Raw genomic sequence first — 69,117 nt, forward strand, 5'->3', positions numbered from 1 at the left:
GTGGTGCATGCCTTTAATCCCAGCACTCGGGAGGTAGAGCCAGGTGGATCTCTGTGAGTTCGAGGCCAGCCTAGTCTACAGAGTGAACTCCAGGACAGGCACCAAAACTACACAGAGAGACCCTATCTCAAAAAACAAAAAACAAAAAACAAACAAAAAAATTAAATGCCATATTCTGTAGGTCTTTGAATTGTTTGAGGACCATCTATCTATTTAAATATATCTCCATATATGAAAACATATCTAATATAAGTTTGACAATTATAGATGACTATTAATCTGTATTTCTTAATTACACATTATATTTTTTAATTGAACTACATAAACACAATACCTTAAACAAGAGTAGAAATATACATACAGTATAACAAAATTAACTTTAAATTTGTATCAATAAACTAAAATCCATACCAATGTAAAATATTTTGAGATTAACAATTGTTTTTTAGATAAAATTAGATTCAATAATCTACCCTTTTTTTCAATCATAATAATCTACCCTTTCCCATCATTTTTATATCATATCCCCCTTTCTTCTTTTAGAAAGAGGTTGACTATGACTAATAACAATTTGTAACCAACCCTTCTTAAATGAAAACATTTATAAGCAATATTTTGAAAATATGGGCACAGTTTTCTAAACTACTTCCTGCTGATTGGTGGACGCTGGTAATCTTTGAGGGAACCTGAGGTAATTGTTAAGTCTTGGCTGGAGTATTTTGTGAGGCTGGATCATCTCAGTCAGCAGCCTTGAAGCTTTTTTGGATGTTGGATCATCTGGGCTGTTTTTATTGGTGTCTGGTCCCCTTGTTCTGAAAAATATATAAATGTTTAAAAGTAACATACATATCTGTATTAATACAAATATAAACTGTGTGTTGTACATAAGCCAGCCAAAGATAATTTTTTGTTCTGTGTTTGATCGGGAAAAATATACATTAAGTGTCTTGTATTTTACTTCAGGTTTATTTTCCCATGTCTGTAGTCAGGATTTCAGGGGGTCTTCCTCTATCAAACCTGATTTTCCTCAACATGGAATGAATCCACAGACGCTTCTTTTCTGTGGAAACAAAAATACAACCTCTCCCCGAAAGAGACATAACTTTTGACTTACATTTTGGAGTCAAGATAATTTTAAAATATATAAATTGGTTTAATGTAGTAGCTTTCACAATCAAATGTCTCTCAGCAGTTACCATTTGCCCATTAACAGTAAAAAAAAATCTAAAAACAACACAATAAAATATAGAATCCAGACTCTGTGTATTTTCCATCTTTACATGGCTTATCATAATTTTTTATTACTCTATTCCCTTTTTAAGGACTTTACTATTATTTTTAAATCTTTTTTTCTTGTTTGTTTTGGTTTTTTTTTTTCGAGACAGTGTTTCTCTGCGTAGCTTTGCTCCTTTCCTGGAACTTCTGCCTCCCGAGTGCTGGGATTAAAGGCGTGCGCCACCACCGCCCATGCCTGGCAATCTTTTTTTTTTTTAACCTATGACTGTTTCTACCCTTTCTCTTCTCTCTCACAAGCGTACGCACACTTTTCAAACACACTGTGACCCGTTTAGAGTCCTTTTTGTCTGAATCTGTCCTTACTGTGTGTCTTTAACCCTTTTCGTCTGTAAGAACAAAACCCCTAAATCTGCCACGAAGTACACAGCGGGGAGACACTTCTCTGTACCGTGGCTTATGTGAGACTGTGGGGATCCACCATGCTGCGGCTCAAGCATGCATGCCGCCGCCACGGGACGTGTTTCGGTACTACAGCCTGCCTGAGAGACACCAAGTATGAAGCTGTTCTTGGCTCTGTTTTTGTGGCTAGAACCCCCCTTTTAAGCTTTCTCAGGCTGTATGTGGATGTACGTGTCCCAGGTTGGGCAGCCATTTATGTGTGCCTCTACAGTTCAGAAGACAATCTTAGAAGAATAAAACTAACACTTTGTTGTTGTTTGATTGGTTTGTTTTTGTCTTGCAACTGTAATTTTGTTTTCTTTTGTGAAAATAAACTGGGAATTAAAATTGCTCCAAAAACCATAAAAGCAAAATGAAGTACACACAGAAGAAGGTTGTAAAGTGGTGGGGTGACGGGGAGGGAAGGGCAGATTGTACCAGCACAGACCAAGCTGGCAAATTGGGGTGCGGCATTGAGATGGACCAGGGGAGCTGGAGAGATGGCTCAGTGGTTAAGAGCACTCACGGCTCTTCCTATAAGACCTGGGTTTGTTTCCCCGCACCCATATGGTGGCTCACAACCACCTGTAACGCCAGCTCCAGGGGAATCAATACCCGCTTCTAGCCTCCATGGGCAGGCACACACACACACACACACACACACACACACACACACACACACGGGGGGGTGGGGAGCTCACATAGACGTGTGCACACACGTAAATACATTTTTTTTTAAAGTTGGGACAGCTTGGATGAGGCCTGCTCAGGTTACAAGGCCAAAGTCAAGGTGTGAGCATGCTGGGCTTGGAGGCGGGGGGGGGTGGGGGGGGGAGCACAAAGGAGGACTCTGCAAAGGCTCCAAGAGCACTGGGGTGGGGTGGGGTGGGGTGGAGGTGCCTACATTAGCTTCTCCGCCCGGGGCTGCTAGGTCTATTCTGACCACTAGAGGGCACAAGAACCACGATTCCCGTGCCTTCCACCGGTGCTTTGGCTGCTGTGGCCCAGATGCCAGAGGGCCCTAAATCAGATCCCTGGGGAGGTGGGGGAGTGGGGGTGGTGTTAACTCCAGACTTGTAAAATCCCTTCATCGTTGTTGACTCTCAGGCATTTCCTGCGCACACGAGGAAGAGCACCCGAATTCAGTGGTTCTCATCCTTGACTATGCGTGAGAGCTGCTGGAGCTTTTAAAAATGCCTGTTTCTGACTGGAGAGATGTCTCAGTAGTTAAGAATGCTTGCTTCCTGCTCTTGGAGAAGACCTGGTTCGCTTCCCAATACCCACGTAGCAGCTCATAACTGCCTGTAACCCCAGCTCCAGGGGATCCAACTCCCTCTTCTGGCCTCTGCCAGTACCTGTATGCACGCACTGGTATACATAAACTTATGCACACGAATATATGTATTTTATGTGTATGTATGTACATATTCATAAATATATGTATATATAATACATGTATTTTTAAAAATCTTTAGCTATTTTTTCTGATTCAAAGTCAGGGTTATACATCCTGGGATCATAATGATCCATCTATGAAGCAAAAGGATCAGAGTGAGTTCAGAACACAGCTAACTCTGTCTCAGTCCCTGCCCCTCCAACCCCCCCACCCCCCCACCCCTGTCCTGTTTAACGTCCAGCCATTCTAAAACAGAAAAGAAAACGATACGGGGGAGAGAAATGGAACCGGAGAAGGGAGATGGGGAGATGGAGGTGTGCAATAGAGGAGAGTGTATGTAGTTAAGAACAAATTGTAATGAATGAGACATATGTATGAAAATGCAATAACAAAACCCATCAACCTTAAAATTCAGCTGAGCCAGATGTGGTGGCACACACCTTTAATCCCAGCACTCAGGAGGCAGAGCCAGGCGGATCTCTCTGAGTTCGAGGCCAGCCTGGTTTACAGAGCGAGATCCAGGACAGGCACCAAAACTACACAGAGAAACCCTGTCTCCAAAAGCCAATAAATAAATAAATAAATGAAAAAAGAAAAACTCCTGATTCGTGGGCATCCACCTCCAAAGACGATTTTTCCTGACCTGGGGTGTGATGAGATTATTATTTATTGTTATTGTTATTTGAGACAGTGTTTCGACTTAGCCCCGGTGGTGGCACACACCTTTGATTCCAGAGCTCAGGAGGCAGAGGCAGGCTATCTCTGTGAGTTTGAGGCCAGCCTGGTCTACAGCGCAAGTTCCAGGACAGCCAGGGCTACACAGAGAAACTCTGTGTCAACAACAACAAAAAGGAAAAAACCGAACAGATTTTTAGGATTGGGATATGGCTCAGTCAATAAGCACAGGAGCCTTAGCCTGGATCCCCGGGGATCCAAGTGAAAAGCTCAGCATGAAAGTGTAGACGTGTAAATCGAGCACTAGGCTGGCCTTGAACTCACAGAAATCCACCCGCTTCTGCCTCCCAAATGATAAAATTAAAGACGTGCACCACCAGGCCTGGCTGAAGTTTGCTATTTTGACTAGAGGGGCTGAGCAGTGAGGCCCTGTTTTCTGCCTTTCTCCATCCCCAGGGCTCTGGCTACAGACAGGCATCACCATGGCCACCTTTTTACATGGGTCCTGAGGACACAAATGCAGGTCCCCATGCTTGTGCGCCGGGCACGGTACCCACTGATCGTTTCTTGGCCCTGAATGTGTGTGTGTGTGTGTCACACTTTTTAAAAATCAGGAACCCACCTGGAGGTAGCTCACAGGTCGCTATGGTGATGGCATCAATCCATTCTTGAAGACAGAGACTCTGAACGACCACCTCCCGCCCACAGGCGCCTTCTCTTAACGCTGTTGCAATGGCAATTAAATTTTCAGTGACTTTAGAGGGGGCGTTCGGACCACGGCGCCATCCCTCTCCGACTTCCCTCCCCAAACTGATACCTATGAGTCTTATTGAATTAATTTTCAGTGACTGTATCATGTCACTAGGCACACAGACGTCAAGCTGAGACGTGTGTGCACCGCTCTTAGAGTTCCCTCTGGAGCAGCCCTCTCTGTTTACCCTTCCGCCCAGAGTTGGACCCTTTTCTCCCGTTTGAAGAATTTCATCTTTGCCCTTCCACTCCACGCTGGAGCGCTGGGATGTTCCTTCACCATCACGTTGTGTCTAGCCTCCGTTTCTGTTTCATGGGATCAACTCAAAACACAACTCTTGCTCCAGAGGGAATGGGGCTAGTTTTTCTCAGAGCCGGTAAGATGGCTCACCAGGTAAAAGCGCTTGCTGAGCAAGCCTGGCGGCCTGAGTTCAATCCCCAGGACCCACGTAAGGGTGGACAGGGAGAACCGGCTTCACAAAGTTGCCCTCTGACCCCCACATGCCCACTGTGGCACAATAGTAACTTTATTTGTAACGTAAAAAGAGGGGCTGGACAGATGGCTCGGTGGTTAAGGATGCGTGCTGCTCTATCAATGGCCTGTATTCAGTTGCCAGCACCCACGTTAGGTGGCTCACAGATGCCTGTAAATCCCCCTCTAGGGGATCCAGCGTCCTCTTCTGTCCTATGAAGACACCTTCACACACTTGGCAAAGACATGCATAACATAAGTAAAAACAAAAATCTCTAAAAAAAAAAATAAAACATAAAAAGAGATAATTTAATCTGAGCCAAACATGAGTGGTCATGGCCCAGGAACACAGACTCAGGCTACCCCACATGACAAGCTCCACTGTCAAAGTAGTCACATAAACTTCAAGAGTCACAGGAGACAGCCATACATAAAGCAATGCCTGTACCAAACACGTTGGTGGGGCCTTGAGGTTAGCAGGTGACACCAGGGAGGGCCATAGCTCTCCTGCAGGTGTCAGACTCCGTCTTTAACATTCTTAGTGTTGGGGTCTGGAAGCCAGTGGTCTCCTAGGCAACAGCATTCCTAAGCACATTACCTAGAGCTCAAAGACATTAGGTCAGACGTGGAAGTCGCTAATGCACGGCTATTACGAAGACTGAAGACAGGCTGAGATAATGTTGACTGTCCATCTGCAGCACTCCACCTCTACAATTACAAGGTTCCTAGCCAGTCAGCCTCTGCGGCCTCCAAGCCAGACGTGTCTTTTTCGGGCAGCCTCTGCCTGCATTGGTTCACTTGCTCTTCCTTGGTGGGAATATCCTCCAGAAGCCTCCTCAAAGAATGCTCACGGGTAATCACTGATCTTTTGAGCCAAGACACTGTTTGCCCCCAAACAGCTACTCGTGTTCTTTTTTCCTGGAACTCGCTCTGTAGACCAGACTGTCCTCGAACTCACAGAGATCCTCCTGGCTCTGCCTCCCGAGTGCTGGGATTAAAGGCGTGGGCCGCCTACGCTGCCGCTGTCACCTGGCAAAATGGCTACTCTCACTGGAAGTCTAAGTTAAACAGCTGGTTTCCTCCCCACCCCCACCCCCACTCCCACCTCCACCCCCACCCCCACCCCCACCCCCACCCCCAAACTGCCAGGGTCCTTTCAGCTACCATCTGGAACGTAAACTGAACACTTTCAAATATCATTCCTACGGCTTATCAATCGCACTGAGTGTTCTCCAGGCCGCCCCAATCATGTTCAGTTGTGGGAAATTTCCTTTTAGTGTTTCTTTAATATTTTACTTACTATTCTACTCTATTTCCTATTTCTTGAAATTCTGCATTTATACTCCAATTTTCTTATCTTTTCTGTTATTCTCCATGTTCAGTTTTTAGACCACTAAGACTCTGCCTCTTCATGTAACATTTGTAGATGATGTTTCATTTACTAGCTTAATTTTCTTAAGATTAAAATTAGTGTGTGTGCAGGTACATGCAGAGGCCAGAAGAGATCTCCTGGATCTGGAGTCGTGCGTAGTGGCGAGCCACCGGAAGTGCGTGCTGGAAACTGCACGAGCAGTGAGTGAGTGCTCTTCACCACTGAGCTGCTTCTCACCCCTCTCGTACCAGTTAACACCTACTCTCCTGTTTCTAGTTTCCTGGGTGATTTTATTTATGCATCAGTGTGGAATTGCCTAGATTTCTTTTTCATCTTTTCATCTATTAATTAGTTGGGTTACATTTATTGATGTGCTATGTCAAGCCATCCTTACATTCCTGGCATAAATTGGTCTGTGAACTATAGTTCACTAATATTTTATCTATTGTATTTGCATCTATGTTTATGAGTTTAATATTTCCCACAATGAAAATTGACAAAATGGTCAGATTTTGAAACCATGGGGTATTGAGGGGTTAGAAGGGCCCTGACTGCTATCCTAAGTGGCAGCTGGGAACAGAGGGAAAACCAGGTCCCGAAGCCCTGAGTCCGATAGGGGCCAGGAACAAGCTGTGTTTGAAGCCCACGGTGATCTAAGATCAGACAGCCCCAGCATGACCACGGCACGCAGCCGCTCCACGGAGTGGAACACGGTAGTAGTTACCAATGCAAAGGTGGCTGGAACATGGCGGGTGCAAGCTCAAACTATTTCAAACTCTAGTGTGAACTGTTTGGGGTGCCCTTCCGGTGGTGGAGTACGTGCTAGCCTGCCATTGCTTTGGTGAGAAGAGAAACCAAGCCACAGACTAGGTTTGGGAGGCTCTTGGCAGGCTTGCGTGCCCTCATCTCACTCCAGGTTTGACAGCTCTGTCCTGACTGGTTGCGTTCTCCGCCCCATTTGCTTGCACAGACCCAGCGGATCCGGGCACCCCTGGCTGTCTATAACAAGGTACAGAGGCTCCTCGTCAGCAAAGTCCTCCAATTGCTTATCCTCAGCCATCCTCACTGGAGCAGGAGAAGATGAAGGAGGGGATAGAGGAGATGGGAAACTGCCCTCAAGACTAGTAAGAAGCTGGGAGTGGTGGTGTACCCCTTTCACCCCAGCACCTGTGAGGCAGAGGTGGACAGATCTGGGGGGTTCAAGGCCAGCCTGGTCTACATAGTGAGTTCCAGGACAGCCAGGGCTACCTAGAGAGACTTTGTCTCAAACAAAACAAAAAACCTAACAGGTGACAGCCTTCGTATAGACTCAGGCCCTGAGGCTTTTCCTCAGGTAGGGAACTCACTGAGGCTCCAACTGCTCTACCCTCCAAGACAGGTCCTGTGGCTAAAGTCAAGGAAACCCGTTCCTGCCTCAGCCTCTGAGCCCCTATGCTCCCACTGCAGATGAGAATCCATTCTGGCTGCTGTGCCCTGCCCTCTAAGATCTGCCATTTCTGAGGCCTGCTGCTCTGAGCCTGTGACTCTCGTGGAGATCTACGAGACGGTGACATTTCTAACGTGTGTCAGCAAACTCTCTGCCAGCCTCTTGCAGCTACCGAGAGTTCACATCCTAGGGTTCCATTTAATTGTGGTCTCCTCCGCTCAAATTGTTCATTTCCCATTGATAAAGTTCCCCTTGGTCGCTCATTCTTAACCTCTGCCCACTTCAGTCCTGGGGGGGGGGGGTGAGACAAGAAGAGGGTCAGAGAGCAGAGTGCCAACCTGGGAGGCAGACCAGGGAGTCGCTCTCCCTTTCCTTTCTAGAGAGCATTTCATTTAGATGGGATTACCGTTCCCTTGGAAACCTGGTTCAGAACCTTTCGGTCGGTCTGTTTGTGTGGAAATGGTGACATGAGTTGCAAGGGTGTGTGTGTGTGAGTGTGTGTGTGTGTGTGTGTCTGTGTGTGTGTGTGATTAGTAGCTCAATTATTGAATTTTAATGTAACTTATGATTGTTTTTCTTGAGTACATTTCAATAATTCCTAGGAACTGGACCACTGTGTCTAAGTTTTAAATACATTGACAAGAAGTTGATTAAAATACACTCAATATTTTCATATTTGTTGGATAAGTCCCTTCCTCCCTGACCGCCATTCTCTTCCTCCCTCTCCTCCCCACCAGTGTACCTGAAGTTTTATCGGTCTTCTATACGTAATAAAAGAATACATATGTCCTCCTCCTAATTGTATAAAATTTGCTTATCAGTGCACCCAAGTCTATGTTCCCCCCACCCCCATTAAGTGAACTTCCGCGTTGCCCTATCCATGTTGTCTGTTTCCTGTTTTATTTTGAAGCAGGGACTTGTGTAGCCCAGGCTGGCCTCCAACTCATGATCCTCTGCCTCAGCCTCCCAAGTGCTGGGATCACAGATATGTGCCACCACACCCCTTAAAGTTGGTGCTTTTAAGAATGCCTTTGCTTTTGTCCACTGTTAAAGCCACGCCCCCTTTCATGTTATTATTTCCTCCTTGTCCTTCCATCCATGTGTCTGTGATTTGTCTCGCAAATACCACACAGCTAGATCTTTGCTTCTCGTTTGAAAGTTTTTTTTCCTTTTAACTTTCAATAAGTGGTCCATTCTCCTGTATTATCAGTGTTCATTTTTTCCAAAGTTTACTTTTATTTATGTGTATATGTGCATGCGAGGGCAGCGTCCCTGGACTCCCAAAGAGGGCGCTGGAGTTACAGGCAGGTGTGAGTCATCTGGTGTGGGTGCTGGGGACTGAACTCGGGTCCTCTGGAAAAGCAGCCAGGATTGTTAAGCACCGAGCCATCTTTCCAGACCTACAGCTGCTCATTTTTAAAAACATCCCGTCACCTGGGCCTTGTTTATTTTCTCTGTGTGTTTCTTCTTTTTCCTCTGGTGTCTTCGGACTGACCATTTCTGCTCTCGGTTGGATTCCACACTCCATTGTTTCACACAAGTTCCGTCTTCTCGCCCATTCTTGTCAGTAGCCCTCGCTCCCCTTGAGCGACACCAAGACTGGGAAGCAAGTTCTCTCCAACGTCCTTCCTGTCGGTCCATTATTATCATGTACACGGGCTCTGTTGGATTTGGGTTTTTTAGACTTGTTTATTTTACGTTTTTATGTGTCTGAGTGTTTTGCCTGCATGTATTTATGTACACAGAGAACATGCCTGGTGCCTGCAAAGATCAGAAGAGGGCTTTGGATCCCCTGGGACTGGAGTTACAGATGGTTGCGAGGCATCGTGTGGGTGACTGAACCTGGCTCCTCTGCAAGAATACCAAGTGTTCTTACTTGCCAAGTCAACTCTCTAGCCCTTACTTTGTTTGTTTGTTTGTTTGTTTGTTTGTTTTGAGACAAAACACTATGTAGCCCAGGTTGGCCGTGAATTTATAATTCCTCCCGCCTCAGCCTCCTGAGTGCTGGGGTTACAGACCCCTACCTCTAAGGCCACCTCTTGCGCCTGCCTTTAAGTTACTGTGGCTCATGCGTGACTGAGGGGACTGTCCTCCTTCATGCCATCTAATCAGAAGCTTTGTGGAGAGAGAGGAGAGCCTTTGTCTCTTCCTGACAGGAAACTTTCCTGGTGACAGGAACCATGTGACCTCTAGCATCGGTCCTGAGCTACAGGACCCTGTGCTGAGAGAGTCTGCACCTTCCTCTGCCCTCAGCCCTGCCTCGTCCCTGGCAGACAAGCTGCTTCCTGCCCAGACAAGTGTGTGTTGACTCCTCTAGTGCCAGACCTCATTGTCAGCTGGTTCCAGCTGCCAGAGTTTGTCTCACTCTTCACACTCAGAACAAGTGGCTGTTGATCTGTTCAGCACCGCTGACCTACCTCTTGTGTTCTGCTGGCTGAGTCTGAGACCGTCTTTGCGGGCACATTTTCTTTCCTGGCTTTATAGACTCTTTTTTCTTTCTTTCTTTTTGGAGGCAGGGTCTCATGTCACCCAAGCTGGTCTTGAACTCCTAATCTTTTTTTTTTTTTTTTTTGGTTTTTTTCGAGACACAGTTTCTCTGTGTAGCTTTGCACCTTTCCTGGATCTCGCTCTGTAGACCAGGCTGGCTTCGAATTCACAGAGATCCGCCTGCCTCTGCCTCCCGAGTGCTGGGATTAAAGGCGAGCGCCGCCACCACCCGGCGAGCTCCTTATCTTGCTGCCTCAACCTCCTGCACTAAGAACACAGGCAGATTCACCACAGCTGTCCTCAGAGACAGGTGACTCTGCTGTGGCAGTGGGCACAGCATTTCTGAATTCCCCTTGCTGGCCAGGTGCAATTCTACAAGAAAGAACATAGCAGCAATTCTATTTGGAAAGAAAAATGTAAAGATTTTTTAAAAATTGTAGTTTAAGTTACGCTTATTTATGTCAGTCTGTGTGTGGATTTGTACGTGTGAGTGTGGTTGCCTGTATGGGTGAGGCACTTCAATTCCCCTGGAACTGGAGTTACAGGCACTTCAGGTAAGCCACATCATGGAGTAAGCCACGTCACGGAGTAAGCCACATCACGGAGTAAGCCACGTCACGGAGTAAGCCACGTCATGGAGTAAGCCACGTCACGGAGTAAGCCACATCATGGAGTAAGCCACATCATGTGAGGAGTAGAGTAAGCCACATCATGGAGTAAGCCACGTCACGGAGTAAGCCACGTCACGGAGTAAGCCACATCATGTTGTAATGCCCATGTCTCTCAAGGCCCCCAAACAAGACCACCACAGAGCCAATATCTGGTGCGAGCACAAAGGGGTTTATTACAAGCCCGGGCTTGGTCCTCGTCCGACACACTGGCTAGCCAGGTGAAGGAGGACGGCCCGGGCTCTCAGGGTGAGGGGTTTTTAAAGGAAAAAACCCAAGCTGGGGAGGTACAAGCTTTGGCGTTACAAGGTTAGGTTACTGGCTGGGTGCAGGAGAATTTTTCATCAACAACGGCTGTCGAAGGACGTTTGGAGAGTTCCCAGACACTGTCCAAGAATGTTTGAGCCCAGTAGATATTGTTTATCATAACTACTTCTTGGCCAGCAGTCTTCCCACCCTGGTGGGGTCGCCTTGACCAGGGTCCTAGCTGGCTATTTGCATTTCCCTAAGAGCTATTTTGAAGACTATTTTAAGTTTTACTGAAACTTATTTCAGCTTCTATTCTATTACTATTAGAAATGCAGTTTTTCTTTAAAATGATGTTTGTCTCACTCTCTCAATGTGAGTAAGCCACGTCATGGAGTAAGCCACGTCACGGAGTAAGCCACGTCACGGAGTAAGCCACGTCACGGAGTAAGCCACGTCACGGAGTAAGCCACATCATGGAGTAAGCCACATCATGTGAGTGCTGGGAATCCAACTCCCAGTCCTCTGCAGCAGCACATGCTCTTACATGCTGAGCCATCCTCCCCACCCCCAGTCCTTCCCGGAGCTGTGTCAGTGGTAAAGCACCCATGCTGAGGCATGTAACAAATTTGCTCCCTTTCCTTACTGCATAGTATTCTATATTATGAATGTATCACAATTTCCTTAATCATTCTATCAGACGTTTGTGTTCTTTCAAGCTTGGGGCCACTACAAAGACAGCTGCTAATATAATTTTTAAGATATGTAGCTTTTAGTGGACATTTAGAGTCTTCACTTGAGTGTTGTAGCAGGTTGAATTGCTCTGTTCCCAAAATGTCTTACAGTGAATAACTGTGGCCCTTACCCTATTTGGAAAAGGGATCTCTGTAGAGGAGAGTAAGTTCAGGGTCCCAAATTGCAGCTGTTTTGGATTTTCCTACAGGACTAAACGCAATAACAAAAGCTAGATATGGTGGCACACAGCTGTAATCCCAAAACTCGAGGATGAACCAAGAAGACCACCAGCTCGGGGTCATCCTCAGTTATATGGTGAGTTCACAGTCCGTCTGGGCTGCATGAGACCCTGCTCCCCATCCCCAACAAGACAAAAAACCAAGCAAATAAAAAGGAACTATATCTAACTATAAATGTCCTCATGAGGGCCTGGACTGACCAGCTCAGCTACCACCCAGGCCCACAGCAGGCCCTGGGTTGGCCCACCCTAGGATCTACCCCATCCAGGACCTGCCGGAGCTCATGAAGGGACTGGTCATGTTGAACGATACCTGTAAGATCTCCAAGACTGGGGCAACCACAAGATATCCCAGAGGAGTTCTGGTGAGGACCCAGTGATGATGATGTACCAGAAACCAGAGGCCTTGAACCAGACCAGTGACCCATCACAATGACCATTTGCTAGTAAAGCTGCTAAGACAAGGCTATAACCATGTGACACACCAAGGCCTCCAAGGCCTCCAGGACAATTGAAGAAGTGCTAGAGAGGCAGGAAAGAAGGAGGAGCAAAGTGGTTTGTTGCTGTTGTTGTTGTTCTGTTCTGGTTTGGTTTGGCTTTGGTTTTTGCTTTTGTTTGCTTGATTGCTTGCTTTGTTTTGTTTCCTTGTGGAGGGGTGAGGCAGGGGAGGATATGGGGGACTGGGAGGTGAGCAGAATTGGGGTGTATGATGTGAAACTCCCAAAGAATCAAAAAAAAAGTTAAATTTAAAAAACAAACAAAAACAAAAGAAACAAACAAAAAACCCAATGTCCTCATGAGAGACACGGGGGTGGAGTGGGGTGCTGTGCAAAGACTGAAGGAGAAGTCAGAATGGGATAGCCACAAGCTAAGGCATGTCCAGCCCACAGAGCCTGGAAATGGCAGGGCAGTCAGGAATGACGCCTACTGACAACTCTAGAACTCCAGGAGGCACACGTCTGCTGCTTCAAACCTATGCCTGTGGTTTTTTATCACAGCACCCCTGGGAAACAAACAGACACTTTTAACTTTGTTAACAAAGCATGGTGGCTCCCTGTTGTCTCAGCACTTGGGATGCTGAGGCAGGGGGATTACCATAAGTTTGAGGCCAGCCTGGACTACACAGTGAGTCTTTGTCTTAAAAATATAATAACTTTAGTAATATCCATCTGTATTCGTTTTTAATATGTACCAAACCTGAAAAAAAATTTGAACGAGGTACCATTTTTATTATCACTTTACAGGAAACTTAGGCACGAGGATGCACAGTCTCAGGAGCAGCCAGACATCTTTTAGGCAGCCTGGCCCCAGTGCTCAGGAGCCTAAGCTTTATCTTCAACACCCTGGCCAAAGTATTGGAGGGTGGGCATGATGACTCAGTGGGGAGAAGAGTTTAATGCCAGGCCTGATGGCCTGAGTTCAGTCCCTGAGGCTTGCAGTGGTGGAAGGAGAGAGCTTACACACACACACACACACACACACACACACACACACGACAAATAAGTAAATACAATTAAGGAGGTATTTTGCCAGCTCCGTTCTGTGCCACATTTATGACATGTGTGCATCTATTTCATTTTCAACTGAACTTGGCTTTCCATACAGTTCTGGACCCTGGGAAGTCCAAGAACCTAGTCTGGCATCAGCTGAGAGCCTTGTTGTTGGGTCCTATGCGGCAGTGAAGGGCAGTGCATGGTCAAGGAGAGCTCGGGAGCTTCCAAATGGAAATTTCAAGAAAGTGTTTTGAGAACAGACTTCCCATGCCAAGCTATCACTTTATTCTGAGAGCAGATGATGTGTCAATCCCAAATGGGCCCCACTGGTTCGTTCATATTTTGAACATTGTGTCCCCCAACTCCAGACACAATGTTCAAGCTATGGAGCTCTTAGGAGGTGGGGCGTGACTGGCAGAGATAAGTCGCTAGGGGCACCATTGAGGGTCACAACCAAGCCTGCTTCCCATGGTGTTCTCTTAGCTTCCTGTCCTGTTCTCTCATGTCCCGGTTCACCATGAAATAGGATCCCCCAGCACAGACGCCTGCCAGACTGTTCTCCCAAGACTTCCTCCCCACATTAGACATAAATCCCCTGAAACCATGAGCCAGATCCACCTAGTCTCCCTTCAACTGTTTCTGGCAGGTGTTTTGGTCACAGTGACACAAAGGGTAACCCACACAAGCGGGGTTTTGTGTAATGTGAGGTGTTGAGAGAGGGGCCTATCTTTCTCTTTGGGGGTTTAATGGACTGGACAATTCCGACTGAACAGAAATGTATTTGACTCATGATTCATGGTTCTAGAGGGAGAAGTCCATTCTGCGATGGTTAATCTGTTTAATTTGTTTGGTGTTTTGAGACAGGGTCTCACTATATTATAGCTCTGGCTATCCTGAAACTTGTTATATAGACCAGGCTGTCCTCAGGAAGATCAGCATGCCTCTGCCTCCCTAGTGCTGGGATTAAAAACATGTCCTACCATGCCTGGTTAGTCTTGATAACTGACTTGACTGCATTCAGAAATTCCACAGGGGTTTAGCTGGGCAACGGAAGATCCGACTTGAATGTGGGCTGGAGTCCTGGAGAGAATAGAAAGGAGAAGGCGAGCTGGACAGTGCCTGCATCCCTCCCGCTTCTCGACTGGGGATGCTGTGAGCAGCTGCCGCACGGTCCTGCCATGCGCCTTCCTCACCATGACGGACTGCGTTCCCAAAATGCAAGTCTAAACAACCCTCCCTTTAAAAAACTGCCTTTGTCCATCATTTTGCCAGGGCCCCACATGGCCAAGGCTTTCTTTTTTAAAACTATCTCTTTATTTTATCTCATGTGTGTGTGCTTGAGTGCATGTATGTGCACTACATGCATTCAGGAGCCCAGTGAGGTCAGAGGAACACATTGGATGCCCTGCAACTGAAGTTACAGGGGGCTGAGAGCCACACTGTGCGTGCTGGGCTCCTCTGCAAGGGCAACGAAGTCCCTTAACAGCTGAGCCATCTCTCCAGCTCAGCGTGAGAATTCATAAAACTTTTTTTGTTTTCTAAAAGCAAAACCAAATACATATAACTGCAATCCATAAAATGGGGGGAACTGACCAACCAAGTAAGAGCTGGATTAAAGTTCTCAGCAACCTGACTGTGGACACACAGTGATCACTCAAGTCTGTTGAGAAAGTGTGACTGGGACGCAGGAAGAAGCATCCGCTCTGGACAGAGAGGGCACCGACAGCCTAAAGAAAGGTTCTATTCGTTGGGGCTGGCAGGATGTGAGGGTGAGCGTGATTGCCGCCAAGGCTGACAACCCGAGTTCGATCCTGGAGACCCATATGGTGGAAGGAGAGAACCGACTCGTCCTCTGACCTCCACATGTGTGCTATGTGAATACACACACAGAGTTAAACACGTACGCACACAAAGAATAAATAAGAAAACGGAATAAAAAAGAGGAAGAGTCTATCCAAGCCAGCGAGTTTATTGGGGTTACAAACGGGAGCATGAACAACTCTAGGGCAGAGGCATTGAAGTCCCAAACCCCAGTCAGCCTTCCACTTCCTGTACACTTCATCCCTCCCAAGACCACGTGCAGCTTGGGAAGGAGGACATGGTAGCTGAATCTCCTGGGGGGGGGGGGGTAATGGAGCCGGGCGGGGGTGGGGGGTGGGGATTATCCTTGCTTTCACTTCCCAGCGGGGCATGTTAGAGCCTTACTACTGTTACCACAGACCTGGCTGTTGCTACTTGTTTACTCTTTGCCTTGACTGTGGGCCAAGGTCTTCTGAAGGTTACCAAGGCAACTGTACCTCTTGATGGTGGTGACTGGCGGGAGGAAGCGGCTCCTCACGCAGCTCTCCCAGCCTTGCTCCCCTGCAAACAGACCGGCATCACCGGCTCATCTTTAAGACCTTCTCTGGTAAGCAGTGTGGAAAAACACCCTGAGCTCAACAAACCCAACACCGGGAAATGACAGGCGTTCTAGAAAGGTTAGCTCGTGCTGGCTCTGGTCCCCAGCATCTGGCTCCCAGCATCCTGTACAGTGTGGGTGTCACGACAGATCGTGACCATCAAGTTCATGTCAACGCTCCCTTGGAAACATAAAGTAATAACTTCCTACAACAGTGACTGGACACTCGGGTGCCTGCTCCAGCCTGGGAAGACCTGTTACTTATGGGATCACCTCAGATTCTCCTAAAGTCTCTTAACACTGCCCATGCTTGGCAAATGAGGCCTGTAAACCGACTGACTGCAAGGACTTTGTCTGCAGCTTAATTCCCATTTTCTTGTCTCTCTTTTTTCAGTGCTAGAGTTTGAACCTAGGGCCTCAACATGTGCTAGGCAGATGCTCTACCACTGAGCGATGCCCCCAGCCCCTCACTGGGGGATTCTAGGCAGGGGCTCTACCACTGAGTCACACCCCATCACCTTACTGGGGGATTCTAGGCAGGGGTTCTACCACTGAGCCATACTCCAGCCCCTCCCTCACTGGGGGATTCTAGGCAGGGCTCTACCACTGAGCCACACCCTCAGCCCCTCACTGGGGGATTCTAGGCAGGAGTTCTACCACTGAGCCATACTCCAGCCCCTCACTGGGGGATTCTAGGCAGGGGTTCTACTACTGAGCCATGCCCCCAGCCCCTCACTGGGGGATTCTAGGCAGGTGCTCTACCACTGAGCCTTGCCCCCAGCTCCTCACTGGGGGGTTCTAGGCAGGGACTCTACCACTGAGCCACACTCCCAACTCCTCACTGGGGGATTCTAAGCAAGGGCTCAAATACTAAACTATGGCCCCATCCCTATTTTTACTATTTATTTTGAAACAGGGTCTTTCTAAGTTGACCAGGCTGGACTTAAATTCTCTCTGTAACTCGCACAGGCCATGTCCTCACAATTCTTCTGCTCCAGTCTCCTAAGTGGCTGGGATTACAAGCCTGTATCGCCAGGTCCAGTTTAATCCCTATTCTAGAAATCAGCTGACAATGAGCATACCAGTCCAGTGGAAAAAGAGAAAGCCTGGGACATTGTTATGATGACTGTCTCAGTGACCAAGCACCCAGCACTGTGGGTGTGGTGACACTGAACACATCCAGAGCTTAGGATTTTCGTGGCCACAGACAGCTCAGTGTGCTTCCATTTTGTAATCTGTCACCTGTCCCCACACAGGCTTGAGTCTGTCTCTGGTGGTCCCACCTTATTGCTTAAAACAACCCACAAAGTTTCACCAGGACCACAGGATCTGCCCGGAATCAAGCATCCACTCACCAGAACGTCCATGTTTCACGCCTTCCTTTGCTTTCTCAGGACATCACCAAGAAGGAGGTTGAGAAGGACCTGACCGCTTAAGACACCTGGTGAGCATGCAGAGACGCTTCAGAATTCCTGGGACATGAATAGGACCTGAGTGTGGAACATCAAAGGAATCGGAGCCTGTGTAATGGCTGGTGTGGGTCTGCATTCCCAAACCCTCGGAGGGTTGAGGCAGGGCAGTCATCGGCTCAAGGCCATCCTGGCGATATACTGAGACCCCTTCTTAAAAATGAAAACAACTCTAGAGTTTACAAAGTGGTAAGGGTGGGATAGGGTCTGGCTCAAACCACACACATTTGATACAGAAGTCTTTCACATACAGAGAATGTGGGTGAGGTGTGGCAAGATGTCAAAACTTCATGGGTGGGAGTACTCAGGAAAAGATTAAAAAAAAAAACCAAAAAACAAAGAAACAACCAAGACCACAGTTGGCTGGAAACAGATACAAATCTTGCTGTAACTGAGGGTGGAGACACCCTGGTACAGCTTATTGTTTACAGGAATAGACAAGGCTGCTGAGCTGAGCCCCCACCTGGGAGTGAAGACATCCTGTCAGGGCACACTGTCTGCACATTCATCTTCATGTGGGGACTTCTAGAAAGGACACAGCTCTGGGCATTTAATCTACCACCCCATCTCATTTGGGACTCCTGCGGGCAAGCTCACGACCCTGTCACTCCCCTGACTGTGGAGAAGGGAGACACAATGCAGAGGACGCACTGTAGTTTACAACGAAAGCATCCCGCAAAGGCCTAGTGTTCATCCATAAACAGGAAGGGAGAGAGACTGGAAGTGACGTGAGGCTATAAACCCCCAAAGCCTGCCCCAGTGACATGCTTCCTCCACAACCTCGCCCCAAAGTGCCACCAGCTGGGGACCAGGTGTTCCAAGTACCCCAGCCTATAGAGGACAGTTCTCATTCAAAGCACCACGCCACAGAGGCATTCACGAGGGCACTCACACATATGGGTAAGGGAGAGAAAAGCACCTCATTAATTCGTGAGAAATCATCAGAGGCCTGAAGGGCACAGTGAAGGAGAGAAGGGAGGGAGGCCTTCCCAGGTGCCCTCGGTAGTAGGAATACCCCCCCTCCCCCGCTCACCCCCCCATTCTCCCCCATCCCCCCCCTCGCTCTATACTTCTTCCAGGAACAGCTGGCCAGAGGTAACAGGACTCCAGTCAGACATGCTGTTCCGGCCTGAAGGTCAGGAGTCTCAGGCCTGGCCCACCTCAGGGAGAGAAGGAAGGGCCCGGTCTTCTCTCATCCTAGAAGTCTGAACCCTGTGAGACAGAAGAAGAACTCAAAGGTAGAGTCTCGGGGCTCTAGTGTGCTGGTAAGGTCCAAGCTGGGCCTGGGAGTCAAGGTCCTCCTCAAACTAAGAAAAACCACCTTTGGTCCCGTCCCCCCCCCCCCGACCCCCCCAGCCCTCGCGGTCACCCTTCCCTTGTTCCCGGTCTGCCGGATTGCAAGAAGCCATTGCTGTGTTCTCCCGTGAGCAGACAGGCTCTGGGCTGGCATTGCCAGACCCAAGCAGCTCTAACCACAAGCTCTGCTTCCCCCACAGCTGTGCCAACCTCGGGGCCACCTTCCCTTTGTTCGTCTTGGTTGAGACATTGAGAACACCAGGGAAGGAAAGTCCTAGAGTCTGCCTTTCTCTGTCCCAGCTTGGCTAGCCATGAAGCCCAGCGAGGCCTGGCTCTTTCGTGGCCTTGTATGTGAAGGGGACATGGTGTCTGGGCCTCAGGGTACAGCCGTAGTGGACACTTAGGAAAGACCCCCAGCCTGGGCACGTGACCAGCTGTGTTGCCGAGCACTCCGTGAGCTCTGAGCTGGGCTCTGCATGGCTCTCAGCACTGGCTGTCCATTCGGGGATATTTTATCTCTAGAGGGCCTTTAGTATGCCAAGAAAGAAACGGGAGCTCGGAGTCGTGATGGTAGGATGTCAGCAGGGGTGGGAGTCTCACCCAGATCTCTGCCATAATGCCCCCCCAATTGTACTTGGACAGGGGCTCTGTTTTACCTCTTCTTGTTCTCCCCTAGGGGCCACATTGCTGTCCAAATTCCTCCTCATGGCTGAACTCCTGCCCCTGTTGCCTTGGGCTCCCCAGGGGGCCCAGGGTGGTGACCAGGGCTCACCTGGTTCTCCAGCTGAGCAGCAAACACAGGCTGAGTGTGTCCAGGACCTATCCCCTAAATCCTGGAGGCTCTTGGGGGTGCCTGCTATTCACATAACTCCATCTAGTGATGTGGAGTCACCTCCAGGCACCCCAAATCCACCACGCCTTCAGAGACTGAAGACCCAGGACCTGGAGTGTCCATCTCAGGACAGGTCAGACTCGGGAATGGGATGGGAGCCTTCTTTGTCTTGTCTCTTCCTATGACCTAAGCTCAAGTGTAGGCTCCTTTTGGTTGGTGTGCTGAAGAGCAATTAGAGTCTAGCCTGAGCCCACAGAGTCTAGATTTGAAGCTATGAAATAGACATGTATACTAGTTATGTTTCTTTTACATGTAATCAAATACCTGACAAGAAGAAATTACAGAAGGGTTTGTTTGGGCTCATTGTTTGAGGGCACCATCCATCATGGCAAGGAAGGTATGGTGGGAGGAGCATCTTGAGGCTGTGGCAGCAGGAAGGAGGCTGCCTGCCTGCTCACATCTTTCAGGATCATGAAGCAGAGAGACGGGAATACCAGCCCCATGCTCTCTTTCTCTTTTGCCCCCAGCTCAGAACTAAGCTACACACATTCGAGGCTACTCTTCTCGACTCTGGAAATGCACTCCCAGACACAGCACTCATTAGCGCTCTGGATGTGCATCAATCCAATGAAACCAGCAAAACTACCCATCACAGCCCCGCAAAGCTCAGGAATGTGCATTGGGAGCAGTGGCTGTGGGTCTAAATGCATGCTGCCAGCAAGACTAGCACAGGCTGTGAGTCAGGACCTGGATTAGGGCTATGAAATGAAGGTGGTAAATTGTAAACAGAACTTGGTGCCCACAAGGAAATAGGCTGACATTAAACATGGGCTGGGGTGATGGTCCACAGGCTAAGAGCATGAACTGCTCTTGCAGAGGACCTGAGTTAGGTTCCCAGCACGCACATCAGGCAGCTTGCAGCCACCTACGACTCCACACCAGGGTATGAGATGCCTGTCCTCTTCTGGACTCAATCACATGCAACATATTCACACACATACACATACACACACACACACACACACACACACACACACACCTATATTCAAAAACAACAAAATGTTTTTAAAATTCACTTTTAAAAATTGAAAATAACACCATGAACAAGGCAAAGTGAGAATAAGTGTGGTTTCCGGCATCTCCAGGGACAAGACATATTTCTAAATGTGCCACCAGCCATCACAAGAGCTATTTCCTGCTGTGGCTGACAGGTGGGAAAAATATTTAAACAAAAATGTTTTAGGGTTTCTTTTGCTTCGAGGAAACACCATGACCAAAAAGCAAGTTGGGGAGGAAAGGGTTTATTTGGCTCACACTTCCACAGCACTGTTCAGCACTGAAGGAAGTCAGGACAGGAACTCAAACAGGGCAGGAATCTGGAGGCAGGAGCTGATGCAGAGGCCATGGAAGGGTGCTGCTTACTGGCTTACTCAGCCTGCATTCTTATAGAACCCAGGACCAACAACAGTCCAGGGACGGCACCACCCATCATGGGCTGGGCCATCTATTGATCACTAAATGAGAAAATGCCTTACATCTGGTCTCATGGAGGCATTTCCTCAGCTGAGGCTCCTTCCTCGGATGACTTTAGCTTGTGTCAAGTTGACACACAAAACCAGCCAGAACACAAAACTTCTGCAAAGGAAAACTACCTCTACCCCTGGAGATGCAAACTAAAAGGTTCAAGGGCAGAGGGGCAGAAAAGGAAAGAACCCGACTGACTGGCCTTGAATAGAAAGGAGCATGTGTCGGGGTTTCGCCCAGCCACAGACGATGGTTAAGAAGAACCAATGTTGAGGAAGCAGAGTCTGCCCCACCCAGAAGTCTCAGAAACAAGGGTGAAAAGCAGGAGGAAAAACAGCCTGCAAAAGGATACAATAGGGATTGGCTGTGTACCTCTTTCAAAGACACTAAGAAGTAGGCTGGCTTGTTGATAACAATGTTGCAAAATTGCCCAGGAGGGACCCACACTGACTTCAAGGCAGTAGGTACTCAGCGTGCTCAGGCAGAGAAAAGAGGCGCTTGGGCTGTTGAAGTTTATCTGTTTTTAAGTGTGTATTTAATTAAAAAAAAAAAAAAAGTGTCTGCATGTGTATCTGTGCATGCACATGTGGGTTCCTGTGGAGGCCAGAGAGGGCGCTGGATCCCCTGGAGATGGAGTTCCATGCATGTGTCTGTACTGGAACCTAACTTAGGCCCTCAGCAAAAGCGTACATGCTCATAGCCATGGAGTCAGCTCTTCAGACTGTTGGTTTTTGAGACAGGGTCTTGCATGATAATCCAGGCTGACCTCAAACTCATGATCCTCCTGCTTCAGCCTCCAGAGTGCGAGGATGACAGCACCATAGCATGGGACTTAACAGCTAGTCAGTCCTTCCCTCCCTCCAAAATCCTGCCTTTGTTGTTCTTTTCTTTTTTCTTTTTTTTTTTTTTTTTTTTGAGACAGTTACTATATAACCTTGGCAGACCTGAGCTCTCTATGTAGAGCAAGCTGCACTAAAACTCATAGCAACCCTCCTGCCTCTGCCTCCCAAGTGCCTCCAACGCCTGTTCCACCACATCAGCTTAACAGTTTTAATTCATCTTAAAAAAAAAAAAAAAAAAAAAAACTAAAATGGCCAACCACCAACCACCAAAACCAAAAGGAGAAGTCCGGAGTGATCTTTTGATATGCAAATCTCCCACTTAAACCCTTTATGACTTTCCATTGTCCTTAGATATAACTCAGAATATTTAAACAAATTAAAGAGACTTTTTAATGCATACTTAATGTATATGGGTAGGGACACAGATGGCCATTTAACATAAATAAATGTTCTCTACTTAAAAATGGAAAGGTTTCTAGGCATGGTGGTGCACACTTTTTTTTTTTTTTTTTTTGGTTTTTCGAGACAGGGTTTCTCTGTGTAGCTTTGCGCCTTTCCTGGAACTCGCTTTGGAGACCAGGCTGGCCTCGAACTCACAGAGATCCGCCTGGCTCTGCCTCCCGAGTGCTGGGATTAAAGGCGTGCGCCACACTTTTAATCTCAGCACTCCGGAGGCAGAGGTGGGCAGATCTCTGTGAGCTGAGGCCAGCCTGGGCTACAGAGCGAGTTCCAGGACAGCCAAGGCTACACAGAGAAACCCTGTCTGTGGGGAGGGTAGGGGGGAGTTCGAGGCCAGCCAGCATCAGCTACACAGTGAGTTTGAGGTCAGCCTGGGCTACACAATGAAAACCTGACCCTCTCTTCACCCTACCCCCACGCCCTCACCACCAAAGCAAATGTCTTTCAAAGAGGAAACGAGCAACGGAAGTATAAAACGAGCAACGAACACGGAAGGATGGAAGGGAGGCGTACAAGAAGAGCTTCCTAGTGCAGAAGGGTCAGTTAGCAGTGCAAAGGTCCTGAGGCCGAAGGCAAGTGGGAGGGGCAGGGAGGCAGGCTGACTCCTGGAATGAGCAAAGGAGGAGGCAAAGGAGGAGGCAAGAGGTCAGACAGGTGAAAGGGGCCGGATCAGGAGGGCTCTGGACACCAAGGTGAGCACTTAGATATTACAGCCGAGGGACGGACTTGGCTGTTCACGAGCTCTCTGGCTGCAAGTGGCAACAGAGTGGGGGCAGGAATGGAAGCTGACCAAGGCAGGACCAGGTCTGCTGCAGCTGGACCAGAGGCTGGGGAGGAGTCGGGAGAAACCCCTGGGCTGGCCATCTGGGTCCCAAAGCTAGGGTTCACACTGTTCTCCAGCCAGGACAACCACCCTTGGCTTGCAGAGTGGGTGCAGGGTTGGCTGGCACGAGAACTCATCCTACACTGCAATGTATGGTCATTTCCCGTCTTGAGGCTAGGCAAGCTTCCCAGTATCAGAAGTGCTGATGAGCCCTGCCCCTGCGCTGTTCTGGGGGAAACCCCTTGCTTCCGAGCAGTGGGCTCCCCAGGCCTGAGGGACTTGCCCAGGCTCTCAGGGGTGGGCTGGAGTCTGGTTTGGGCTGCAGGACTAGGCTGGGGAAGTCCCCACACAAGTGGAAGCTTCTAAGGCAGGAACTGAGGCTGGAGGACTGGGTGGGGAGAGGAGGCAGAGGCCTTCCGCCCCCCAGCTGCGGTTTCCCCCAAACTTCCGCCCCAGACCTGCTCTTCCCAGCATCAGCCTGATACCACCTCTCCACCCCGCCTCTCCGGTTCCTCCCGGGGACTCTTCTAAGCCGGGGAAGACAGGGCGGTTAGACTCCTTTTGTTGGTTTGCTTGTTTGTTTCGAAGACAAGTTCTCACTCTGTATTCCAGTCCGGCCTGAACTTCATTATATGGCCCAAGCTGGCCTCGAACTCACGGCAATCCTCCTGCCTCAGCCTCTCGGGTGCTGAGATGTCAGGCGTACGCTCTCACGCCTGGCCCAGGCTGCTTAATTTTAATGAAATTGTCTTCTGTCCACTGGTCGGTGCAGGTCTCCCAGCCGGACTCTTTCCCAAGCCTTCTAGGCCGAGGCCCGCGCTCTGCGTCCAGGTCCCCCTCCCGGCGGGGGCGGCGCCGTGACGCGCGGGGCGGGAGCAGGAAGGGGGTGTCGCTGACGCCGCGGCGGCCTCCGGCGGCTCCGGCCTTTTGTGCGGGCCGCGGGGTCCGGTGGGGGCGGCGGCCGAGGCAGGCGAGGCCCGGGAGGCCCAGCTCAGCGCAGCCGGCTAGGTTCTGCCCTGCAGCCAGGGCGCCGCATCCATGTTCGAGTAAGGACCGGATCTCGGGGTGGGGAGCGGGTACGGCGGCGTGATCGGGCCCGGGCAGGGGACTGGAGCGGGTTCCCGAAGCTCGTGCATGTAGGAGCGACCCCGATGGGGACCGGGAGTGGACACACGTGTCTCGCAGTGCGTGGGGTCTTGCAGCCCGGCGGCGAGGCCCGAGCTTGGGGCGTCACTGCCGGCCTGGGACGCGCACGGGCAGCCGGGTGCTCCCCCAGGCCTGGATCGTCCCTCTTGATGAGGGCCGACCAAGCTTCCAGATGAAGGGACCACCGCGAGCAGCCCCACCCCCTCAGTACTGGCAGGCCCAGCAGTCCCTCGGGTTGGTGGTCCTCGTTTTTTTCGTGGCAGCTGGGGGAGGGAGCTTCTTTGAGTCTGAGATTTAGGCGGGGTGGGGGTCGTGTGTGTTCCAACCTGAACCCCCGCTCCTGCTTCATTCCCTGTGCCCGCGGTTTTCCGTTTGTGATTGTGTCTTGGAAGTGCCTGAGCTCTGAGTGTGGGGTGTGTGTGTGTGTGTGTGTGTGTGTGTGTGTGTAACAGCTGGGATGCTTTGGGGCAGTGTTTGTGTGGCTCTCTGCATGTTACCTATCGTCTTGTGTGACGGCTACCGGGTTGAGTGCATCTGGGGCTTCTGGACCCGCCATGGTTGTGTGAGAGGCCTGTCTCATTTTCTTTGTGGCGCCATGTGCAAATTACACATTCTGAGGTTGTGCCTCATTGTGACTTTGGAGTGTCTTGAGGTGGGTTTGGGGCTCCAAGTGTACAGAAGTTACAATATTCCTTGGCTGGCTCTGCCTGTAATTTACCATGAATTACACCTGTGCTTCCAAGGGTCTCTGTGCGTTGCTGCTGTGTGAGCCCCCATTGTGATTTAGTATGTGTGCATGTGGTTGAGAATCTGCGGCTGTGTGCCTGTCATCCACCTTTGAAAGTCTTTTGACTCGGTGGACAAGAAGAAATTGTATGTGTCCACCTGTGACATTGTTGTGTGTCTGTGGCATCCGTGGGAAGGTTCCTATGTATCCAGTTGTGGCGTTGTTGCGTGTCTCTGGGTGTGTGGGAGATTCTGTGTGCCTCTCAGGCCCTTTGTGGCTTTGTCTGTGAAGAGAGACAGAGAGACCCCTTGTGGCTTTCTTGGCTGAGGACCCTCCCAACTGGGGCCTTGGGTGTAACCTTAACTGCCTTGTAAAGTCCGCCCAGGCCTCACTTCACTATCTGCATTATTCCTGAGTCCCCCATGGCTATGGGAATGTCAGGGTTCTGTCACTGTGACAGCTGACAATTCCAGTCTTCATCCCTTGGGAACTAGCCTTTGTGTTTTGTCTGCCTGATGAACACCCTGAAGTCAGAGGGAGAGGCAGGATGTGCAGGTTGACCAGATGACTTAACTTACCTTAGGGATGTATGTCTGGGTCACTGTGTGCTGTGGCTAGGTGATGTGTGTGTAGGTTTGCGGCTTTTGCTGTTGTTCTGGTCTTCAGTGTTTCTCTAAAACTTTCCTGTGGCTGTATATGTGAAGCTAATTTATCTTGAACTTACTGTGTTTCTCTTAATTTGGAATTCCTTCTGGGGCTCTGTGTGACTATAGCATGTTTGTGGTGTGTGTGTGTGTGTACCTACGCGTGTGTAATTTTCCTGACATTTTGTGTATGAATATGACATACTTACAATGCTGTGGTTGTTTATTTTTATTTTTTATTTTTTTTTTTGGTTTTTCGAGACAGGGTTTCTCTGTGTAGCTTTGTGCCTTTCCTGGAACTCACTTGGTAGCCCAGGCTGGCCTCGAACTCACAGAGATCCGCCTGGCTCTGCCTCCCGAGTGCTGGGATTAAAGGCGTGCGCCACCACCACCCGGCTGCTGTGGTTGTTTATGTATGTGACAGACAGGTGGGAGAGATAGGCTTCTCCTACCTGCAGCCAGGTTTGCCAATGACACTGTGTATCCCCAGCCAACTTTCCCTCCCTACACACCTGTGTGTTCTTGCTCCTCTGTCTGGAGCAGTTTCTGAGGCCCAGGAGGCCTGAGCATCTTGCACAAGGGAAACCCATCTCTTCCTTAGTCCCCGCCCCATAACGGTCCTCCTCTCACCACTCCTAACGCCTCCCTTCTTCCCTCTGCCAGGACTAGCTGACAGGCTTGGGCCGCCCTAGGGCTCTGCCTCCTAGGGCTCTGCCTCCTAGGGCTCTGCCTCCGGCCCTTGAGGACTTCCTTTTTGTCCCACCCAGGAGCAGGAACTGGGGGATGAGCTTGGCTTGTCTGTGCCTCCTGCCTTCCCTCCAGTAGACCTGGGGCTTCAGAATAGGCCAGAGGTGAGAAGAGGCCACAGGGAAGGGTCACCTTCTCCCTAGAACCAGGACGGTGGCCCAGGATCTTCAGGCCCGCGTTGGGAGCCTGTGTGCCCTCCTCAGCTCTGCTGGCCATCCGCTAGTCTCAGACCTGCCAGCCTCAGTCCTGGCTCTGAACTTGATGTCCCGAGTGTGTTTCACACTGTCTTCTCCCACACTTTGCCAGCTCTGTTCTTTGTCCTCAGCCCTTGGCCTCGGGGAGCCTTGCCCAGCTAAGCCTTCGCAGTCTGGCTCACTTAAGTAACCCTCACTGTGCTAATGATTCTGTCAAGATTCAGTGTGTATTCAATTGTAAGTTCAGGTTTCTGGTGGGGAGGGCAGAAGAGAGCCTTCGAATTTACATTTCTGTTTTGTTTTGTGGCCATCCTGGTGATGGAGTCCAGGGCTTTGCACATGCTAGGCAAGTACTCTTAACCCAGAGCCATACCCTCAGCTCCTGATGGGTGGCTTCTGTTGACTTCTAGACAGTCTGCTGATGAGCCATGCCCCCAAGCCCTCACCAGTGGGTTCAAGGCCCTTGAGCTACACACCCCCAACTCTGGGGTTCTTAAGACTGAATCTTGCTATTCAGCCTAAGCTGGTCTTAAGCTTGTGATCCTCCTGCCTCAGCCCTGGAGTACTGCATTACCAGGAGTGCATTCCTACCACCTCTGGCCGGAATCTGCATTTCAAACAAGTTCCTGGTGCTGTTGGTGGTAGTGTCCTGGGGACTGTGCCGCTTTATTGCAATGGCAGGAGGTGGAAGGCTATTGTCCTGATTTCTGTGGCTTTTTTTCTGATGCTCTGGCCCCCTGGTTAGTGCAGCCAGTCCCAGCTGGCAGATAGTTGGAATCTGTTGCCTGCACTGTGTCTCCAGCTTCAGCTGCAGCGACAGGAAGGCCTATGGCACCAGCTGAGGTCTCTCCGGGGTCAGCATAGTTTCCTGGACAGCTCCAGGAAGGTTGGTGGCAGGTTTACCACTCCATTTCTTCAACCGTGGGAAGGGAAAGCCGTTACACATGGCTTCTTTGTCACATCGCCTCCAAGTAGCACTAGGAGGTGAGAATGCCAGGTGAAAGCGAGGCTGGGGAAGGTGCAGACCCCGCCCCCCAGGGAGGCATCCATGGCTCCAAGACTGGAAGCCTTTGAGTCTTTGAGTTCAAGTGTGCTTGAATCCAGCTCCGGGAGGGAACTAGCAAGCATGGTCGCTTCGCTCACGTCTTGGTGGTGCCTACTCATGGGCTAGGCGATGTGGAGAAGGCTGCGGAGCCAGGGGCAGCCTGTCGCTGTCAGGTGCTCTGAGAACAGAGCAGGTGAGGGGTCAGCAAGGGGCTATACGATTTCAAATACAGCATGGAGATACGTCTGTTGAGCACAAGAGTGAGTTCCTCTTATATCCAGGGGGAAAGAGCATATGGGCAGAAGGGAGAGGGGAAAGCAGGAACCAGGGGAGAGGTAGCTCAGCCAATGAGGGCCAGGGAAGAGCTGTGGGATTTCTTGGGGTAAGGAGAGTGGGAAAACCTGAGTACCAGGAAGGCTTTGACATGCCCCATGTGGCCATAGGTTTTCTTGGGCTGTATGTTGGAACAGACTGAGTTCAGACACCACAGCACAGTGACCAGAGGCACTGGGTTGGCCCAGGGGGACAGGTAATGGCCCAGGCCACTGTTTATGTCTTTTACTTTGTCACATAATTTACTAAAATGAACTTACTTTATAAGAATCATGTGATTCCCTCTCTTGCACCCCATCCAAGCAGGGCTAGGGCAGAGTGGGAACTAAGACATCTCCAAGGCTTGTCCCTAGAAGCCCATGGAACTGTCATTACAGAAAAGTCACAGCTGGATGACTGCTGCCCCGTAGGGTATGGAGACCTGCAGAAGGGAGGGGGTGCACCAGAGTCTTGAAGTGTGCGTAAGAATTTTCAAGGCCAAGGAACAGTAGTGCGGCCTGTAAGCCTGTTACAGCTTCTCAGTGATTTCTTGGTATGATCACAAAAGCAAAGCCAACCAGACCTTGGCTTTAAAAAAAAAAAAAAAAAAAAAAAATTTATCAAAAACCCCACCCAGGCATGGTGGCGCAGGCCTGTTATCCCAGCTACTATTCAGGAGGCTGAGACAGGACAATTGAAAGTTCAATCCCAGCCTTGAGTACTGAGTGAGTTCAAAACCAATCTGTACAACTTAATGAGAGACCTGGCCTCAAAATATAAAGTAAAAGAGGTCTGGGGGTGTGGCTCAGTGGTAGAGCCCCTGCCTAGAATCCCCCAGTGAGGGGCTGGGGTGTGGCTCAGTGGTAGAGCTCCTGCCTAGAGTCCCTCAGTGAGGGATGGGGGTGGGGGGTGGCTTAGTGGTAAATGTCCACTAAGCATATACCAGGTTTTTAATTGAATTCCCAGCTCAGCAAAAAAAAAAAAAAAAAAAAAAAAACCAAGGTAGGGCAAAGAAGAGCAAGGACATTGTGGACCAGAGGGGCCGGCATGTACTAAAGATTACAGAAAGGAGATACACATTTGAAGAAACATCCTGGGAGTGGCAAGATGGCTTAGTGGGTGAAGGAGCTTGCTGCTAAACCCAGCCCCCTTCCCCCCCCCCCCATGTTTGATTCCTGGGATCCACATGGTGGAAGGAGAGAACCAAATTCTGAAAAACTTCTTGAAAGAGGAGATGCCTCTTGCACTCCAAAATAGATCAATCCTTCCCAGAAACCAGCTGTGCCTCCCTCTGCCAGTGCGTCTCGCTTGTAGCCTCAGTTTCCACTGTAAAGCTGAATGGTCACGGGACCAAGCACAGTGTTTTTGAGCAATGATAAAAATCAATTGCTTGGAGTGCTTGACATAATCCCGATAAGAAGTCAACAATAATGTCCCTTTGAAGTCCTTGCCACTCACCGCCACTGCCCGTATTACAGTTAGTGTTTGCACAGTTGCCAGAATGTTCTGTTTGCTTAACATTTGCCTCCGGCAGGAGGTGAACTCACCAGAACCAAGCTGTATTTCAGGTCTCTGTCAGAGTTGGTTCCAGCCAGCTCAGGACTGTTCATTCAGTCCCACAGTGTTTATTAAGCATTAATTGTGTGCCCTGTCTCTAGTTCAGGTGCCAGGGATACAGATAGCAACCAAGACTTCCTCAAGTTCACGCTTTAGGGCAGGCAATAAGCAAACTGAATAAACAAATGAACAGGGTGAGTGTAGATAGTGTGGGTGAGTGAAGGGGGGAGGGGCCGCTTCCAAGGGACCTTGGAAGAGGAGGGTGGAGAATGAAGAGATGAGAGATTTGGCTGAAGCTGTGGGTGGGCTTTTCGGATGGAGGGGACCACAGATGCAGAAACCCTGATGTAGGAATGATCCTGGGAGCTTAAAAAACAAGAGGAACAACCAGGAGGGACATGGGGCAGGGAAGTGACAGGACCTAGTCACATCAAAGTCTAGGCTTAGAGAACCCTGAACTGACTCAGCTGGTTACCAGCTTCCCAGGCTGGAGGTGAGGAGAGACTGTGGGGAGGGGACAGGAGCAGAAAACGAAAAGAAAACTTCTGTGGCTTATGTGGGGGAAGGAATGGAGGCTGGAACAAAGAGACGTGGTAATGAAAGGAAAAATGGAAGTAGGGTTTAGAGGTGGTGGGATTGTGGACAGACTAGAGATATGGGCAAGGAAAGGAAAGGCATTAAAAAAGATGCTGTGTGGGCTAGAGACATGGCTCCCAGTGGCCTGTCTTGCTCTTTAAGAGAACCTGGGTTCGGTTCTCTGCACCTGTATGGTGACTCACAACCACCTGTAACTCAAGCTCCAGGAGATCTGATGCACATAAACAACATACACACACAAATAAAAATAAATAACACTTTAAAAAGAAAGATTTGCATTTTGAGTGTCATTTGTTTGTGAAGGTTTGCTTTATGAATGAATTAGTAAGATAATGTTTAAAAGTTATCAGGTTTGGGCTAGTGGAATGGTTTATTGGGTAAACACATTTGCCATGCAAGCCTGACATCCTGACTTCAATCCCCTGAATCCATGGTGATTTAATCCCCCAAACAACTAGATGTATGGTCACCATTCCCTGGGTCACGGTGAAGCAGCAGAGGCACAGGGATGTTCAGGGACAGGCTCTAGGATCAGAGATACAGGAAGTAGGTGAGTGGGTGGGTGAAGAGGTGGGTAGAAGGATAGATGGATTGATGGATGGACGGGTAGTATGTGGGTGGCAGGTGGATGTGTGGGTGGATAGGCTATAGGTGGATAGAGGATGCGTAAATTAGGTTTGGCAGATGGATGAGTGGGTGGAAGGACTGATAGGTAGATGGCAACGTTGGTGGATGGATGGATGGATGGATGGACGGACTGATAAGCAGCAGGCAGGTGGATAGATGGATGGATGGATGCATGGATGGATGGGTGCATGGATGGATGGGTGGGTGGGTGGGCAGGCAGAGCCACTAGATGATGGACGCACCTTCAAAATCAGGTTCATCCTTGCCCCTGGCCTGTTTCCCCCACCTACTCCCCTTCCTCTCTCTTCCTAGCACCACACCCCACTCTGGCCGGAGCTCACCAAGCAGCTCCCCATCTCTTCGGAAACGGCTGCAGCTTTTGCCCCCAAGCCGGCCTCCACCTGCTCCTGAGCCAGAACCAGGCACCATGGTGGAGAAGGGGTCTGATAGCTCCTCAGAGAAGGGGGGTGTGCCTGGGACCCCCAGCACCCAGAGCCTGGGCAGCCGGAACTTCATCCGCAACAGTAAGGTGGGTGTGAGCTCAGGTGGGGTTGGGAGAGGGAGGCAAGGGCAGAAAACACAAGGAGTCTTGTTGTGGAATATTAGTTGAAGATATGTTACACTCGTTTATGCTGTGGAACATTTGTTTAATGATGCAGTGATGTGTTGCATTCTTTTATGTTGCATTTGTTTAACTCTGTGAAGTTGTGTTACTTTGTCTAAAACACCTGATTGATCCAATAAAGAGCTGAATGGCCAATAGCGAGGCAGGAGAGGGATAGGCGGGGCTGTCAGGCAGAGAGGATACATAGGAGGAGGAAAAGAGAAGAGGGAAGAGTGAGAAAAGGAGAAGGAGAGAGGACACCAGGGGCCAGCCACACAGCCACACAGCCAGACATGGAATACGAAGTAAAGAAAGGTATTTAGACTAGAGAAAGGTAAAAGCCCAGAGGCAAAAGGTAGATGGAATAATTTAAGTTAAGAAAAACAGGCTAGACACCAGGTGGTGGTGGTGGTGGTGGTGGCGGCGGCGCACGCTTTTAATCCCAGCACTTGGGAGGCAGAGGCAGGCGGATCTCTGTGAGTTCGAGGTCAGCCTGGTCTACAGAGCGAGTTCCATTAAAGGCTCCAAAGCTGCACAGAGAAACCCTGCCAAAAAAAAAAAAAAACCACTCAAAAAAAGAAAAGCTGGCTAGAAATAAGCCAAGCAAAGGCTGGGCATTCATAAGTAAAAACAAATATCTGTGTATTTACTTGGGAACTGGGTGGCAGGCCCCCCCAAAGAATAAAAGAGTTTTAAAAAAACAAAAAAACAAAAAAAACGAACTACAGGCTCCTCCTGACTTACCTCTTTTTCTTGCAGAAGATGCAGAGCTGGTACAGTGTGAGTATCTGCACATGGGGCTTGATAAAGGTATGGGAGGGACTGTCTGCCTACAGGGAGCCCCAGGTCAGGGAGTGGGTGATGCTTACAGATGCACATGAGATGCCTCTGTAGCACACCAGATGGAATGCCTGCTGTTATGCTCTCTAAGTGGCCTTGGGCAAGTCACTTAACCTATCTGAGCCTTCCTCTCCCTTCCTGAGAAGCAGCAGCCCAGTCTCGCAAGGCCAAAGGGATTTTGGGAATTGAGAAGGATTTACTGATGCAGGTGGTGGTACCTTGCACAGAGCCTAGCTCATGTATGATGTCAGTAAGTAAGGACTGGAGAGATGGCTCAGTGGTTAAGAGCACAGGCTACTCTTGCAGAGGACCCGGGTTTGATTCCCAGCACCCACGTGGCAGCTCACAACTGCCTGTAATTCCAGTTCCAGGGGATCAGATGCCCTCTTCTGGCCTCTACCTTCACTGGGCACACACATGGTGCACACACATACATGTAGGAAAAACACTTATACACATAAAATAAATAAATTTTTTAAAAGTGAGGAAGTGGCAGGTGACCTTATGGTGATATGTGTATTATGAGCAGAGAGGCCCCAAGGGCCGAGAAGATGGAGAGGGGTTGAAAGCTTTCGGGGGCCAAATAGGGGCTTGGAATCTGCACTCAGGTTCCCATTCCCAAACCTCTCGGCAGATGCTGAGTCCCACATACAAACAACGCAATGAGGACTTCCGAAAACTGTTCAGCAAACTCCCTGAGGCCGAGCGCCTCATCGTGGGTGAGTCTCCATTTCCCCCAGCCCGTTTCTGACCTGGATCCATGGCTCTGCCCTCCCTCCTGCCTCCCTGCTGGCCTGTGCGCTGCCGGCCACAGCATGTGTGACTCAGATGTCTGCCCGTCTCTCCCTCTCACTCTCAGATTACTCCTGCGCCCTGCAGCGGGAGATCCTCCTCCAGGGCCGCCTCTACCTCTCCGAGAACTGGATCTGTTTCTACAGCAACATCTTCCGCTGGGAGACCACAGTGAGTTGCGCCACAGGTGGCTACAGGGGGGCCTCCGGATGGGCGGGGCTTCCGGCTCTTCTCACTGTCCTGTGCTGTCTTTAGATTTCCATCCAGTTGAAGGAAGTGACCTGTCTGAAGAAGGAAAAGACGGCTAAGCTCATCCCCAATGCCATTCAGATCTGTACTGAGAGTGAGAAGGTGAGTGATGGACCTGACGTGGGGAGCCACGTGCCAGGATCACCGCAGGGATCCCCCAACTCACCCAGACACACCTGTCAGAGCAGAGCCCTGTCTGTCTGTGTGTTGCACCTGGCCCGTTAACTCCCAGCCCTTATGACCCTCATTTTGACGGGCATTTCTCTTTCCTATGCAATGTCCCCTCACATAGATGTCCTGCAGCACAGTGATCCTGCAATTTCCCATGAATCCTGCAATTCAGATACCCCCACCCAGCCAAAGCTGGGATTGGAATCCAGGCCTTTATAGCTGCCAGATAAACACTCCACCCCTGAGCCGTTTCCTAGATCTTGTTTGGTTTTTTGTTTTGTTTTGTTTTTGTGGGGGGAGGGCAGGCTCTCTCTCTCTATAGCCCTGGCTATCCAGGAACCCATTATGTAGATCAGTCTGTCCTCAAACTTAACAGAGATCCACCTGCCTCTACCTCCTGAATGCTGGGACTAAAGGCTTGTTTGTTTGTTTTAAAATATTTGTTTCTTTTTATTTTGTGTGTATGGGTGTTTTTCCTGCTTATATACATATACCCCATGCCTACAGTGCCCATGGAAGCCAAGAAAGGGCATCAGATCTCCTGAGACTGGAGTTAGAGATGGTTGTGAGCCCCCTGCAGTGAGTGCTGGGAACCCAACTCTGGTCCTTTGCAAGAACAGGAAGCCATCTCTTAACCTCTGAACCATCTCTTCAGCCCCCTAGACCTTTCTGTTGTTTGCTTTTGAAATGGGGTCTGGCTGACCTCAAACTCCAGCTCTTGCCTGCACTTCCCTAGTGCTGGGACAGCAGCACACCTGGCATTTGTCCATTCTGTTGAAAGATAGCTGTGTCCCTCCAGGTCCTGACAGGAAAGAGGAAGGACCAGGGAAAGACTCGGCAGCAGGCCTCCCTTTGTGTTTTGTCGGCCTGAGGCTGGAGGAGTTAGACATCCTTGACAACAGAGAGTGCTAGGAAAGTACATTGGGCTTGGTGGTCTCAGCTCCAGGCATGGGGAAGGGAGCTCAAAGGGATGTCGAAGAGACCTCCCAGAAACCTCCTTCCCTCTGCCGTGACCATGGGGCATCCCTGCTCCATCCTTCCACTCCTTGCTCTCACATCTCTCTCCTTACAGCATTTCTTCACCTCCTTTGGGGCCCGTGATCGCTGCTTCCTCCTCATCTTCCGCCTCTGGCAGAATGCGCTGCTTGAAAAGGTGGGCGTGATTGAGCTCAGGGTGGAGGATGGAGTTAACCGGGGGGACCTTGAAGGGGCTACTGGGCACATCTCGTCCTGAAATCCTGATAGCGTTGCACTAATATCTGCTTTGAGTTAGCACTGGCTCAGAGGTTGTAAGAATGCCAGCAGCTGCCGCAGCCCTGCCTGTTATCATTAGTTGCTATTATTTCGTTGTCGTTGTGGCCTAGTCGATCCGTGGGCAGTGGGAAGGCCATGGCTGCTGAGGAGGATGGAGACAGGATAGCATAGGGGGGCGAGAGCTTGGGCTCTTCTGGAATCTGGCTGGGTTTGAATCCTTGTGGGTCATTTGTGTGACCTTGAGCACGTGACTTCCCCTTCCTGAGTCCCCAGATCCTTCTCAGTAAAAATGGGAAGCTTCCCTGGCCCGCACATCATGGACTCAGGAGGTCTAAGGTGTGGCTTGTAGCACCCAGGGCCCAGGCTTTGCAAAAACAGGTTGGCTAGTGATAGATGCAGCAGGATGGAAATGAGGGGGCTCTGGGGTGGGTGGCCATGCTGCTCCTTTGTGGAAGCCAAGGCAGCTGCTGGGACTCGGCTGTGGGAATAAGATGCCAACCTTGCATCCCTTATGCCTAGACATTGAGTCCCCGAGAGCTTTGGCACCTGGTCCATCAGTGCTATGGCTCGGAGCTGGGCCTTACCAGTGAAGATGAAGACTATGTTTGCCCCTTGCAACTGAATGGTCTTGGGTGAGTTGGAGGTGGAAGGTGGCTCAAAACGATGTTGGGAGTCTCTGAGGGACGTCGGGGTCCCTTGGATGTGTTGTCCAGAGACAAACAGATAGACATGAGTAAAGTAACTTTTTCTAGATCTCCTGAGTGCTGGGTGGTCAGAGGTTACTGTGCAAAGCTGGGTGTCGGGGGAGGGTGGGAGGAGAACACAGCAAGTGTAGCCTACGGAGGCTTGAGGATCCAGCCATCTCCCACTTCCTCTTTTCCCTTGCAGGAGTCCCAAAGAGGTAGGAGATGTGATTGCACTCAGCGACATCACCCCCTCAGGGGCGGCTGACCGCAGCCAGGAGCCAAGCCCTGTGGGTTCAAGGCGTGGCCGGGTCACCCCGAACCTCTCCCGGGCCAGCAGTGATGCAGACCATGGGGTATGCAAGTGGATGCTTGTGGAGAGCGATGGAGCGGTTGGGAATGGAGGAAGGAGCGTGGAAGATCCATAGAAGGGCAGGAATTTGGCAGAGGGATGAGATGGGGGTGGGTGGAAGGGGAGGACAGACAAGGTAGATAGCAGGGGAATGTAGCAGAGTAGGAGGAAAGGCAGGACACAGGGGAGCGAGATAGATGGATAGGAGACAGGTGGGTGGTATAGCTTGTAGGCCAGGCATCAGCATAAGCCCTCATCACTGCGTGATCCTGAGGCCTCTGCCAAACTAGCCAGGAGCCCCCAGGTACAGACATCACGTCTCCAGAATCGGTCACTAAAACAGTCTATCAAACCCGCTGACCCCTGGGAACCCTTGGGCTGGAGTCGAGGTCTGAGAAGGCTGGATGGAGCCCTTCTCTGCAGGCCGAGGAGGACAAGGAGGAACCGACAGCCAGTCAGCTGGATGCTTCCTCCAGCCAGACAGTGACCCCAGTAACAGAACCTCCAAGTACTGAGCCAGCCCCACCAGATGGGCCCACGTCCCTGGGCCCCTTGGATCTGCTGTCCAGAGAGGAACTATTGACAGACACCAGTAACTCATCTTCATCCACTGGGGAGGAAGGTGAGGCAGGTGGCCCCAGTTCATCCGCTTTGGTTATGCCCCAGTAGGGGCCAGTAAGAGGGGAGGCACTGGTACACAGGGCAGGACATGCAGGTGGCCAGGGATGTCATTCAAACGGTGTGCCCTGAGCCCTGCATTAAAGGTTATGTGGCCTCATTGTCTCTATACTGCTTTTCAGGTAGACTTTACTCTTGTGAGCACAGAGACAGAGCCCTAGGCCTGGCTACCTGACGATGTACGGCACAGTAACTATAGCAAAAGTCCCAGCCTTGGCCTCAGTTGGTTTGACATGACAAATGATTCCAGTTGATCATAGGAGTCTGTGCCAGTGGATGCCATTGTGGTGGCTTTTGTTGGCTGGGCTGGGGCGTGTGCCCACCGTGACACTAATCTAGTGGGTAGGAAGGGTTGAGTACTGTCCCAGGTTCCTGAGTGTCTCTTTTCAAGAAGATGCGTTTGCCCTTCCACCCTGGAGGCCTGAGGAGGGACAGTCGGCCCAGGGGAAGGGAGGGGTGTACCCACATAATGAGGAGCCTCTTGTCTCCCAGGTGATCTGGCCGCCCTGCTTCCCGACCTCTCTGGCCGTCTCCTCATCAACTCCGTCTTCCACGTGGGTGCTGAGCGTCTGCAGCAGATGCTCTTCTCGGACTCGCCGTTCCTCCAGGGCTTCCTGCAGCAGTGCAAGTTCACAGGTCAGGCTTGTAGTGCCCGCATTACCGTGCAGTTGCTACAAGGCAAGTGCCTGAGCAATTGCTGCACGAAGATTCCAACCAATCAAGTTAGTGGTCGGAAGTGTGGTGTCTGCTTCCTTAGACTCCTGAGGGACTGGGGAACAGTGGAATGTCTGAGGCAGATAGCGTATGTTTAGGCTTGATTTTAACCAGGTATTATTCCTGGGTAGAACCCTGAGCAGGCAGAAATAAGTAAAATTGGACACAATCCTCAGGAGACTAGAAGACAGTAGCTCTGGGCTAGGGAGATGGCACGGTCTCTAAAGTGCTCTCTCTGCAGGCATGAAGGCCCAGGCTTGTACCAGAACCACATTCAAGTCAGGTAGTGGACCAGCAAGATGGCTCAGTACCCACCCCAAACCCACATGGTGGAAGGAGAGAACTGCTCAAGAGCTCTTCTGACACACTTGTACCCTGGTACACATGCTCCCCCAATAGATAGATAGATAGATAGATGCTCCCGATAGATAGATAGATAGATAGATAGATAGATAGATAGATATAAAGATAGACGCTCCCCCAATAACTAGATAGATAGATAGATGCTCCCGATAGATAGATAGATAGATAGATAGATAGATAGATAGATAGATAGATAGATAGATGTAGTAAAAATGTTTTGAAGAGGCTAGCGAGATGGCCCAGAGGTCCAGAGCATGTACTACTTTGCAGAGGACCCAAGTTCAGTTCCCAACATCCATATGGGTCTGCTCACAACTGCTTGTAACTCTAGCAGGATCCAATACCTTTGGCTTCCATAGGTACTGCACTCACGTGGACACACACACACACACACACACACACACACACACACACACAAAACAACAACAACAACAACAAAACACTAAAAATGAAATAGCTCTAAAAACTGGGCACTAGAAGTTGGGCACTGTGGCACATGCTTCTGGTCCCATCACTAGCAGGTTGATCCCTGGCCAGCTAACCTGTCCCAGCTGGTGAGCCTCAGGCCATTGGCAGACGCCATTTCAAGAAAACAAGGTGGGTGTGCCTGAAGACGCTCCAAGGTGTTCTCTGGCTCCCACGTGCACCCACACACATGTGCAGCAGCACTCATTAACATGCACAGGCATAAATACACACGCGCGCCCTTACCTCCACCCCAGACAATAGAGGTAACACATTAGGGAAGTCAAGGCCTAGGACTCCACTGGGAGCATGAAGGATGGTGGGACTGGAGAGGTACTGAGTTCAGTGTGGGGCCTGGTAGGTGTGAGGGTTCAGGAGACCTCCAGGAAAAGGTGTCCCAAAGGTTGTGATTACCTCATTTAATGCTTTGGAGAGCCAAGGCCTCAGCAGCAGATGAGGCGGTTCCAGAAGGGGTCAGGAATATTGGGTCAGAGGTACCCCAGCTGTCGTTATCACTGTAGTCCAAATGTCTTAGCTTCTGAACGGAAAGTGCCAAGGGGTAGGGTGGTGCAGTTGGGGACAGATCCCCAGAGAATGGGAACCCTCTAGAAAGCCTGCGTCTCCACAGCCTGGCAGCAGAGAAAGGGAAGCACTGTCCTTATTCTCCCCCTTCTTCCCCTAGATGTGACCTTGAGCCCCTGGAGCAGTGACAGCAAGTGCCACCAGCGCAGAGTCCTGACCTACACCATCCCCATCAGCAACCCGCTAGGCCCCAAGAGCGCCTCGGTGGTGGAGACACAGGTGGGCAGGGTGAGGTGGCCCTGGGTGGGCTGGATGTGTGAGGCAGCCCTGACCTCCTCCTGCCCCTCCGCTCCCCGCAGACGCTGTTCCGGCGTGGCCCACAGGCAGGCGGGTGTGTGGTGGACTCCGAGGTACTCACCCAGGGCATACCGTACCAGGACTACTTCTACACTGCCCACCGCTACTGCATCCTGGGTCTGGCCCGGAACAAGGCCCGGCTTCGGTGAGACCAAGTGTACCCTGTCTCTACCCCATCCCAGGGCTACCTCCTACCTTGGTGGAGGTCAGAGGGTAACCCCAGGGACAACCGTTGGCAGGGGTCATTGGAGAACTGAGAAGTGTGTATATAAGTGAATAGAATAGTCCATGTGCTCAATTATTTATTGAACATCTATTCTAAGCCTAGCGGACAAAAATCCTTCTGTTAGGGCCCCCAAACTCTACCGGAGAAATTCCAGTGAATTAAGAGATTACAGAACATTCCTCAGTTCACTACGTCACAGGAGGCTGGAGTGAGGGGCAGAGGGTTGTTCCTTGACTCTGATGATGGGAAGGGTCTTCTGAGAAAGGAGTATTTCACAATAACCAGAGGAGGGGGCATTCCCTTAGGAATGGCCGGTACAAAGGCCCTAGGAGCGTGGGAGTAGCTGGAGCATGGGAGTAGCTGGAGTAGAGAAGTAGGAGGTGAGATCCAAGGTCCATGATAGTTCATGAAACTTTGCAAGGTTTCGTGGTAGACTTGACCATCTGTTGAAGCGAGGTGCATCCAGGGCAGGGCTCTGAGCCCAGATGACTCTGAATGGACTCCACATACAGGCTCCTTCTGGCTACAAATGGGAACAGAGGGACCAAGAAGAGGCCTCCCACTCTGTTGTCTAGGTGTAGAGGTAGGGGCCAGAGCCAGTTAGGAGTAACATAAAGGACAGTAGGTGGATTCTGGATAGGTTTTGTAGGTAGAAAGCAGGGCCTATAATCTCAGCCCTGAGAACACTGGGACCAGAGGATCCCAATTTCAAGGCTGCAGAGTGAGTTCAAAGCTGTCCTGGGCAAGAAGACCATCACAAGATTTAAAAAAAAAAAAAAAAAAAAAAGGGCCGCTGTGGAATCCTCCAGGGAGGGGCTGGGGGCGTGGCTCAACTGTAGAGCTCCTGCTTAGCAGGTAGGAAGTTCAATTCCCAGGACAGCCTAAAAGCAAAGACTGTGTGATTTAAATGTAAGTGTGGATGGAAAAAGCTGGAGATGCCGAGGCCTAGGCTTGAGGTGTTTAGCCTGAGCCACAGGAAGGACTGTTTGTCAGTGACAAACCCCTTTCTCTGAATTAGAAGTTTGGGGTACATAGATTCCCCTCGGCAAGACCTGACCTAGGTTCCCCTCCTGTCCCCGTCCTAGTGTGTCCTCAGAGATCCGCTACCGAAAGCAGCCATGGAGCCTCGTGAAGTCTCTCATTGAGAAGAACTCGTGGAGTGGCATTGAAGACTATTTCCACCACCTGGGTAGGGGACTGAAGGCTGGTGGGGCAGGGGCTGTGGCCCAGCTGGGTGCAGACATCCTGAGCCAGCTCTTGTCCCTCAGAGCGAGAACTCGCCAAGGCAGAGAAGCTGTCCCTGGAGGAAGGTGGGAAGGATGCTCGTGGACTACTGTCAGGCCTACGGAGGCGGAAGCGGCCCCTGAGCTGGAGGGGGCACGGAGATGGGCCTCAGCACCCAGACCCGGACCCCTGCACCCGGGCCAGCATGCACACCTCAGGTGCGTTATGTCGAGGTGGGCAGCTGGAGGAGGTGGTCCCTGAGGTGTGCCGGGCTCACCCCAAGTTGCTGTTTCACAGGTTCCCTCAGCTCTCGCTTTTCGGAACCATCCATAGATCAGGGCGCCGGGGCAGGCATCCCCAGCGCCCTGGTTCTCATCAGCATTGTGTGAGTAAGGGACTGATGTGGATATGCAGCCTGGCTGTATGATGTGGATTGAGGGCTGGGCTTCTCTGGGCCTCTGCTTTTGTTGGGGTGTGGGCTCAACTTAGAAGGATTGCATGAGACCATGTTTAGGGTGTGGCCAGCAGAATCCCCACTTGCTGATCCATTTGTCTTAGAGAAGTCTATTGCTGGGACGGCAGCCACCCTGGGGACCATGGGAGATGAGGGGAGAAATTTTTAGAAGAAGAGACAAAACATATGGAATTTGCCACTCAAAAGGAGTCAGGTCATGGATACACAGTACTCTGGTTTTTCTACACCCAGTCCTGAGCTGGATGAGGCCAGAGACGCAGCAGGGACCAAGAGTCCCATGGGAGTGGTGGGGAAGTTGGAGAGCTGCCATCAGACCAGAGGGATGGAGCTGGGCTGATATGGGAGACCATGGCAGCAAAATCAGATTCCAGGAAGCTGAGGATGGCCAGGCTGAGACTGGGTGGGGCTTGGGCAGGGACACCAGGCATTTGGAGGACAGCATGTATGGAGAGACACAACACTCTGAGGAAAAACAAGCAAGACTCCCCCAGTTTCAGGCTGACCCAGACCACACACTCAGCCTCTCGAGGCCTCAGTTTCCTAAGGTCACCCAGGAGGAACCGTGCCGTCTCCCGGGCTCAGAGCTAGCTGTCCTGGGTGGAGGAGGGCTGGGCACCAGCACCGCCCTGGGCAGTTCTCACATCTCTGTCTTCCCCTTGCTGCCTCCGCAGGATCTGTGTGAGGTAGGGCCCTGAATTCTCTCCCTGCTACCCCCTCACCCCTGTATTGCAGTTCATCCCCCTGCAGCATTCTCTCCCCGTCCAATGTCCCTGGCTCTTCCAGGGAAGATGGTTCAGTGTGGCCGGCAAGCATGTAGGCATGACATAGTTCAGAGTGTGAACCCTGTGTTTTCTGCTTATGAGCTGTGTGACCCTAGGCATATCAGTCACCCCTCTGAGCCTCTTTTCTCCTCTGAAAAGGGTGGGTAGTCATGGTACCCTTTAAGGTATGGTTACGCTAGTGTGTTGGGGGCAGCAGTGGAGAGCTCCAAGCCAGACTAGAGAGAGCATCCTGATCCCAGGCCCTGATGTCTGGCTCTGTCTGCAGCCTCATCGTCCTCATGGCCCTCAACGCCCTCCTCTTTTACCGTCTCTGGGCTCTGGAGAGAACGGCCCACACCTTTGAGTCCTGGCACAGCCTGGCACTGGCCAAGGGGTAAGCGGAGAGCCTGAGGGCAGGGGTAGGGGCGGAGCTCAAGTGGACTGAAGCAGCCAGGCCCCTTCACGTGCACTCTGCATCTCCACAGCAAGTTCCCCCAGACAGCCACGGAGTGGGCCGAGATCTTGGCTCTGCAGAAGCACTTCCACAGTGTCGAGGTTCACAAGTGGAAGCAGATCCTTCGAGCCTCCGTGGAGCTCCTGGATGAGGTATGCGGCAGCTGCGTGGGCTCAAGCTGCCCTCCTCTTGGGCCTTTGTTTCCCCGGTGATAAAACGAGTCCTGGTACTGACCTCTTAGCTTGCTAGGGAGGTCCATGGAATGGAAGGAAAACAACTGTCATATCCTGGAAAAACGTCCTTCAGGCATGGCTGCATCCAGCTACGTGCTGTAGTAGGAATCGTTCCCTCCTGCTGGTGGCAGGCTGGGTTTGGGGGACATGCGGAGGATAGCACTCTCTGTTATTAGCTGCTGCGGTCACATGCGCATCCTTCCCCCAGCAGATCAGAGTGGCCCGGTTGGGCTGGGCTCGGTCCTCTGCCTGTCTTGGGCTCAGGTCTGCTTATAGGGGAGTGACTCTCCCAGGGGCATTTGGGTCCCATCTCCAAAAAGAGGTTGATGTGTAATTCAGGAGACAGCCGAGGTTGGACTCAGCTGTGTGACCTTGTGTGAGTGACAGTCATTTCAGCCTTGTCTGCATCTTCTGAACATGCGGGAGAATGCCATCCTTTAGGAGCTGAGAACGCCCTGCCATTTGGAGCAGTGCCAATCACTGTAAACACTTCATGGACTTGCTACTGGTGAGCCCCACCCAGGCATACAGTAGGTGCTCAATGACTGTACTGCCACCGTACAGTGCTGCCCTTAGGCCTGAGAGGATTGCAGCCAGCAGCTGTGGAAGACTGAGGAAAATGTGAGGTACTGGGATGGGTGCCTATGATAGGGAGGAAGATGAGAAAATGGGGAGAAGACCGGCTTTATCTGGTCCCTGAGGGCGTCGGAGCTGAAATGAGAGGATTGACAGAAACACTGTTTAGTGGAGCTGGGGCATGGCCAGGGGTGGAGCCCCTGCCTAGAATCCCCCAGTGAGGGGCTGGGGCATGGCCAGGGGTGGAGCCCCTGCCTAGAATCCACCAGTGAGGGCTGGGGTATGGCTCAGTGGTAAAGCACCTGCCTAGAATCCCCCAGTGAGGGGCTGGGGTGTGGCTCAGTGGTAGAGCCCCTGCCTAGAATCCCCCAGTGAGGGGCTGGGGTGTGGCTCAGTGGTAGAGCCCCTGCCTAGAATCCCCCAGGGAGGAGCAGGGGCGTGGCTCAGTGATAGGGCTCTTGATTAGCATGCACAACACATGGGTTTTATGTTGTGTATGGGGTGGTGTGGGGCAGAAAACCAAAACGAAACTAAAGATATTCTATACCCCAGCACAGGTTAAAAACAAAACTCCAGTTTTTAGGGCCACTGTTGCACCCCAAAACCAAGTTCCCAGAGAGATGCTTCAGTGGAAGGGGCGTACAGGACGGAGTAGGGAGGAAATTGAGACAGGGTCACCTCGCTCACGGAGAGCAGAGCAGGACTCCCCAATCCTGAGGTCAAGCGTGGTTATTTCCCTCTCCCTAAATTCCTGAGAATCCTAAGTCACTGTCACAAGTTAATGAGAGCAAGCGCCCTTGGCATAGCTGGGCTGTCTTGCCACTAACGGGAAGTGACCATCCTCCAGCCAGCCTTGCAGCAGGAAGTTACTTTCACTGTGACCGATGTATGTGGCAGATGCAAGGTGAACTGGTTGATTCTCCATCCCCCTCCCCAACCGTGGCAGCGCTTAGCAACTCAGGGGAGCCTTGTTTTACCTCATGGCTTCTAGATATAGTCCGTCATGGTGGTTGGGGAGGCTGTGTCCACGTCATTAGCGGCTTGGTTCTTGCTCAGGTTAGATTGGGATCAGGAAGTAGAGATGAAACAGAGACCTGAAGAAAAGCCAGGCTGTAATCCACAAAGGCCCGACCCTGGTGGCCTAGGTCCACCAGCTAGCCTCCGGACCAGCTGAGGATTAAGTGTTCAAGGACTTGAGCCCAGAGTGGGGGTCATTTCACAGCCAAACCATAAAAGGAGGAAATGTTTATTAGGCTCAAGATGTTCTTTCTGTCCGTCATGGTGGGTGCCCTGGGAGCTTGAGAACAACAGACCAGGAAGTGGAATTAGGGTTCGGGTGTGACTCTCAAATGCCTCCCACCATAACCTAAGTAACCAGTTAGGTCCCACTTCTGAGGGCTCCACAGCCTTCCACAACAGCGCCATCTGGTGGGGACCTTCCAACACACTAGCCTGTGGGAGCCGTTTGAGACTTAAGAAGTAGCATCTTGTCCCCCTTTTATAAGCAGACGGATGCAATGTAGGAGGTGTGTGGCATCCTTTGGTTCAAGACTAGACAGTTGGTCAAGGTCACCTGGTGAACTTACTGTGGGCCAGGCTCTAGCATCCCTTAGTCTCTGATACAATCCTATAAAGCTAGGATCTTAATCATGCGTACTTCAGACAAGAAAGTAGGCCCATAGCAGTGAAGGGATGTATCCACTGTTAGGAATAGCAGGGTCAGGATTTGAACCTGGGTCCCAGGACTGCACTTTGAGAGGTTATCAAGTGGTGGGGCAGTGTGGCCGTGCAAGATAGCATAGCTAGCCGGGCGGTGGTGGCGCACGCCTTTAATCCCAGCACTCGGGAGGCAGAGCCAGGCGGATCTCTGTGAGTTCGAGGCCAGCCTGGGCTACCAAGTGAGTTCCAGGAGAGGCGCAAAGCTACACAGAGAAACCCTGTCTCGAAAAACCAAAAAAAAAAAAAAAAAAAAAAAAAGAGATAGCATAGCTAGTGTGCTCATCCCACCTCCTCCTCCTCCTCCTCTTCCGGCAGATGAAGTTCTCCTTGGAGAAGTTACATCAAGGAATTACCGTCCCGGATCCTCCTCTGGACACTCAGCCACAGCCTGATGATAGCTTCCCCTGAGCGAACCGAAAAGGGGAAGGGTACCGAAAAGCCGTACCCCCAAATGGACAGAAGGACACACGGAACCCTGGCAGCCACTGCTGGCACGGTGTGAACGCCGCCGGGAGGTTCCCGCCTGCCCCTCCCAGTGGCCCCGCCAAGAGCCACACAGACCTGGGGACCACAGAACCAAGATGCACTTTAGATCTGTGTGTGCAAATCCAGCTGCCATTGCCTGCTCAGCCAGGGAGCTGGCCTGGCCTTTGGCAGGCTCTTTCCCCCCAACTAACTTATTTTGCCCAGCTGGGGTTGTGGGGGGCACCTTTTGGGGTGCACGAGACCCTCATCTCTGGGTTTAATGTATTATATTTATTTGGGGATGACAGCCTCAATAAAGGGTTGGAAATGGCCATGGCTGTGCCTGTGGAGCAGATGGGGGCCTCCTCCTGTTGTGCTGCAGGTCCTGGAGTCCTGTCCCTGTCTTCTGATGCCAGGTCCGCCTTAGTCAAGTGCAGAGCAGCAGCCCCAGATGGCCTGCGTATCTAACAGCCCCTCAATGGGGGCACATCAACGTGGGAGGGGGACCATAACTGAGATATGCCATCAAAGAGATTTGAAGTCAGTACATGTGGCCTTTTGGGGACTGGGGACCGAACCTCAGACCCCCACATTTGCTAGGCAAGCTCTACCACAGAGCTGCATCCTCAGTCTGTCTGTCTGTCTTTCTTTCTTTCTTTCTTTCTTTCTTTCTTTCTTTCTTTCTTTCTTTCTTTTTTTTGTTTTTGTTTTTGTTTTTGTTTTTTGGTTTTTGGTTTTTTTTGTTTGTTTGTTTTTTGTTTTTTCGAAACAGGGTTTCTCTGTGTAGCTTTGGTGCCTGTACTGGATCTCACTCTGTAGACCAGGCTGGCCTCGAGCTCACAGAGATCCGCCTGGCTCTGCCTCCCGAGTGCTGGGATAAAAGGCGTGTGCTGTCACTGCCCAGCTTATCCCCAGTCTTTTCACATTTTTTTATTTGAAATTTTATATTTATTTATTTATTTTGAGGTGGGGTTCCACTATGAAGTCCCGGCTCTCCTGGAGCTTGCTATATAGACCAAGCAGGCCTTGAACCCACAGAGATCCGCCTGCCTCTACCTCTCCAAGACTGGAATTAAAGGTGTGGGCCACCTTTAATCAGATTTAATACTTAGATCTCTAATTTCTTTTCTACTGTGAGATAGGGTCTCACCATCTGGCCTTGAACTCACCCAGAAAAGCCCCAGGAGGACCTGGAACTTGTATTCCCAACTCAGTCCCCTGAGGAGCCGGATGACAGGCCTCTACCACCAGGCTCAGAATGTGGCTCCTAACGGGACTTGGCACAGAGTAAGCCAGAACTCATTCTGTTTACCGCAGAATTGGAAAGGAAAATGAAACTCGTGTCGAGAGCATCAAATGGGGACCAAGCCCTGCTGATCATTTCATTCTGTGACAAACTCTTAACTCCCTCGTCACATCTCCATATGTAAATTTTTGTTTCTGATTTTTTTTTTTTTTTTTTGGTTTTTCGAGACAGGGTTTCTCTGTGTAGCTTTGCGCCTTTCCTGGAACTCACTTGGTAGCCCAGGCTGGCCTTGAACTCACAAAGATCTGCCTGGCTCTGCCTCCCGAATGCTGGGATTAAAGGCGTGTGCCACCACCGCCCGGCTCCTGATTTTTTTTATGTGTACAAATGAGTGTTTTGCCTGTGTGTATGGATGCGCACACAAAAGAGGGCACCAAATCCCCTAAAACTTGTTCTGGGCGGTTGTGAGCTGTCATGTGGGTGCTGGGAACCGAACCTGGGTGTTCTGCAAGAGCAGCAAATGCTCTTAACCGCCGAGCCGTCTTTCCAGCCCCAGATCTTCAGGTTTATACACAAGTTGCTATCCTCTTGGAACCAGCCACCTCCCCATCAGCCATCAGTGGTGCAGGTAGAACCCAGGTATGTCCTCCAGACTCTGGGCTGAGGCCCAAGGGACCGAAGAGTCTGTGAGTCTAAAAGGACCTTTGGAAGGTCACGTGCCAAGTTGTGGGGTGGAAGGATTGGATGAAAGCAGTTAACAAGCGAAGGGCAAAGCCCGCCCGGCCCCGCGTCGCCCCACCTCCGCTGCTGCTGCTGTGCAGTCTAGCTGCTTCCCATGTTGAGACTCCTCACACCTGCAAACTGGGCGAAGGTGTAAGAAATTAAGTTCGTTAAAGTGAAAGGCTGCTTTGCCCCCACCACAGAGGGCCTGCTCGGACACCAGTCTTGTAGGGCTGGGGGGGGGGGGTGCCCTTTGTCCCTAAGGCCTGTCCTCTCTTCACCTCCTCCTCACTGCCCCCGCCAAGGCCACTGGAACTGTGAAAGAGTTATTTTCTGCACAAGGAATTTCACGGCTCAGGAGGTGCTGGCGCAAAAGCCCAGACCACAAAGGTGTCTGGTGTCCCTGGCTACTTGCCACTACGTCCTGGACCTGCCCCACGCTGTGGCTTCTCCAGGACCTTATTCCAAGCAGACTTGGAAACTAGGACTGGCCAGCCACCCCCTGCCAAGAGTCTCCCACCTTAGTTCTGGTGGCTCAGAGCGCTGTCATGGGGCAAGCAGAGATCAAGATGCTGGGGACCTGTTAGGACACAGGACAGTAATCACCCCTGGGGAAGGCAAAGGCAGCAAACAGACTAGTCATAAAAGAACACAAACACGGTGTGGTGGTGCATACTGAAGCAGGAGGACCACCACCGGGTAGAAGCTAGACTAGGCTACATAGTGAGAGCCTGTCTATTAAAAAAAGGGGGGAGGGGCTGGTGAAATAAGGCTTAGCAGTTAGGGTGCTGGCCAGGAGGCCTGATGACCTAAGTTCAACACACAGGACCCACATAGTAAAGACAAGGACCAGCTCCCCCGAGGTGTCCTCTGACCTTCACATGTGTGCCTTGGTGTGGGTGTGTGATCTCACACGCACAGAGTAAATAAAATGTAATAAGAACCAAAACAAACCCCCATAATGTTAGGTACTAACAACTGTTCTCACGAAGTAAATATGAACCAAGATGGCCCAGTAAGTACGGAGGGAGGCAGAGTACTCAAAATGGGCACAGAAAATACTGTGAAGGTGACATTGGGCTTTAGAACAGACAGCGAGTCCTTCCATCACCTGGGGATAGTGGGCCGGGGTGGGGTGGGGGGTGGCCAGGCAGGAAGTAGGGCAAAAGCCCTGAAGCAGTGATGAGCTGGTGCGCTGGGGGTGGGGGGAACCGGTGGACGGTAGAGTGGGAGGAGAGCTGAGAAGATGACGTCAGAGTCGCAGCGGGGGATCGCGGGAATGGCCCTTTTGAAACCCGGCACCTCCGACCCCCAGAGTGGGGGGGATGCAAAGGTACCCTTTCGGGTTGGATAAGTTTGGAGGTTTCTATATGTCCCTACCCTGACCCCTTCACCCCTTCATGCCCTCTTAGGTTCTGGCTCAGTGACCTCCAGTCTGAGGGATCTCAGATGTCAGAAGTAGGTCCCTCGGATGTCCCAGCCCCATCTCCTCGAGAACTCTATAAGGTTGACCTCCATAATTAGGAAGAAGAAAACTGGTCCCCCAAACTGTCCTCCAAGTCCTCTTGGGGGTCTGGAGATGACCTTTCTCGGAAGTGGAAGAGGAAAGGGTCCCTCGACCCCAAAGAGTCTGGCGAAGTCGGAGTGACCCAGGCCACTCATCGGGTGCGCAGAAGCCGCGGAGCCACCGGAGAGGCTGGTGCCCGGGCGCCTCCCGGGCCGCTGCGGCAAAGGCTGGGCGGCCGCGCCCTCCCCCCGCGGTGATTCATCCCGCCCCCTCCCGCTCCCTCCTCCCTCCTCCGGCTCGCTCCCTCCTCCCTCCCGGGCCGCCGCTGCAGTGCGCAGGAGCCCTTGGTCCGCGCCCCAGAGCCAGGAGCCCGACAGCGAGCTCCCGAGCTGCGTCCGGAGCCAGGCAGGGGTCGCCGCAGCCTGGATGCGCCCTGTGGCGCGAGCGCACGCAGCATCCCGAGCCTCCCGCCGCGCGGCGGGGATGCCCGCTCTCCGGGCCCCGGGGCTGGGCCCCCGGCGGTAACCGGAGCGGGGGGGCGCGCCCCCCCAGCCGCAGCTGCCGCGCCCGCGCCCGGGCCAGTCTCCTCCGGGCCCCATCGCCTGTCGCCGCGCTCTGCGCACCCGCCGCCCTGCGCGGCCATGGGGACGCTGCTGGCCCTCGTGGTGGGCGCGGCGCTGGGTGAGTGTTGCTGGGGGACACGCGCCATCTGCGCTCGGGATGCCCCCCGCCCGCCCAGGAGCTCGCCAAGTCTCTGCCTGGGAAGTTGTGCGCGGTGCGAGGTCGTTCGGGTTGCGGGACCCCGGACGACACGGGAGGATCTTGGAGCTGCAGGGGATTCTCGGGGCGGGGCGGAGTGGGGGGCACTTGGCACGCAGGTGGGTCTGCGGGCGCCGGGCCGGGGGCGAGGAGACGCGGAGTCAGCTGCTCGCAGAGCCCCGCAGGCTGCAATGTGACACCCACAGCCGCGTGAGGGGTGGGGGAAGGCGGCACCCGGGGACTGGGGCCCGGAGAGACAAACCCAGAGGGATGGATACCGAGGGAAGACTCCAGGTATGCCCTGGACGTGGCAATAAACCGAGAGACTGAGGCAGACAGGGACATTGGAGCGAGAGAGTTATGAGTCGGAGCCAGGGACAGAGAAACTTGAGAGAGGTGGAAAGATCTGGAGAGACCGGGAGGGGATGAAGATAGAGAGGCAGCCCCAGGGACAGAATGCCTGCCAGATGGAGTTTAAAACAGTAACAGTAATAGTAATGGTGAGACCTGCAATGATGGGAAGACAGAGTGAGAGACCTTCAGACACCCCTAGAAGAAATAAATACGGGGGAGAGTGGGCAGCAGAGAAGGTGAACCAGAAGCCCTGAAGACTAAGAGATCAGGAGACTGGGGGACAAGGGAGAGACCCAGAGCTAGAGTGGGAGTCATGACTTCATCAGCTAGTGAGAGGTGGAGGTGAGAGCGGCAGGTGAAGGAAGGACCTGAGGGCCAGGAACCCAGTGATGCAGCAAAGACCCTGAGGCAGAGAAGAACTTTTAACTTGGGGTGAAGGCCTTGACGTGAGGGAGTCTGGGGAAGAGGGGACAGGGCCGGGTGGATGGAGAGGGGGTGGATTGCAGAGGGTAGACGGAGAAGATGGCAGGGCTGGAGTGAGCCCCCCTCAACCAGCCTTCCCACCCTTCAACCCATGGCTGGTTCTGCAGACCAGTGGCTGGAGTGAGCCCCCCTCAACCAGCCTTGCCACCCCTCAACCCATGGCTGGTTCTGCAGACCAGTGGCTGGAGTGAGCCCCCCTCAACCAGCCTTGCCACCCCTCAACCCATGGCTGGTTCTGCAGACCAGTTTCGAGGCTGGAGTGAGCCCCCCTCAACCAGCCTTCCCATCTCTCAACCCATGGCTGGTTCTGCAGACCAGTTTCGTGGTGGGAATGACATGGAAAGCTAGAGCTACTGCCTAGAAGGCTGTTGGCCTTCTGGGGACCAGGGCACTTTGGTAGAGTTACTCCCCACAAGGACATCCTGTTTCCTGGGGCCTCCGGAGTGCATATTCTACCTAGCAACTACTAGGAACAAAGATACAATTTCTTCTAGCTAACAGGCAGAGGAAGGAAAGAGGGGGTAAGGGTGGGGGAAACTGAGGCTCCCAGAAGATGGGTGACTTGTCAAGGTCACACAGAGTGAGAATCGGGGAGCGGCTCGGCATCCAGTGTTTGTGAAAATGCTGAGAAGAAGACAGATGCTTTCCGTGGGACAGCGAGTGCGCTGTTGCCTAGGGTGGCAGGTGCCTCGCTGACTGGATCCCGCTGTGTGCACAGTGTCCTCAGCCTGGGGGGGCTGCGTGGAGGTGGACTCCGAGACTGAGGCCGTGTATGGGAAGACCTTCAAAATCCTGTGCATCTCCTGTAAGCGTCGCAGTGAGACCAGCGCCGAGACCTTCACGGAGTGGACCTTCCGCCAGAAGGGGACAGAGGAATTTGTCAAGGTGTGTGGGGGTGCCTGGACTGGGCTGGCATCCGGGAGATGGAGCCCACAGTGCTGGATCTCAAGGTTGTTTGCTTGCTTGCTTTTCAGTATTGCTTTTAGTGCTATTGAGACAGGGTGTTGCTAAGTAGCTCAGTCTGGGCTCTAACTCTTGGCAATCCTCCTGCCTCAGCTTCTGGGATTATGGGCATGCACTTAGCTTGTGTGAGTGCTTTACTAATGATGAAGATATGGATATGATGGGTGGCCTGGATTTAAATCCCCACTCACCACAGACTGCTGATCACCTTAGGCAAGTCACTGAGCATGGGTCCTGTAACAGTGAGGGGCCGTGTTCTCTACCTCATATTTTTTTTAATCACGTGTGTGTGTGTGTGTGTGTGTGTGTGTGTGTGTGTGCGCGCGTGCGCGCACGTGCATGCATGCCATGGCATGTGTGTGGACGCACACCATGGCATGTGTGTGGACATCAGAGCACAACTTGCAGAAGTCCACTCGTATTCTACCACATGGGTTCCAAGGCTGGAACTCAGGCTATCAGTGTGGTGACAAGAACCTTTATCTGCTAAGCCATATCTCGCTGGCTTCAACCCACTAGGTCTGCGTGAAGGTTGAATGAGCTGATGCAGCTGGCATATGGCGGGTAGTGAAAAAATGTCACTGGAATTATGTGGCACCAGCAAAAATGTCTTGGGCAGGTCAGAGAGCAAAATCAAAGAGCTAAGCTTTACACAGTGTGTATATTTTGAAATGTGTATGTGGTAGGAGAGGGAGGCTGTGCCCGATGGAGGCTGGTGGCTGGGAAATAAGTAGAGAAAGGGACTACAGAGGCCAGGCAGAGCTTCAGACTGTGGAAGTGTGTGTGTGTCTCGGGGCTAGGACAGTCAGAAGCTGCTATGGTCCAAGGTCAGATTTCAACCTCCTTGATTCCTCACTGCCCAAAGTCAAGATGTCTGAGCTTGGGCTGGGGACATAGCTCAATGAGAGAGCACTTGCCTGAAACCCATCAATAAGGAGCTGGGGCCAGGGCTTAGCAATAGAGCTCTTGCCAAAAATTCAACAGTAAGGGGCTGGAGGCGTGGCTCAGTGGTAGAGCCCCTGCCTAGAATCCCCCAGTGAGGGGCTGGGGGTGTGGCTCAGTGGTAGAGCTCCAACCTAGAATCCCCCAGTGAGGGGCTGGGGTGTGGCTCAGTGGAAGAGCCCCTGCCTAGCATGTTCAAAGGTTGCAATGCTAGAATCACCAAAAAAAAAAAAAAAAAGATGTTGCTCCTATATATGCATCATTCGTCTTTGGGAGGGTCAGACTGGGGGACGTCTTGGGGGTCACTTGTGGAAGACAGGCCCAGACAGTGACTTATACACCCCACTCATCACTAACCACCCCAAGATCCTACGCTATGAGAACGAGGTGCTGCAGCTGGAGGAAGACGAACGTTTTGAGGGTCGTGTGGTGTGGAACGGTAGCAGGGGCACCAAGGACCTGCAGGACCTGTCCATCTTCATCACCAACGTCACCTACAACCACTCTGGCGACTACGAATGCCACGTCTACCGTCTCCTCTTCTTTGATAGTTACGAGCACAACACCAGCGTCGTCAAGAAGATCCACCTGGAGGTGGTGGACAAGGGTGAGTCAAGCCTTGTCACCCTCCAGCAAGCCAGATGGAGGGACAGATGGAAAGAAGGGACAGGCTGGTGCCACACAGAGACCAGCCAACAGCCTGCAGCCCTAGGGGGAAGAACACCCCCTTTCTGGCTCTGGAATCTTCAGCACTTCAGCCCATGGGAGGTCAGAGTAGGCCTTTCCCCTCACAAATAGTGTGCACCAGGCTGCACTCCCACTGTGTGACCTCTGACAGGTGTCTTTCTATCTCTGAGACCCAGGATTGTCCCCAGGGACCAGAGAGAATATTGTATGTGGCTTGCAGTGTCTCTCAGGTGAGGCCACACGGCGGTGGGCCTTGGGCCTTTTTGGGGACCGCAATAGGAACAGCAGAGGCCTGTGGTGTTTCTGAGTACAGCCAGCATTTTGCTTTTAGCTGCCTTGGACCTCTTCCTCAAACCATCTTATTTTTTAGTTTTGAGGCAGGGTTTTGATTTGTAGCCCAGGATACCCTCCAACTCCTTTTTTTTCTTCTTTTTTTCGAGGAGGTGAGTTTTGAAACAGGGTTTCTCTGTGTAGCCCTGGCTGTCCTGGAACTAGCACTGAAGACCAGGCTGGCCTCAAACTCACAGAGATCTGCCTGCCTCTGCCTCTCAAGTGGGGAGATTAAAGACGTGTTCCACTATTCCAGGATAGACCATCTTCTGATTAGCATCAGTTGGAATTTTCCAGAGTCCCCGTGTCCTATTGTCTCAGAAAGTCAGGGAGCTATTCCAAGCCTGGAGGCAGTGAAGGACTCTGGGAAGTGGGTCCCTAGGGACCGGTAGCACTTCATATTTTCCAACCTGGTGCCTTGACCTTCTGGCTTCTTAAAAAGTCCCAGCTGGACTCTCCCACCAGCATCTGAGGGAGGGGCTTCACCACCCCCATTTTGTGGACTCAAAGGCCCAGGCTCAGGGAGATGAGATCCTGCAACCAGGTCACCTGCCTGGGTCGTGGATCTGAACCCAGCCCTGCCTGGGTTAACAGCCCCCAGCCCCAGACAGTTTCTCACGTGCATCCATGCGCCATCAGCCAGAGCCTGCAGGATCCTTTTTATAATTAGCTTTTTTATGTTTCTCATCAAAGTGGTACAGAAGGCAAGTGAGAGGCGCATCTGAGGGAGGCACGGGGATGTCACCAGGCTGGGTGTGTGGTGGGCGGTGGGCACAGAAAGTGGAGTTTGCCTGCAAGAGCAGGGTTCAGTAGAGCTCAGGCCACCCCAAAACCAGGCCTCACAAGCCCCGGCTTCTGAGGGGAAGCTGGAGAGTGCTGTTTGTCTCCGTCTCCTGTGGGCCCTTGCTCAGGGCACTACCACTGTAAAGCTTGACTTTTATCCACGTTCTTCGCCCTGTTGTAACTCCTGAAGCCCGCCCTGGCCACCGTCCTCAGAACACAGAGCCCTTTCTGCTGAGCTTACATTTATAGAAGAATCTAGCATATTCTAGCATTTTCTGCTTGCCATTTAAGCACAGTACTGCTGCTTTAAATTTTTATTATATTTTTATTTCTTTGGTCTGAGAGGTGTCTGGCGTGTACATGCCATGGTGCACACATGGAGATCAGAGGCCAACTTGTGGGAGTCAGTTCTCTCTCCTCCCACCACATGGACCCTGAGGATCAAACTCAGGTTGTCAGGCTTGGTGGCAAGTGCCTTAACCTGCTGAGCCATCTCAGGACCATAGTATTACTGTATTATTTTTGGTATTTACTTACTTACATGTTTATTTTGAGACATATTATCCACCATGTAGCCCAGGCTAAACTCAGATTCACATTCCCACTCAAACAAACTCTCCTACCTCAGCCTCCCTAGTGCTGGGGTTATAGGTATGAGTCACCACACCTGAAAAACTAATGTGTGTTCTTTTGTTTTCCCAGACACAGGGTTTCTCTGTATAACTCTGGCTATCCTGGAACTCACTCTGTAGATCAGGCTGGCCTCAAACTCAGAGCTCTGCCTGCCTCTGCCTCCTGAGTGCTGCGATTAAAGGCATGTGCCACCATGGGCAACTGGCTATGGTGATTTTTTTTTTTAATGTTTTATTTTTTATTTATATTCTTTTGGGGCTTTTAAAGACAAGGTCTAATGTTACCCAGGCTAATATAATGTCCAACTTGCTATATAGCCAAGGATGACCTTGAACTCCTGATTCTCCTTCCTGTACCTCCCATATGCTAGGATTACAGGTATGTGCCACTTTGCCCATTATATTGAGTGTTGGGGCACAAACCCCAGGCTCCCTGCATGCTAGGCAAGCACTCCGCACTGAGCACCTGCTCTGGGCTTTTTGATTCAGCCTTTCCCTCTGCAGCTCAGGCTGGTTTGAGACTTCTGCCTCAGCCGCCCAGGTGCCTCCGGGAGGCTAGAGATGTGAGCCATCCCACCCGACCCCACCAGGTCTGCTTGTTGTTCTCACTCTCTGTCTCACTGGGTTCCTGGTGTCGCCCACTGGTAGTCCCTAAACACACATGGAATCACACGCAAAAGCCGAGTCATGGACGAAGGGCTCAGGAGGCCCCTCCCGGGACGCCTGTGGAAGGTGGCAGGATGCAGCTGGGCACCGCAGGAGACGGTAGTAATACACGTAGGAGAATCTGAACCCCACAGTGTCTAAGGCTGCTGAGGACTCTGGCCCACAGAAGGGCTGCTGTGTGGGCCCACAGGCAGCCTTAGAGGACTCCTGTTGTCTTAAGAAGGCAAAGGCCTGGTGTGGAGTCCCTGGCCTGTCATCCCCGCTGGGGCTGAGATAGAACCCTGGGCTGTAGAGAGAGTTCAAGGCTAGCCTGGGGAACATGGCAGGACTCCATCACAAAATGAAGAAAGGGATGTGGCCCAGTGGTAGAGCTCTCGCCCAGCATGTGTAAGGCTCTGTCTGGCTTCAGTCCTCAGGAAAGGTGGGGGTGTTCAAAGAGGCGCCCAGAAGGAGCCACTGCCCTCCCGTGTGACTTGATGGGCTCTCCCTTGGCCTCAACTCATCTGTAAAGTAAGGACCCCTCAGTTCCTCCTCCTGAGATGCCCCATGGCTTGGAGAGGATGGCCTGGGTATTCATTAGCTGTTACGGGGCTTGCCTTGGCCACAGGACAGCGACAGTGCACTCTGAACAGTTAGTTTGGAGTCCAGCCCTAGCTCTGAGCCCATCTTGGCTGTGCATCTTTGGCTCAGCACTGAGCTGTCCCTGGGCCTCGGAGTCCTTCTCTGGAAAATGGGCTGTAGACAGAAAAGACAACCCAATGGAATGTGCTTGTGGCATGCCTTGACTCTCAGCATTTGGGATGTAGAGGCAGGAGGGTTGTGAGTTTGAGGCCAGCTTAGGCTACATAGGGAGTCCTTGTGTCAAACAAAGGGAATTTAGCACAGAGTCAGGTGGAGAGGGGTCACTCATGACATGCGTAATGGCTGATGAATGAATGAACTAATGAATGAATGAACGAATGAACAAATGGGGGAGCATCCAGCCCTGCACCCTGCCCTCCCTTCCTCTGACCCAGAAACAGCAACATTGTCCAGGCAGAGTGGCAAGCACAAGGCTGACAGGAGAGGAAGACCTCACGGGCCAGCAGGGGTGGGGGGTGGGGCGGGGGAACGAGATCCGGGCTACCAAGGGGGCCAGGGATGGACGGTGGACACCAGCCAAATCCGGCTGAGGACATGTGCCAAGGTGTCCTTCCTTTCCAGTCCCCTGGCTGGACACGCTCCCTTTACAGTTTAAATTTAGGCCCCATGAAAGGAAGCAGGAGAGGCAGGCCAGCGCTGGGGAAAGCAGGGAGGCTTTCCCGAAAGCAGCCAATGCTGAGCAATGCTGGCTGCCATGCTCTGTGTTCTTCTGTTGCCTCTGCCCAGCAACTCTGAGTGGTTTCGTCCTCATCTGACAGAGGGGCACTGGGGCTCAGAGAGGGGGAGTCATTTGCCTGAGGTTGCACAGCTAATAAAAAGCAAAGCCAGAGCCAGATGGTGGTGGCGCACACCTTTAATCCCAACACTCAGGAGGCAGAGGCAGGTGGATCTCTGTGAGTTCAAGGCCAGCTTGATCTACAGAGCTAGTTCCAGGACATCCAGGGCTATGCAGAGATACCCTGTCTCAAAGGGGGAAAAAAAAAGCAAAGCCAGTTCAAACCTCAACAACAGACCCAGAGTGGCCCCAATTATAACAGTGATAATGCCTGCTGAGAGTCATTGACAGGCTGAACTGTCCTGAGAAACTGGCCTTTTTGTTTGTTTTTTTGCTGTTGGAGGTAACAGAGGTTCAGAGAGGCTTAGTCACGTTTCCAGGGTCACACAGCTGGCAGAGTGACCCCAAGGCTTTTGATTTGCAGAGTTACAGACTGTCAGCACAGCCTGTGCACCCTCCTAAATGTCGCAAATGCCACAGGGAGGCAAGTTGACAGCGACCCCTAGGCTCATCCTAGCACCTTGCCACTGTCAGAGTCACTGTAAGCCTCTAGGAACCAACACAGTGACCTTGTCTGCGGCCCAGGCTCGGAGGGGTTGAACACCTGCCGGTGTTTACACGGCAAGCGGTTCACACTCCGCGGCTGTTGGGTCTCCTTGAGCTGGAGCCTCTGCCGCCTTTTTAAACCCTGCCCGGCCCCTGCAGCCAACAGAGACATGGCGTCCATTGTGTCGGAGATCATGATGTACGTGCTGATTGTGGTGTTGACCATATGGCTGGTGGCGGAGATGGTGTACTGCTACAAGAAGATAGCTGCCGCCACAGAAGCTGCGGCGCAGGAGAACGCGTGAGTGGGGCTGCTGAGGAGGGCACCTGGTGCTGAGGAGGGCCGAGGCCACCCAGGCGCCGTCTGTCACTCAGAGCATCTGTGTCAGAGAGAGTAGAGTACTTGGTTGCAGGTGAGGAAAACGGAAACCCAGAGGATGTGAGGATCACACCTCTGCCAGGTAGCAAAGCCAGGATTCGAACCCAAGTCTTTTGGTTGCCTCCAGGGATTCCTGAATGTCGCAGAGGTGCCCTGTAGTTACAGAGAGGCCTCTCACTCAGACCCACGGGGGAGCTCAGCCCGGCCCATGGCTCTCTCCAGTCTCAGTAGCCCTGCATGCCTGAGGCGGGGACTCAGCTACCCCATTCTGTTCAGGGTGGGGTGCCCAGGGGTCACGGTGTGCCTTGCCTTTCCCTGAACAGCTCGGAATACCTGGCCATTACATCCGAGAGCAAAGAGAACTGTACAGGCGTCCAGGTGGCTGAATAGCGCTGGTAAGGCTGATGGACCGGTCTGGGCATCGCCAGCCAGGAAGGTTCGGGGACTGGGTCTCCAAGTCTCCACTCTTACCCTGCAGGCCCTGGGCTTCACCTCAAGGAAGAACCAGCCCTGACGGGTACCCTCTCTCGGCAGTGGGGATCGGCCCCTGATGGGGACCCTCCCCGCGGCAACAGGAGTCAGCCCATCGGCCTCCCCACCTCACAGTCCTGCAGAGGAGCCACCTGGGTGGGAGCGGGCAGGGACTGATCCCACCTCACCCACCGCCTCCCCCCCACCCTCCCACCGCCATGCATGATGGGTGAAGCAATATGGCCGCCCCACCCTGCTTTTGCTGCCTGTTTGGGGGAGGGGGCGGGGAGGCGAGGGGGCAGGCCCCGCCCCCTTCTTTTTGCTGATTTGCACATAGGCCACTTCCCACACGCACTGCCAGGCCAGCCGGCCCCAGCCCTGCTTGAGGGGGTCAAGAGTGGGGGCCGGGACAGGGACAGTCGTGGGCAAGGGGTGCTGGGCCTCATCTCCCCTCCGCTTCCTCCGGCTGGACCTGGGGTTCCCTCTCTGTGACACCTCCTAGCCCTGGCCCACGCGCCCTCTCTCACCAGCCTTCAATTGTGGTCTCTTGGGAAGGGCCCCTTCGGCCTCCTCTCTCTTTACAGAAGTAGTTTTTGTTCATGAAATAAAGATTCTTGGACTCGAGTCTCTATTCTCTCATTAGCATCCTCCGCTCCCCCTCAGCCCCAGTCCCAAAGCCTCAGAGTGTCTCTTGGGAATCCTCCTTCCCAGCAAGCACAGGGCCTCTGCCACATTTAAGGGTAACACCAGGGGCTGATGAAGTGCTTAGAGCTTGGTTAACGCTCTGGAAGTCATTGTTTTCAGTGGGTAAGAGTCAGGACCAGAGTCCAGAGGTGGCTTTGGGATCTGCAGGGACAGGCAACGGGGAAGTTAGGGTTTCATGGGGCTTGCTATGCTTTGAGAACTATGTGTAAGTTTTGGGGAAGCCGGGCGGTGGTGGCGCACGCCTTTAATCCCAGCACTCAGGAGGCAGAGCCAGGCGGATCTCTGTGAGTTCGAGGCCAGCCTGGTCTACAGAGCGAGATCCAGGACAGGCACCAAAACTACACAGAGAAACCCTGTCTCGAAACACATACACACACACACACACACACACACACACACACACGCAAAAAAAAGAAAAAAACAGTTATGGAGAGAGGGCAATACAGTGAGACAGAGCGAGAAGGATGGACGGAGGCAGAGAGATAGAGACAGAAATAGAGAGAAGCAGAGAGAGCGGCCGAAGAGGGAAGGAAGTCAGACCCATTGGCCGGGCAGAACCAGTGTGACCCCCGCCTGAGAGAGGTTTCAGGTCTGTCTGGAGGAGGGTACAAGCCTGTTGTATGGAGACAGCTGTTGTGACTCAAATGCCAGCCTGGGCCACTGGGCAGGTGTAGATGGCCTCCTGGGCTGTCTGGTGTTTATCTGGCTCCGGGTCGGGGGTCTGACGCGCATGGCACTTGGCTGCTGGTGGGACTGGGCTGCACTTGCGTCTAGCCACTTCCGGCCACTTGGCCTGGGCCTGGGCAATCAGTGTTGCATTTTCAGGGCCAAGCCCCCCATCCCCCTATCAGGACTTTCCGGGCTCCAGAGGTCACTGGGCAGGCAGCACAGCGGCTGCCAAAACAAACCAGCCCCCGTGACTTGTAGGAAAGTGGCTGGGGGAGGGGCCGGGCCCCGCTAGGGACAGGAAAGGCTAGAGGCCCATGGCCGCATGGACTGGCGCAGAGGAGGGCAGGGGACCGGCATGGAAGCAAATGCGAATGGACGGCTACATGGCCACAAGCATGGTGGACCTAGGGAAGCCAAAACTTTGCAGCTCATTCCTCCAGTTCAGAATCCCATCCTTCGGGCCTCCGAGCACACCTGAGTGCCCCCTGCAAGTGGGAGGCCAGGCTGGTGGCTGAGCCTACCCGGTCCAACCCCTGCAGGCCCCGCCCCATTAGCCAGGTGGCCTCAGTGGCAGCCAGTCCTGGGGTCCGCCCTTCCCCGCCCCGTCTCCGCCTCCCACCCAGCCCCCTCCTCCTCAGGTGAGGCTGCAGGCTCAGCAGGCCCCACGCTGCTGGCCGCCGCTGCCACCCCTGTCTCCCGCGCTGCCCGCGGCTGTGGGGACGCCATGCCCCTACCCAGGCCCGGAGACTAACCCCAAACCCGCACCATCTCCGGCGGACCCCAGGGTAAGGCGCAGAATGCGGAGCCCCTTGTCCCCCACCAATCTGACGCCCACCAGCCCATACAAGGGATCCCAAGAACCCCAGATCACCTCCACCCTGCTTTTCCTGCAAGCTTAGACATCCGAGGACTCCCCAAAGTTTTTCAGCCCTCAAGTCCCCTGGAGGTACAGTCTCGGCCCTCCAGGCTCTGCCTTGCCACTCCAGGTGTCCCCCTGGTGGCTGGTCACACATTGCCACCATTGACCCCCTCCCAACCTCTGCCCTTGCATGCTCTGTCCCCAGCTCAGGGCCAGCTGCTCCCTGGATGAGCGCCTGGGACTGGGGGGCCAGGACAGAGCCAAGCCAGGCTCCCCAGGTCGTGCCTCCTTGTTCCTGTCCCTAGGATCCGCCCCAGCCCAACAGGTCAACCTGGGAATCATTAACAAGAGTCTCTGACATGGCGAAGAAGGAGGGTGAGTCCCCCTGTCCCTGAACCCCAGCTTCGGCCCTACCTAGCACTCATCTCCTGGTTTGTCTCTCAGCCTATACCCAGCTCCCTGTCTTGGGGTCTTCCTGTCAGACTCAAGACCACCACCCTGCCCCGCCAGAGTCTTCATCCATCTGATTAACTATTAGCCAACCGTTCTGTGTGGCTATCTCCCCACCACCCCATATGAACTTCCTGGTCCCTTAGTTTCCCCTCATGTCCCAGGGATTTCTCAGCTAACCAACGACATGCCGTCTTCTGGGGGCTGAGGTGGGGGCTGCTGCTGTTACCATCTCGGTTAAGGGTGTAGAGTCAGGCAGGCTGCTTCTGTTGGCTTTTGCTGTGTGCTCTTGGGCAAGTGGCATCACATCTCTGGGCTTCAGTCCACCCTTCCCTGCAGTCAAGTATGGACGGATAATAATAACTCCCTCCATGAGGTTGTTGGGATCATGGAACACTCAGGCAACAGCTTGGGACTCGGGGCATGAGATACGTGTTGGAACCCAGAGGTGTTCTGAAGGAGGTCAGTGGCTTGGGGACCCAGGAACCCAAGGACCCAAGACCCCCCACAGTTCCAGGCATTCCTTCTACCTCCCAGCTCTGTGGGCAAAAGAGCAGAAGGACTTTGGACTTGACCTGGGTAGAGAGAAGAGAGGCACCCCGGGGGGTTACTGAGACGCTCACGCTGGAGGCCAGCCTCTCCTGCTACCTTGTCTGTTCTTGGGGACTAGATGGACACGCCAGTCAGAGCAGTCCTCCGTGCCCCCCTGCCCCAACTCTGGCTGTTTTCTGGGAGCCAGGCTAGCTGGGTTCATTCCCAGGCACTTTCTAGCTGTGTGGCCCTGGACATGCCGTATACTCTGGGCATCTGTTTCCTCTCTAAAATGGCGATGGTAACTGTGGTATCATGACCTAACTGACACCAGGTAGGGGGCAGTAAACATGTGGGCCCGGTGATAAGACGAGTGTCTGGACTCAGACTCCAGGCCAGCAGTGGTCCACTGTGAACTCAGGCTCTCCCTCGCTTTGTATGAAGTGATCAGGTGAGTGACAGAGCCTGGCCTCTCTGGGACTCTTTCTTGCCTGGAGATCAGTGAAGTGAGGTACCAGGGCCTATGAGGAGGAAAAGGGAGAGCATGCCTGATGGTGCTGGGGCTGGCTGTAAAGGGCAGACAGGAAGCACGCTCCCTGCATCCCCAGGCAGCTTGCAATGCTCTGAGAGGGCAGCCCTGGGAAAGGTGAGGTGTTGGTGCTAACAGCTCCGTCCTCTTTACCTGTGGCACAGATTGCAGGGCTTCCCAGGACAGTGAAGTAAGTCATGGGTGATCCCAAAAGCCTCTTCAATGGCCACTGCTGGGGTTTATGAGACCGTGATGGCTGTGGAAGTGCGTTCCAGGCTTCCAACACTGTGGCTGGGGCCCTGGAATTAGAAGGAATGATGTGGGAGATACAACTCAAAGGATGATCAAGGAGGAGGGAGGAAGAAGGGCCTGCCAGGCAGGGGAAGATGGGGCAGAGTGCTCAGCACAGGTGTGTGCTGGAGCTAGTATCTGTTGCTGATCAACCTCAGGAGCATCCTTGGCAGAGTGGGGTCTCTCCATAAGGTAGTGCTGGAGGTTGCCCTAACTCTTTTTCTTTTTCTTTTTCCCCCTGGAATAGTGAGGATCAAAGCTAGGCTCTTACATATGCTAGGCAAGAGCTCCACCACTGAGCCACACCCCAGCCCCTCACTGGGGGATTCTAGGCAGGGGCTCTACCACTGTGCCACACCCCAGCCCCTCACTAGGGGATTCTAGGCAGGGGCTCTACCACTGAACCACACCCCAGCCCATCACTGGGATATTCTAGGCAGGGGCTCTACCACTGAGCCACACCCCAGCCCCTCACTGGGGGGTTCTAGGCAGGGGCTCTACCACTGAGCCACACCCCAGCCCCTCACTGGGGGGTTCTAGGCAGGGGCTCTATCACTGAGTCACACCCCCAGCCCCTCACTGGGGGATTCTAGGCAGGGGCTCTACCACTGAGCCATACCCTAGCCCCTCACTGGGGGATTCTAGGCAGGGGCTCTACCACTGAACCATGTCCTCAGTCTTTTTTCCTTTTTCTTTTTGTTTTGACATTTAGTCTCACTATGTATCCCAGGATGGCCTCAAATTTAATTATCCTGCTTTGGCCTCCTGAAAATTGGGATGACAGGCTTCTAATCAACATTCTGTGAGTTCTATTGTTGGGATACCCTGTGAAAGTTCTCTTAGATCTTTGATAATGACCAATGTCTGTCTGAGAATTTGAAGAGACCTATATTCAGGACTCTGGACTCTAAAAGTCATGCTTATTCTGATGGAGGAACTAGAAATGCTCGGTCCAGGACACCAGGGAGGCCCAAGGGAATGTTCTGGATAGAGAAGGGACAGTTTGGGTTCACATTTACATTTCTCAGGTCTCTGTGTAGAGGGGCCACCAAGGAGATGAGCCAATTTAGTGCTATGGGTGTTGGGCTTGGAGCTAGCAAGTTGGAGCAGGAAGGAAGTGTTCAGCAGTTGAAAGGAGGTCCTGAGACGAGGGCTTCTGAGACAGGACTCCTGTGGGGAGGGAGGAGGTCCTGGGATGAGGACTTCTGAGATGGGGCTGCTGTGGGGAGGGGAAGAGGAGGGACAGACTTTGAGAGACACTGTGGCCAACATGGATGTGGTGAATGTAAAGAGGAAGGTGTGCAGAGGCTGAAGAAGCTGCTGGACCCAACGTGGCAGTCAATGCTGGGATGATAGGCATGCCCAGTTCTCAGGCATTATTGAGCTATTTTCCTCTGTAAATGACACCTTGTCTTTTTTTTTTTTTTTTTTTTTTGGTTTTTCGAGACAGGGTTTCTCTGTGTAGCTTTGCGCCTTTCCTGGAACTCACTTTGTAGACCAGGCTGGCCTCGAACTCACAGAGATCCTCCTGCCTCTGCCTCCTGAGTGCTGAGATTAAAGGCGTGTGCCACCACCGCCCGGCCGACGCCTTGTCTTTTTTTTTTTTTTTTTTAAGATTTATTTATTTATTATGTATACAGTTTTCTGCCTGCATGTGTTCCTGCAGGCCAGAAGAGGACACCAGATCTCATTACAAGTGGTTGTGAGCCACCATGTGGTTGCTGGGAATTGAACTCAGGACCTCTGGAAGAGCAGTTGGTGCTCTTAACCACTGAGCCATCTCTCCAGCCCGACACCTTGTCTTAAACCACTAACAGGAACTGCCCTGGCAAGATCCTGAACCACTCCCTGCTCTTTTCCTAGTGCCGATTTTGTACAGTGACCACTAGCCATGCTACCAGGGACATGGGTGAGAGGGCTGGGGCTCTTGCAGCCTTGAAAGTACTTTGCAAAGGCCTCACTCAACGGGGTCAGGGGAAGGCTTTCTTGGCAGGTGTAGTCAGTCTATAGGATCCCTGTTACGCTGAGACGGAAAGTCCTCTTCTCTCTGGTCTGCCGGCCTCCCACGGTCTTCCTGCAGCTCATGCCAATTGGCTACCTCTTTGGTCCTGTTCCTCTAACAGAGTGTGTACAGTCATGCCTGCCAGTCCTAGCCTGGGCAGTTCCTTCCATGCGCAGCTCCGCACCTTGGTATCTCCCTTTGCAGGTCTTAGATAATCTCTTCCCGAGGCGTCTCCCCATTTCCTTTCAGAAGCCCCACTTGATCCCCCGCCCTACAGAGAGATGGAGCGGAATTCTATCATATCGATACACCGAGGCTCAGAGAGACAATGACAGTTGCCCATGATCACACAGCACTATTGGCTTAGAAGCATTTATCGAGGACCTGCTGTGTGCCAGGCACACTGGCACAGAGTGAGGCGGTCCGGCTTCTTGGGGACATACTTTGGACCTGGATCTCAGTGTACCCAGGGCTCAGGAAGTGGCTGCAGGCTGAGTCACTGGAGATGTGTGACTAAACTATCAGGAAAAGGGGCACCACGATGCCAGTCAGAGACAGAGGCTGAACACTGGGCACATGGCGGGTGGCAGCTGGGGCTTGGCTATTCATTTAAAGTACTTTAGAGTCGTTTAAAAGTGGGTACTGGGCCGGGCGGTGGTGGCGCACGCCTTTAATCCCAGCACTCGGGAGGCAGAGGCAGGTGGATCCCTGTGAGTTCGAGGCCAGCCTGGTCTCCAAAGCGAGTTCCAGGAAAGGCGCAAAGCTACACAGAGAAACCCTGTCTCGAAAACCCCCCCCCAAAAAAAAGTGGGTACTGGGCTGGAGAGATGGCTCAGAGGTTAAGAGCACTGCTTGCTCTTCCAAAGGTCCTGAGTTCAATTCCCAGCAACCACATGGTGGCTCACAGCCATCTGTAATGAGATCTGGTGCCCTCTTCTGGCCTGCAGGGATATGTGCAGACAGAACACTGTATATAATAAATAAATAAATCTTAAAAAAAAAAGAAAGTGGGTACTAGGTGCGTGCTCATTTAACAGATGGGGAACCTGGGACTCACAGAGGCAGTTTCACGTGTCCAAGACCCCAGCCAGGAAAGGGTAAGGCCAATAATCTTATTTTTTTCTTTTCCTTTATGTATTTTTATTTTCTCTCTGTGTGTGCATTGACACATATGTGTATGAGTATGACGTGTGTGGGTGTGGGTGCCTGTGCACGTGCTGGGGAGGACACAGAGGAGGATACTGAGTGTCCTGATCTGTCACTCTGTCTTCCTCCTTAGCTACGGAGTCTCTCACTGAGCCTGCAGCTCACCCAACAGTGCTGGGCTCACAGATGTGCACCACCACACCTGGTATTTTATGTGGGTGCCAGGTCCTACCCCTGGTCCCCGTGCTTGCCCAGAAAGTGCTCTTACTCACTGAGCCTTCTCTCCAAGGCCACTATTTCAAAGTGAGGTTGCCAGGCATGATGGTACATACCCATCATCCTAGCACTCAAGGAGGCAGAGGCAGGGGGATCACAAGTTTCAGGCCAGTCTGAGTTTCGAGGAGAGACCTTGTCTTAAAACAAAACCAAACCAAACCATAGCTGGGCATTAGTGGCGCATGCCTTTAATCCCAGCACCCAGAAGGCAGAGGCAGGAGAGTCTCTGTGCTTTCGAGGCCAGCCTGGGCTATAGAGTGAGTTCATGGACAGCCAGGACTACACAGAGAAACCTTACCTCAAAACAAAAACAAAAACAAAAACAAAAAGAAAGAAAACAACAAAAACCCAGAAACATGGGCAGGTATGGGGGTACATGCTTATCATCCCAGCACTAGGGAGGCAGGGCAGGAAAGCTCACTAGTTTGAGGTCGGCCTGGACTACATGGTGACTTTGATGCTGGCATTGCTATGTAGCAAGACCTTGTCTCAAAATACAAATAAAACAAAACAAAAAACCAAACTGAATCAAAACCAAAAAAAAACAAAATAAATTCAGCTAAGTTTTAAAACTTGTATTCTCAACCTCCCAGGGGCAAATTTGATCTTGGAGCTGGGTCTTGTGAGAAAAAGGTCTGGCTTTAGGGTTACCAAGCAGGAGAAGGTCAGAGGTCACAGATGCCTCAAAGTTGTAAGAATTTCTGGAAGAGGGTCTGGGGACAGGCTAGCAGGAGGCAGCCAAAGAAGTCCAGAAGTGCCATGTCACTGGAGAGGAAGAACTGTGCCAGCACCAGGGAGGGAGGCAGGGAACTGGCAGCTGGCCGAGCCATACCCCCTTCCCAGCTGGAACCCTTGGGGAGCCAGACACCTGGCTGTCCACGAGACTGGCACAGGACAGCCCTGCCAGCTGCCTAGCCCTGGGAAATGGGGCTTTAGGCACCGCAGGCCCAGGCCCGATAAGGTACTCTCCATTGCCTGGCAGGGTGCTGGCCCAGTGCCCAACCCTTGCTGTGCTAAGGACAGGCCTGGCAGTGACCAGCTTGGTGTCTGTTGCAGGTGTCCGGACTGCATCATGCTGCTCCAGACCCAAAGTGGCGGCTCTCACTGTGGGGACTCTGCTGCTCCTGACAGGCATTGGGGCCGCATCCTGGGCCATTGGTGAGAGCATCTCCCTCTCCCAGCTCCTGAGGTCTCACCTACCCCAAGGGCTGCAACCTGCCTGCTCTCACTTCTCCCTTCTCCACAGTGACCATCCTACTTCGGAGTGACCAGGAGCCGCTGTACCCGGGTGAGTGGAGCAGGCCTGGATCCCTAGGGTGTCCCGGAGGAAAAGCGTGATGGGGAACTCAAAGTATTCTTGGGACTGGTAACTGCGTTTGTACTTGATGCCTGTCATGCTGTTGGAAAAAAAGGATTTTGTCTGTAGCTCAGGCTGGCTTAGAACTCACCCAGGATGGCCTCAGATCTGTGGCAATCCTCCTGCCTCAGCTTCATGGTGATGGGATTACAGGCATGAACCACTGTGCCCAGGTCATAGGCTTTTGTCTAAGTGACTCAATGAACTCCCATCTGAGTACTACGGACCCAACTCTGCTTAGCTTCTGAGGTCTACCTCCCAAGGGTGTGGCCGCTATCCAAGCCATAGACAAGTCACCCATGAGTGTCCTATGCAGATGAAAACATTTTCTTTTTCAACTTTATTTTTGAGAAAAGGTCTCAGGCGGGCCGTTGGCCTCAAACTTACTATGGAGGACCCTGGACCTCTTGATCCTCCTACCTCTGCCTTCCAAGTCCTGGGACTACCAGGTGTGCATCACTACATAGACCTAGCCTGAAATTGAGGCTGAGGAGTTGCTCGGTCAGCAAAGTGCTTGCCTCACAAGCATGAAGACCTGAGTTCAAGTCCCAGAACCCATGTGAGGAAGCAGAGTATAATGGAGCAGGTTTGTAATCCCAGCACTGGGGACAGAGGCAGAGACAGAGGCAGCTCCCTGGGGCTCCAGGCAGTGAGAGATCCTGTCCCCAAACCAAGGTAGACAGTGCTTAGGGAATGTTATCTTCTCCACATACACAAATATACACGTGTACCTGCTGTACACACACACACACACACACACACACACACACACACACACAGGTGCACACATAGAAAGTCTGAAAAAGATTAGAAATTATCAAAGTGCATCACTCCCAAAGAGAGAAAGAGTTAAGTTTTTGCTTATACATTTATTTATACACATACAGCCTCAAAGCCTTTTGAATGTGGGGTTGTTATTCTTCCCTTTTACACAAAGGGAAACTGAGGCTTGACCATGTGATGGTATGCCCTGAACCACAGACCTCCCATCATGATATAAATTGTGATGGACACATGTGTACCATGGGTGTGGTCAAAACTCATTCCAGAGGGGTGGGATGAATTCAGTAGACTCCCCGCTCTGAGGAAATAGCGGCTCTATCTGTCCTTTATACGGATGGCGGCCAGTAAGGATGGAGTCAGAACAGACTTGTGGGCATGACTGCGCATGCAGAAGGAGCAGCCACAGGAACACAGAGGCAGAAACCACAAGCGGAACGAAGGGCTGAGGCTTCCCCCAGTCCACCTCCAACATGCTTGTCTGTGACCCAGGGAAGCAGAAAGGGGCGGTGATGGGGAGGTGGAGCATGCTTTTTCGAAGAAACGAGATTCCAGATTTGAACAGTCACCATGACTGAACTTAGAAACACTGACCCCGAGGCCAGGGCCCAGCCTCGAGGCTTGATGGTATTGGCTCATTCAGTCCTGCGAGAGCACGTTTTCCTGTAGAGTGAAGGGCATAGACACAGGCCGAGGCTCAGCATGGTAGCATACAGCTCCCCATGCTTAGGAGAATGAGGCAGGAGGATTGTGAGTTTGAGGCTAGCCTAGGCTACACAGTGAGACTCTGGCAGTCAGGTGGTAGTCGTGTGTAACTCCAGCTCAGTTATTTGTCCAGTAACTGCTGAAGTCATTGCCATAGTGAAAGCTTGCACACCCCAGGCCTGGCTGCAGCCTAAGGCTACCATCATCCCAGTGTTTTGCATATGGGGGAAACTGAGGCTCTGTGAAGCAGATTGCCTTCCCTAAGCCCACAGGTCAATAAGTGACAGAGCAATAGACCAGCAGGCCCTGCTGCTCCCCATGGCACCAGGATGGGATCCCAACCCTAAAGACTCAGGATCTGGCCCTGTCTCACTGGCAGTTTACCTTGGCTTGTGGATCTGTCTCTCTGGACTCAGGGCTTCCCTTTGGTCCCTAAATACCCGATTCCTCCAGCATCATCACCACCTTCACCTTCGCCTCCTCCTCCTTCACAGTACTGATGTGAGAACTCAGGGACTTACACATGCTTAACTGCTTAGCAAGGGTAGAACCACGCCCCAGCCCCTCACTGGGGGATTCTAGGCAGGGGCTCTACCACTGAGTCACACCCCCAGCCCCTCACTGGGGGACTCTAGGCAGGGGCTCTACCACTGAGTCACACCCCAGCCCCTCACTGGGGGACTCTAGGCAAGCATACTACTGCTGAGCGACAGCCCCCACCCTTTTTGACTTTTCTTTTTGAAATAGAATTTTTGCTAAGTTGATCAGGCTGATCTTGAACTATCCTTAAACCTGGACTTCTCGTGTCTTAGCTTCCTGAGTAGTTGGGATCACAGGCTGCATCCCCAGGTGCTCCACTGTCCTCTTGCCAAGGCAAAACTCAC

At 52.1% G+C, this 69,117-nt stretch overlaps 3 protein-coding genes and 2 long non-coding RNA genes across 6 annotated transcripts in view; all 5 read left to right on the plus strand.

Annotated features, from left to right (window-relative positions):
* The first annotated feature begins 5,402 nt into the window (after positions 1-5,402).
* LOC131921593 (uncharacterized) lies at positions 5,403-8,053 on the plus strand. The gene is made up of 4 exons (XR_009382030.1): positions 5,403-5,820; positions 6,450-6,543; positions 7,310-7,463; positions 7,714-8,053. It is a non-coding gene; the product is annotated as an uncharacterized LOC131921593 (long non-coding RNA).
* An 11,422-nt stretch (positions 8,054-19,475) lies between these two features.
* Positions 19,476-45,380, plus strand: Gramd1a (GRAM domain containing 1A). Of its 2 annotated transcripts, none has more exons than XM_059275233.1 (19): positions 19,476-19,760; positions 31,184-31,400; positions 32,235-32,255; positions 32,950-33,034; positions 33,175-33,278; positions 33,363-33,458; positions 34,600-34,680; positions 35,301-35,413; positions 35,670-35,820; positions 36,240-36,438; positions 36,987-37,130; positions 38,719-38,837; positions 38,918-39,060; positions 40,227-40,330; positions 40,410-40,583; positions 40,663-40,750; positions 41,888-41,995; positions 42,087-42,207; positions 44,899-45,380. In XM_059275233.1, the coding sequence occupies exons 1-19, from the start codon at positions 19,501-19,503 to the stop codon at positions 44,989-44,991; spliced, it is 2,421 nt and encodes an 806-aa protein (XP_059131216.1). In that variant the 5' UTR covers positions 19,476-19,500; the 3' UTR covers positions 44,992-45,380. The 2 variants fall into 2 exon arrangements, with proteins under 2 accessions (XP_059131216.1, XP_059131208.1); XM_059275225.1 differs by lacking the exon at positions 19,476-19,760 and adding an exon at positions 24,201-24,321.
* A 3,736-nt stretch (positions 45,381-49,116) lies between these two features.
* Scn1b (sodium voltage-gated channel beta subunit 1) lies at positions 49,117-58,557 on the plus strand. Its single transcript, XM_059276053.1, has 6 exons — positions 49,117-49,202; positions 50,836-51,002; positions 52,389-52,629; positions 57,243-57,384; positions 57,786-57,857; positions 57,941-58,557. The coding sequence occupies exons 1-5, from the start codon at positions 49,163-49,165 to the stop codon at positions 57,850-57,852; spliced, it is 657 nt and encodes a 218-aa protein (XP_059132036.1). The 5' UTR covers positions 49,117-49,162; the 3' UTR covers positions 57,853-57,857; positions 57,941-58,557.
* A 1,398-nt stretch (positions 58,558-59,955) lies between these two features.
* LOC131921610 (uncharacterized) lies at positions 59,956-65,068 on the plus strand. The gene is made up of 3 exons (XR_009382038.1): positions 59,956-60,092; positions 60,472-60,541; positions 65,007-65,068. It is a non-coding gene; the product is annotated as an uncharacterized LOC131921610 (long non-coding RNA).
* Positions 65,069-65,747: 679 nt separating this feature from the next.
* Positions 65,748-69,117, plus strand: part of Hpn (hepsin) — an 11,896-nt gene continuing 8,526 nt past the window's right edge. Inside the window, exons 1-3 of the mRNA XM_059278205.1 lie at positions 65,748-65,755; positions 66,374-66,549; positions 66,638-66,679. Of these exons, the coding sequence (XP_059134188.1) occupies positions 65,748-65,755; positions 66,374-66,549; positions 66,638-66,679 (226 nt within the window). The remainder of the gene's footprint in view (positions 65,756-66,373; positions 66,550-66,637; positions 66,680-69,117) is intronic.

The sequence above is a fragment of the Peromyscus eremicus genome, chromosome 1 (genome assembly GCF_949786415.1).
Source record: "Peromyscus eremicus chromosome 1, PerEre_H2_v1, whole genome shotgun sequence".
Taxonomy (NCBI): domain Eukaryota; kingdom Metazoa; phylum Chordata; class Mammalia; order Rodentia; family Cricetidae; genus Peromyscus; species Peromyscus eremicus.

Coding starts and splice junctions, on each gene's coding strand:
- Gramd1a (XM_059275233.1), top strand. CDS start 19,501: ATGGCTGAACTCCTGCCCCTGTTGCCTTGGGCTCCCCAGGGGGCCCAG. Junction 33,035..33,174: donor GGCCGAGCGCCTCATCGTGG/GTGAGTCTCCAT, acceptor TCTCACTCTCAG/ATTACTCCTGCGCCCTGCAG. Junction 41,996..42,086: donor AGCCTGGCACTGGCCAAGGG/GTAAGCGGAGAG, acceptor GCATCTCCACAG/CAAGTTCCCCCAGACAGCCA.
- Scn1b (XM_059276053.1), top strand. CDS start 49,163: ATGGGGACGCTGCTGGCCCTCGTGGTGGGCGCGGCGCTGG. Junction 49,203..50,835: donor CGTGGTGGGCGCGGCGCTGG/GTGAGTGTTGCT, acceptor CTGTGTGCACAG/TGTCCTCAGCCTGGGGGGGC. Junction 51,003..52,388: donor GGACAGAGGAATTTGTCAAG/GTGTGTGGGGGT, acceptor AACCACCCCAAG/ATCCTACGCTATGAGAACGA.